Below are 72,089 nucleotides of genomic sequence, written 5' to 3'. Positions count from 1 at the left end.
TTAGTTAAGAGTATATGTCATGTTTGTTCTTCAGCCAGATCTTATAAAGGAATTTATGACCAGACCTTAAACACTTATAATTCAATATACAGTATACCCTGTGACTATTTTAATATGAATAAATGCACAGTATTAAGGGTGTTTATTAAGTAACATTTTACTTGCGATGAAAATGCTAACTAAGGTAAATATAAAAAAATAAACATTTGATCCCCGCCTAGTTTTCATCTGGATAATCTGGCCCTCGCAAGAAAGTAGTTGAAGAGCCCTGGTTTAGGGTAAGGATGTCTGTTTTGTTCACCTCTCATTTGCTTTAAGAACACTATTGGTTAGGTTAAGGTTAAGGTTTAAGGTTAGGGAGGTACATTTCACTCCATCTTTTACTCATTTACCTCAATCTAATATTCACCTTAAAAATATTGTCTGATTATGACACAATTGTATTCACTTTTAGTGCCCCCTGCTGGACATTTCACTGAGAAACTGCAGCGAAACGTAATGAAAGCATGTATTTTAGTTTCGCAAAAATGTTGCCACATTCAAGTAATGTTCATGAGATCAGGCTGGTTTTTACAATGCAAAGCATAACAGTAATCACAATGGCAGGAAACAATGTATCACATGCTCAAATGTTACACGTGCACAGATGACAGAAAACTAGAATATTTCATTAGCAGGTTGAGCAATGACATAAATTCACAACCATTGCAGAACTTTGCATTAGCAGAAGGCGACAACCATGGTTGTGGTCACCACACTGCCTTTGTGTTCTTCTGCTTAACACCCAGCAATCTGCTCTCAACCTGTCAAAGCTAAGAACTTTCTACCCCCGAAACAGCAGCAGGTCAAGGCTGCATTACCAGCAGCTTCACCCCTCTAAGCTTGAGTCTCGGAGATTGAGTCTAATGACCCTGTCTCCATAGATTAACATAGTGAAAGTTGTTTTCAATATTGAGTAAATATTGCAGTCACTTCATGGATTTATTTATTTATATGGCTGATATTTGTAGCACCTTGAGAGGAAACTGTGAAAAGGAAGCTTTATTTCCTTTGCAAGACACTTTAGAAATGGAAGTGCGCAAACTGAGTAGAAAGAAAAACTTTAAGCAGTTTTCTTTATTTGAGCGATTTTACTCTCCAAGTTCCTTCTCTTCAAAATGGCAGACTTCCTAACTGAAACTAGACTCTAGATATGAAATGTTTAATGAAGATCTTTTTAAGATAGCAGTAGGTCATTCCACTTAGCTCTCTGTCCGATGATCTATTGGGGGACCAATAGTTCACAAGGACATTTTAGGAGACACCTGTTTTTTCCCCCAACATTTACCTGCCCCACAACTGACCTGATACCTCTGTGAATGTGATAAATGACCTTTTGTGGCATTTGGGTCTAATTAAATCAAGCAAAGTCTAAAATGGCTTTAAAATCACGTCCAACAACAAAACCAAAGATGACAGTAAACCCAAATATGGTAGCAAGACTCAAAAACAAGACTTCCATCTTTGTGCTTAATCATAAGGTGTACAATTAAATTTGAAGCAAAAAACAAAAAACATTAAATTCAAAGAAATCGTTCATGAACCACTAAAGTTTGATCACTCACAGTGGTTTGTTCCATTGTTTGACTGCTCTGAGGAGATGAGAATGGCAGCTCCGTGAGTGTTAGCATGCGGTGAGATGCTCCTGCGTGACTGTGGGATTCAGATGCATGTTGTGGTGCTGCGCCAGCAACAGCTCTTGGCTGGCGGATGGTGGGTTTTCGGGGGGTCGAAAGCACAGGCCTCCTCAGAGAAACGTTTCTCTGTGACTCACCAGTGTGGAGTAAGCTCCACCTCTGTCACACTAAAAAACGCCCCTCAGACTTCATTGACTGTAAACCTCAGCCATACTTCCGTTCCTGTAATGAACAGTGAATTTCTTATTATTATCTTTTCAAAAAACAACAAAACTACATCCTATAGGGCAAAACCAAAACCGATGGGCCACCTGTTTTAGATCGCACTTTAATTATTTAACTTTTGCAGCATGACACCAGAATCATTTGTGGAATCATGTCCTGTTTGAAAAATTATCTATATCAATTTCAGTCTCAAGAACAGTTTAAACTTTTTAAACTGAATTTTTCAGCAATTTGACCCCATGTTTGGAAACTTGTTAACTTGTACAGATTTCAGTGTGTCACTCAAAATTCCCCCTTAAGTTTTAAATGCATGTCAGACTAGTTTTAATGTGGACATATTGTAATCTGCTAACTAAGATTCTTTTAGGAATTTATGCAGGTAGTTTATTTCATTAGTTACAGTTACACCAACTGTGACTTGAAAATTATAAAGGCATGTCACAATAAATTAATGTATAAATTAACTTGTATTTGTATTCGACTTTTGGCCGTTTTTTTTATTTATTTATTTATTTATATATTTATTTTTTTGGACAGATTTAATTTTAGTGGTCCAAAATTTCCACTGACAAAAAGTGAAAAAGTTACCATAAACAGCATAAATTCATATACCTCATGAACCACATTAAGTTAAATGAAATAAAAAAATAAAATTATTTTAAAAAATTATAGTGACAGAATGTTCCCAAATACACAAAATAATTGTTAAAGATAAGTAATTTATGTAAAGACAATATATATACTAATTAATAAATAAAAAGTAAGAAATCCATGTAAAAAATACATTTAATCATAGTAAATTCATAATACATTTTTCCTGGAACAGGCTTCATGGAAATGTTTTGTTAAAGAGCATGTAGGTATGTGTGAGACAGCCTGTCGGAGAGGGTGAAATGAAACATCACCCCACATTTTTCTCTGCTTTTTTTTTTTTTTTTAACTTCTGCAAGTGCTTGCCTTTTGGCAAAAGTGGAGTCCTATATTGTAATACCTTCCATGTCTATGTCTATATGAGCAGACAAACAAACCTGACTTTCATAGACTTCTATGAATCTGCAAATAAACTTCACACAGTATAGCATCAAACTGCACAAATATCTTTAAAATGAAAATGTCTGAATTAAAACTGTATAAAAAACACACACATCTGTATCACAAATCACCACAAAAACCACAACGTTATGTTTTATGTTATTGTTATTGAAAGTGGATTTTTTAAAACTTGGATTAAAAATAATAAAGCAACAAAAAAATAGTTTTGTTTTTATTAAAGAATTTTAAGAAATTAATATCAAATGATCACATTTCATCCATAATAAAAATGCCCCCCCAAAATTATAATCTTGTTTAATTCAGAGTTATTACTGGTGCTTTTTTACACTACAAAAATATTTTTGCCTATTTTAAAGATTTACGCATTTCAATTTCATAACGAAATTTCATTAAATAGAATTATGTAATTTATAACAAAAATAAATTAATAAAACTTAAAATATTTAGTTTTATTTTTTATTATGATAAAGATTACTCAATTCAATTTGATGGAATTTTGTTATGAAATTGAAATGTTTGAATCTAATAATTATTTTTTGAGTGTACAGGCAATCTAACTAACCCATCCTTTTTTACACATGATCATTGTAGTTAAGAATTTTGTACTGTGGACAAAAACTATTTATTTAATCAAATTAACATTGTTCAATTAACAAAACATAGAAAAGCAATTATTCTATATTTCAATTAAAGGGCATGCACAGAAAAGCCATGCCTAAATAAAACAAAGTCATCTCATTCATTGCACCTCTAACCCTTGCAGCAATCTGAAAAAGTATTAGCAGTATCAGTCTAAGTGCAGTCTTATCTAGGTAATGACCAGTTTGGGGTTGCAATACATTTTCTTTCAAGTCACTCATCATTGGAATGGCTGGGTCTTGGACTCATTGACCTCTGCCAATTAAACCTGTCGACTGTAAGTTAAGGTCACAGCTATTGACTGCAGCCAGAGCTACAGGCACTTAAATCTGTCCATACATAAATGTGGACGGACCATTTCCATATCGGCTGCCTGATAAATTGAGCATGAATCTGACCAGCTGGTGGATCCATTTATGGATCAATTCACTCTTCTAATTCAACAGCTGTATTATATGGAGTGTCTATAGAACATTCTACGCTTTTGAGGTCTGTGGTTATGACCATTGCGCTCTCGGGTAAAGACGCTTTAATTGTGTCCTGTACACCTCACGTGAAGCTTCTCACCTCAGGCAAAGCAAAGCAGCATTCCATACGTCAAACTTAACTATATGACAGAGAATTATCAGTTACCATCTTTAATTTATTCCATTCTGCAAGTCTGCAGAACAGGGTGAAACATTGTTTCTTTCTACCTCAGTCTGTTCCTTATGCAGTTGTTTACCAGTGAAACATTCGGCAAAAAGATGTCAAATGTGGTGTTTTGTGAGTGTGCGTGTTTGTGTATGGTTGCTAAACTTCTGTAAAGTTTTGCTGAGGTAAATGATACTGTTGTTATGATTCACTGTAACTAGAGTTAACACAATGCAAAAAAACATATCTGCGAGAGATATATAAAAAAACAAAACAGAACAAAAAAAAAAGCTGACACGTTCTGCAAGCCACACTGCTGGAGCTCAACCAATAGGAGGTTCCTGCAAGGCAGTGTAAAGCCACCACCGGTGCACAGTGTTGATTTGGTAAAGACACGACCAATTTACTGTATGTTCGAGAAAGGAAGTGGTCACGCCACCCCTGCTGCTCCACGCCCACCTCTTACCCCTCCCCCCCACCACCTGTGCGAGTCTCACAGGATGCACACACACTTACACACCTCCAGCTGCACAAAGAGTAAAACCACATATCATACTTGTTTTTATTCATTCACACCCCAAAGCCCCAAAAATCTTTTATTTCATCCAGAGACCGTAAAGAGTCTCTCAGACAATAAACTTTTGGTTTGCAAACTGTTCTTAAGATACTACATGTTAACAATCAAAGTTGATACAAACTGAAGTCATTATGTGGAAATGATTATTTAATTCACTAAAAAACACATGAAAGGACAAATCTGAACATGTGTACCAACAAACTTATTTTTACTTATATTTTTTTCTATATGTTAAAATACTTTCCCCTATCAGAGTTTAAAATGTAGTCAACTATAAGTAAGCAATTTTTAGGTTGATTTCCCAAATAAAATATAAACACATTGGTGCCATCAAAACATTTCCAGCCAATCTCATTTCAAGTCATATTTATTTTGAAGATGGCGAAAGTATGAGATGGCGAAATCATAAGAAATTGTACAAGAAATCATACAACTTTTACTCACACAGTGAAAAATATACCAACCAACAAAAATTTCTCTCATTATTTACTCATCCTTATGACAGCCCAGATGTGTATGACTTTCTTTCTTCTGCAGAACACAAATTATGATTTGTATAAGAATATTTCAGCTCTCTAGGTCCATACAATGCAAGTGAATGGGTGCCAACATTTTGAAGCTCCAAAAAAAAATCACAGCATAAAAGTAATACAACCGACTTCAGTGGTTAAATCAATTTTTGGTGTGTCAAAAGTTTTGCCACCCATTCACTTGCATTGTATGGACCTAGAGAGCTGAAATATTCTTATAAAAATCATAATTTGTGTAAGTCATACACATCTGGGATGGCATGAGGGTGAGTAAACGATGAGAGAATTTTCATTTTTGGGTGAACTATCCCTTTAAGTATGATCCAAATCATATGATACGGTCATCTCCTACGAATTATTACGAGTTGTCATGAGACTATGTAGACATTCCTCTGAAACACTGGCTCAACCAATGCTGTGAATTTAAGTCTGTACCAATGGAAGGCAGTGGGAGTGTTTGGGAAACCTGGGAAAGCAAATCAGTATCTCTGCTATTTCTTTTGGTAACACTAGTGGACCGTGCAGAAATAGATTTTGGAATAATAATATTTGGAATAATAGAATTCCCTTAATGGCCACACACAAAAAGTATCATGTGGTTCATTAAACTAAAAAAAGGGTGATGAAAGCTGTACAACTACAGCAGTCATTGCATCCATCACTCCTCTACAGTGTTAAACACTGCTGACTTGTTTACACTGACCTCTGTAGAAGGATTATTATTCATTCATAATTATTCATACAAGCATACATCATCCACAGATGTTTCTAATAGGCTGTGGTGTAAAACATCCTCCACACACACACAATGGAAATGTTTTGTCTGTCTACGAACGTTTCTGATGTGCAAAGCAATACAAATAAATCCGTCTGGGAGGAATTCAGACCTTTGCCAGAACCAGCATTGCCTCAGAGAGCACTCTGACTGCTGAGTCGCTCTGGCAAATGGAAAACAACACAGCGCACAGAGGTCACACCTGTTGCCCTTCCTCTGTTTCTTGCACTCTCTCCGTCTCCCATTCTCTTTGTCTTGCTGTCTCTCTCTCAAACAATGATCTCACCCACTTACCAGGAATTCGCTGATTGTTTTAAATACTTTCCACTGTTGTGGACTCAAGTCACTTTTTCCCATCGACTAGAGCAGAAAAATGGCAGTGGGGGAAAGAAAATGACCTTGACAGGAAGTGTCATGCTTCGTATCTAGAATGCCTGAGACAGTTCATTCAGGCTCTCAGCCGACATTGTTTTAACAACACACTCTCACAGCGAAATCATAAGGATTGGTACGACTTTTCTAAATTTGGCTAATTCATATGATATCGTACGACTGCATTCGTATGAATTCGTACAACCTTCACTAGAGCCAATGATGTCGCTGGACATCGCTTTTATCTGATACGTGACAATTACTTGCTTCTGTCACACACAGCTTCCTATCATGTTTACACACTCTATTGATTGGTTAAGTTTAGATAAGGGGTTTGGGTAAGGTCATAATATTAATAAGCATGTCCTTGACACCTCGCACGCAGAACTCACGCTTACTTCCGCATTACACATCCGGGCATTTGCACGTGATGAAATCATACGAATTCATACGAACAAAATCATATGAAATCATACAAAATAGTCAACTCGTAAAACATGCACACATTTTCGTGAGATCGAGTTGTGTTTTAAACTACTGCTGTTCCATAAAGCACAGTCCCCTTGCAATTTAGTACACAGTAATGGAGTGAAAGAGAGAGGTCAAAAACATCTACTAAACATTTCTGTGCAAGTTATTGTTGGCTGCAAATCTAAGGAATCCATAAATGAAACAAGTTGCCAAAGTACAGGAATGGAGGGAACTGTCTCTATTGTTTTTTTGTGTCTGACTCAAAACCATTTCTCTAACGATGAGTGTGGAGACTTTCACAGCTGTGGTATGCATCCAATGACGCACTTATGGAGGAAATAAAAAAATTACGCCTGTATAAACCTTCCTTCTCATGGCACAGACACTCAGATGGGGTACTTCTCAAAGTTTGAATAATTCAGACAAAATGTTTTGTGGTGTTGGGGGGTGGAGGTTGGCTAGGGTGTTCTACTGGCTAATCTGGCATGAAAAATGTATGGCAACATTTTCACATTTTCCCTAAAATACTGTATTTTTCATATGTGCTGAAATATGCAGGGAAGGTTTTAACACCATGCAAGTCATCCTGACAGACTGGGGAAAAGGGGAGAAAAGAAACAACAAAACACATTTTCCAGGGTGGTCGACACTAGTGTGTGTGTGTGTGTGTTTGGTACGTTGTGTGGTATGTAGGTTATATTTAGACTGAGCATCAATATTGACACGGCACACTGGATATGACTCATCTGTACCAACACAGGCCAGTGACACCCCTGCCCACCCTCGCAGGTTTCCTTAAGTCCTATTGTGGTGCAAAATCATGTTTCTTTGTGTGTGTGTGTGCGTTAGGTTTCGCCCTGCATTCTGGAGACCAGCCAACAGTCCCCACGAGGAAAACAGCTTAATAAACAAATTAAAGGTTTACGGGTTTTAGGTTAGGGTAAAGAAAATATCATTAGCTCAGTAAAAAAACAATAGAGTTCAATAAAAAGTCCTCACCATGATAGAAAAACAAATGTGTGGGTTTAATTATAAATATTATATATATATATATATATATATATATATATATATATATATATATATATAAATAATTACTTAGCCATAGTTTGGGGACAAATTTGCTATATATGACAAAACCTCCCAATGAGGACATTTAGGGACATACTCAAATCGAAAATCGATTCATAAATAATAATAATTAAAAATAAAATTTATTAAGAAAATCAATTAATAAATAATATATTTTTATATAGAAAACAGATTAATATATAAAATAAATATATTTAAAAATGGATTTATAAATAAAATACATATTTCTATTTAGAAAATATTTTTAATATGCTCTTTTGTATTTAGAAAATCAATTCATAAATAATATAATATTTATTAAAATATAAAATATGTTTTTTATGTATTCATAAATAAAATACATATTTAATTTACAAAATCGATTCATTTATAGAATAATATAAATGTTTGGTTTTTTTAACTTAAAATATTCATAAATATATATATATATATATATTTCTAAAAATGCAAAAAGTTTTCTTTTTGGTGCTGGGGTTAGGGTATCTATACTAATTAAGTTTATTTTTATATAAAAAAAGTTTATGGTATGTCCACATTTAGATAGCTAGGTAAACTGTGTATGTGTGTGTTGCATTCTGCAACTGTGTGTTAATGCATTGTAGCTGGTGTGTGAAATGTGCGTGCATACGGTTATGTATGTATATGTGTATATATATATAAGTATGTGGAATAGCCCGAGGCTGTGCCTGGCCCACATTCACAGCAGCTCTTTTAGTGGCTGTTTTGCAGGCAGTACAGAAACTCCTGCATGCTTCAGTCAGGTCACTGATTGCTTGTGTGCCATTTCTGGAGACAGCAGGACTGTAACATTTGAAGCTTAAGGCTTCAGAGCAGCCAAGCATTGATAAGCTGGCCTAGAGATTTCTGCAGCGACTTACTGTAAGTGTGTAAAAAGACTAGGGTGGAAAGAGAGTCTCAACATAGTGAGCTGTCTGTTAAACCGAACTTCTTTATTGTTAGTGAGTCAGCAGTTGGACCTAACTGCTCTATCTAGAGAGGACAAAATGAGTAAGCCTCATTTTGGTCAAAAGCTTCTATTGGTTAAACTCCCACTCTGAAAATAACAGCAAGAAGATAAGGAGAGGAAAGAAATGTCTGGCATATTGGGAATGTGAGAATAAATGGATTGAAGACTCAGCGTAAAAACAGTTCCATGAATGAGTGCGTGAATGAACTGAAATGACTTTATGGAAGTGTTGTGAAGTAGTGAAAGATGGTAAAAGAGAGTGATAGTGGTCTCTAGTTCTACAGGGTTCTCCATTTGCAGGGCACATGTGACTCAGCAGCTGCAAACATGAATATTCTGACAGGGATGACAGCTCCAAATTTAACTGTAGAACAAACACACACACACCCCCCACAGACAGGGCAGCTCCTCCACAGAAATATCCATGAATGCACTTAGCTTTCTACATATATGGGCAGTTTGTATGATAATGAAACAAAAGAAAGCCAGTCTATGCCAACAAACTTGCTTAAGTACACACACAGAATTCAAAACCGGGAGGACGACACCCTTAAACGGTGAAACCAAACTTGTCTTCAATTGAAACAAAGTAGTTTCACAATACCACATAAGTCAGTATAGACACCTGACACAGAAAACAGAACTCTAGCAAAACCAACAAATAGACATGATGTGCTGTCATAGTATGCACTATGAAACTTATCAGGTTGATCTAAAAATTGCAATATCTGAAATGGCATTTCGCTCCTGATTGTTTCTAAGACAGGTGTGGCTAGTTTCCATGTTCTCTTTACAAATTTAGAATAACTTTGAGGTGAAGTGTAAAAATAAACACAGAAATCGCTATAAAAACTTGCTTACAATGCTCACTGCCACAACAATGATTACTAAAAAAAAATGTCCAATGATAATTTGTTGTCAAGTCAACAGGGTGTTAAAGGAATGTTCTGGGTTCAGTACAAGTTAAGCTCAATTGACAGCATTTGTGGCATAATATTGATCACCATGAAAATTAATTTTGTCTCGTCCCTCCTTTTCTTTAAAAAAAAATTTGGGTTCCAGTGAGGCACTTACAATGGAAGTGAATGGGGCCAATTTTTGGACATTAAAATGCACTCCGTTTCAAAAGTACAGCCACAAGACATAAAGGATATGCGAGTAAACATGATTTTAGTGTGATAAAATCGCTTACTAACTTTTTCTGTGTAAAGTTATAGCCAGTTTTACAACTTCTTTACCATGACGATGTAATGTCAACAAACGCTAAAACGACTGTAAAAATGACGATTTAATAAACGACTTTACAGCTCAAATAATACACAAGTTTTAATAGAAGAATTAATGCAAGTACGTTTATAAAATTATAAGCTTATAAGTGTTTTAACCCTCTAAAAATTGGCCCCCATTCACTTCCATTGTAAGTGCCTCACTGTAACCTCGATTTTTGCTTTTTTTAAGAAAAGCAGGGACGAGCCGAAATTAGTTTTTTGTGGTAATCAACATTATGCCACAAATGCTGTCGATTGAGCTTAACTTGTTTTGAACCCGGAACAGTCCTTTAAGCAAAATAAGTTACTATGTTTACATGCACATAAAAAGTTTGATTTCAATTGGATTAAAAAAAAACTTTAGATCGTACCGGTCCAATTTTGCAATTTCGGACTAATAGACCTAGATAATGCAATTGTAGCTTGGTTTCAGCCAGCATGTATACGCATTAATCTGAGCACAATTGGCCTTTGCAATGTGCGTGTGCTCTGAAAGACAACGGTGATGTGTGACGTGTATTTAACACATCCTCACCTGAAATCCTTCCTTCAAATAATCAATTACACATTGTGTCATACTTGGAAAGGCAGATGAAGACTGTAGCAGCTCTACTACGCAAAACCCCACTGTAGCTCGATTATAACTGCACATGTAAACATACTGACTGTGGTGACACAAACAATGCCAAAGTCATGGGTTTGATTCCCAGGGAATGCATAGCCTGATAAAATGCTGTGTCACTGTGGATAAAGTGTCTGCCAAATGTGTAAATGTTAATGATCTAAACTTAAAAGTCTCAGAACATCTTGCTTATACTGAAAAAGTGATAAATGAGAGGGACAGCAGAATGGGAGAGGTTTACTATGTGTGAGAGAGGCGGTTAGTATCAAAACAGCAGCTGTGCTGTGTGTTTACTGCTCGCTCTAAAGCTGGGGCCGCCAGGAGGAAGCACCAACAATCACACACACGTCATCCATTAATAACTACGCACATAAATATGAAGAAATAATGCAATAATCCAAACTTAACATTGTGTTAATTCAACAGTCAGCACAACTCTTAAAGTGGAATTGTCTTTCTACATGCTGCTGTAGGGCAGAGAGAGTTTTGACTGTTACGGAATTCCTGATGTGGTTTTTATGGGCTTCCACTGAGTCAAACGCTTCCACTATTCCACCCATAAACTTCCTGCTCGTTGGTGCTTGTTGTTTTTAACTGGGGCTCAATTCAGGCCAGATGTGGACCTGCCTGCCAATCTTTTTCATTTATTTGTTTATTTGTGGGGGTTTTTAACTCTGTTTTAAAATATTGGATGGCAGAATGAACAGGGAAAGCAAAGTTACATTCAGTCAGAAACCTTGGGGTAAGCTGTTCAAAATGCCAACTTTGTCAAGGTCAAGAAAGATGGGGAAGACTTCACTTGGATGGAAAGATTCATAAGCTGACTGAAGTAGCAACGGAGGCAGACAATCCCAAAAATCCCAGAGCAAAACAGTCCAATCAGGTTTTTGCCTGTGGCAAGTGCCAGAAAGATTTGCCTTGGCACAAACACTAATTAAGGAAAACACACACACAGAGATTCCCTTGACTGTTCCCCAGCCTGTGCGTTTGTGTGCCACAACAGACAGATTCCATCACATTCTGCACAGTGACTGATGATGCCAATCACAGCAGACTGGTCCCACAGTAAAAATCGGAAACAGTCGATTGACTTTTCTTTAGCAAAAATTGGTCTGTGCTTACCGAAATTCGAAACTCTCAGTGGCCGTACTCTGTTGTTGGCCGTATGGGCATGTGTGAGCTCATTTTCCAGGTGAGATTTCCACAGAGGGGCAATAAAAGCAAGTTGTGAAGCAAGTTGTTGTCAGCTGTACAGGCAGTAATACAGTGAAGAAAAAATGCATATTTTATAAACTGTACCCCCAACCCAAACCTCAAATCTAAACCTAACCATCAGTGGAGTAAAAATGCAATGTTAGAGGGAAAAAATGCAACCTTGGAATCACACTCGTCATTGATTACGCGAACGCAGTTACTTCCTGGTTTCATCACAGTATACGAACCCAGGTCTCCCACGCTGCTGATGCAACACGTTTCCAGTCACACCACCAGGGAAGGTAAACACAATGGAGTCGATGCAAACAATGTGGCCAATCCTGGGGTACCAGAAGTATTCTAAGCAACATGCTGAATTCCTGTGTGATTATGTTGATCACAGTAACCCAAAATGCTATCTGAGAACAGAAGAAAAATAAACCCTCTGAACTTAAATGGCTCGGCTCAGCTCTCTCTCTCTCTCTCTCTCTCTCTCTCTCTCTCTCTCTCTCTCTCTCTCTCTTTCCTATTCTCCCTCTCAGAGGCTGGAACTCGGTCAAACATGCCTTAGTGCTGACGTGGGACAGCTATGGGAACATGTTTTCATACCCAAGGCTCTTATTCTCTCTGCAAAGAGCTTTACTGGTTGGCTTTTTCAAACAGGCAAGACAGAAGAAATGCTAAAACAAATCTGTACCAGAACACTTTGAATTGTTCTGCATCCTCATCCATACTAAGCTACTATGATGTGTGGGTGTTTAAAATACACTTAATCCAATTTCAATCATTAGGGAGTAATGAGGTTGAAATAAAATATCCCTGTTTATTTTCCTACTCTAATGTTACTCACTGCCATCAGTAAAGTCAGTAACAGTGGGCAAGGCTCTTTTGAAATATTATTGCTATTGCATGTAAGTTCATGAATCATCCACATGAGAATACATAGACAAAAACCTGCAGTTAAACTGTTCCCTGATCTTGAATGGAATACATTCATTAAGTAACAGAGTTTTGATTCATACTTTAATTGTCAGACTATTTTCATTTTCTAAAAAGAAACAACGATCAAACAAATATAAGTAACACAATACATTCATTTTAAAAAGTCAAATGTTAATCACTACTATTTTTAGGGAATTTGCTGCAACATAATAAATTCATCCATGATCATCTGATCAGTTGTGAACAAGAAAGCAAATTCATGAGAGAATATCATGAGCAGAGAACATGCTGAGGGGTGGAAAATCACTAATGGAGGGGGATATTAATGAAGCTGATAATTAAGCTGTATGCACACTCAGGGTCAGGCAGACTCATCCTCCCTCAGAATATGATTTCATCACGAGTGCTGACATGGGCATTTCTCCACACAGATATTTTTATTTAGGCAACCTACTGTTAGCGTCATATACCCTTCAGGTAAAACAGCTTATTAATTTACCATAAGGCAAGCAATAGACATGTGTACAGGCCACATTAACTACGGCTCAGTTTAAACCATCTGCTGATAAAAGACAAATGTATAACGGTGATAAGCTATACATCACGGGATGGACTGTGTTGAGCTTGAACGCACCAGACTGTAAAGAACAATGGCGTCATATCTGCTGCAGCACGAGATTATGCACACGTGGTCTTTACGTTCATAGATCTAGAAACGTAAAATCCAATTCATTTCAAACAAGACAAAAAGTCGTCTTTCGCTAACTATGGTTTGCTATACATTATACAGGAGCACAGTTAGAAAGTGAAGGGAGCGTAAACAGTTGTATAAAGGGACAAGTGTAGTCAATTTTATTCATAGGATATTACTCATTATAATTTCATTCATCGCAAAGATTCTTTACAAAACGCTGTGCAGTTCAACACAAATCAGCATGTCATGTATTTGAAGCAAAAGAAAAAAAAATAAGCCTGGATGATTCACGAGCGCTGCAGACAAAGGAATGCACGCGCAGCTCAAACTGCTGTATCACCTCATTTCAAATGCCCTGGTGATCACGTTATTTTTACCTGATTCATCCAGACACTTGTCAACTCACTATGTAACCCGAATTAATTAAATAACTGAATTAATTTAGTCATTCTGTGCTGGGGCTCCTGGGCAACAACAAAAACGTAAATAAATCAATGTATGGCTTTTTGGTATCAATGTGTGTGTGGGTTTACATAATGTAATTTTAAGCGGGAATGTTGCACGTTTAATTGATGCTTTTAAACCTTGAGATAAAACCGCCAAGTCATTCATAACAACGTAGATAACAACTTTTACAAAACCGAGCGATAAGAAATTAAAAATTAAAATCAGTAGCGTTCATTTACAGATTATATGCTAGTTATCTACAATAACAGAAGGGTCAGTAGCAAGCACACGCTTACAACCATCTCTGCCGTTTCCGTTAAATTAGTCATATTCTTCAATGCGTAATTTAACGTGCTAACTCGAAACACCTGCCCAAGTTCATTGGCGATCCAGCATTCCAACGCGTTATTTGAGGAGGCTGCATCGTTCCTTTAAATGGTAGTCTCGGATAATCGAGACGTTTGCGTTTGGCTGCTCAGCCAAATAAGGGTCGCAATTCCTTACACAGCAAATATTCTGCTGATTTTATGGGGATTAATAAGCGTGTGTAATGTACTGGCTCTGGTGTACATCAGAGATGTGCTGCGCAGAACAAAGAGCTTGCTTCCCATTTTTACAGCCTATTGCAGTAAGCACATTTTCTTACTAGCCCTGTATTTGTATCCGTCTGTTCTTTGAAACAGCGATGAGCTGACAGCTACCATACTACCTGCCACTATTCTCCAAATTACATCCTCCGGAATGATTAACAATAATAATCGGTATGATCTTCATTATAAATAATAATGATAATCATAAAAAAGCAATCAAATGACAATATGGTATTACAATTAATATTAGCAGTTGTCACTGCCATTGGAAATAATATTAATAGTGTAGGCTACTGTAGTCACTTTTGCAATAAGAAATAACAGACTTGGTTTTCCAAGATATCCATTCATTGGGAAGAAAAAGGGATGAAGGCGGGAATCTACACTGGGGGTCTCCGTCGTTATGTTCCCCCCGTCTTGATCGGTCAAGGCCGAGTGACAACTTCTTTTCTTTAGCGAAAACAAGAGCCATGCCTGACTCCTCCTCCCCCCGGGATCGCAACGCATCCCGCTACTACCAAACACGCTCGAACGGAGCACCGCTCACTATTGTCAGTGCTGCACAACAGGATGTGGTAACCTTACGTTACCGTTTAAAAGGGAGTGTGTGTTCACGCCGACCACAAAATTGAACCAGCTGAAGTAAACCCAAACATGCATGCTGTCTAGTTTCCCCCCCCTCTCTCTTGTGTATTTGCATGTATATTGTGTCACAACGTCTCTGAAATAGCCCACTCAAAAGCACAAGTTCGGAGCTACACATTTCCCTTTATGACAGACCGTCTATTTTTAATAGCTCTGATGCAGGAATCACTTGTAACAGAGGACACATCGACCAAATAGCAAAATAATCATGCAACTCACCTTCAGATTTTAGCTTTTTTCTTATGATCCAGCCCTTTTGTCCGTTTACCAAATATTGTTTTTTTTTTTTTTCTTCACATGATGACTTCCTTGCAGACTCCTAAAGCCCCCGGGCTGCAGAGAGATCACGTTTTGCGGTACACGCTTTAAATATTTATTTTCCTTCACGAGGTAAAAGCACGTTTGTGCTTGTAAAACTGTTGTATTTCTTCGGCAGATGTGTTTATGTATGTAAATGTGTGTGTGGTGATCTATGCAGCGTGTGGCTCCGTCTCCTCTGTTTGTTACTCTCGAATGGAACGCCTACTCTCTCTCAATCGCTACATTGTTGACATTCGCGAAGTGACGTCACCCTGTCCCTCATTCACAACATAGCGCGCGGTGCGCATTGCGTTGCTGTCTTCTGTGGTAAGGCACCATACTCCAAATATGTACGCAGCCACGGTTCGTGAATTAGAGTAGCGGGGACGCGCGCTACGCATGTTCTAAAGCCAGTTTCACAAGTGCAGGCTGATCCTAGTGTCTGTGAGTTGGACTGAAAAGACCCACGTCACGACTGATGAAGACACAAGGTTTATACGTGCAATTGCAAGGCGGTTTAAAATTTGTAGTTTAAATGATTGTCTCTCATTAAGAGCTCAAATCGGGGGTTTTCCCCCATATTACTATTATTGTGATAGCGCTGAATTTGTGAGAGCTGTTTTGTAACTTTAGTTAATTTTATTTAGACATTTTTGGCAAAAAATTTAATATTTCATTTTACGTTGTATCATAAAAATAATGTAGACTAATTATTATTAATATAATAATAAAAATAACTGTAATAAAACAATAATTACATTGAAAATATTAAAATATTTATAAGTAATATTATAATTATGTAAATCTTTGTAAAACACTCTCATTTAACATTATATATTGAAAATTATATTGTAATAAAGGATAACATAAGATAATAGGTACTCTGTCAATGCAGCAGCAACAACATTGATTTACAGAAACAACAACAATAATAATGATAATAATAATAAATTAGTGATACGAATTTATTATTAATACTTAGAATACTTTGTTTATAATATTAATAATATTATTGCTATTAATATTATAATATTATTGTTAATAATAGCAATTTATTAATTTTAAACCATTTATTTGTTTTAAATACTTTTGATTTAAATAAAACAATTATTATTAAAAAATGTAAACATCCAAGTAGTGACTGGGAAGCACAGACTATTGGGGAACACGGCTCATAATACAATACACGCTATGTTCCAAACTACATACTTGTGTACAAGAGAGCTTCAGCTGAAAATATTCTCATTTCTAATGTAGAATCCTTCCCCTGGGGAGCTTGCATTTAATTATGAATTATCTAGCTGCCACAGACAGTTAATTTGTTTTCCTTTTTATAATTCAAAGCTCCCTGTCTCAGTTGAGGATTCACTGTTCCAGAATTGGTCCAGCAGAGTCATAGTGAAGCTAGATTTAGAAAATAAATGGAAAATAATTAAACAAACAAACAAAGTGCGCCATCAGCTATGACTAATATACAAGAGTAACAAGCACAGTGAGAAATTTCTAGAATATTGCTTTAAATGATTTGCTGTATTAATGATGTATTATTTTTAGCTCAGGAGATGAAATACAGGTGCGTCTCAAATTAGAATGTCGTGGAAAAGTTAATTTATTTCAGTAATTCAACTCAAATTGTGAAACTCGTGTTTAAATAAATTCAATGCACACAGACTGAAGTAGTTTAAGTCTTTGGTTCTTTTAATTGTGATGATTTTGGCTCACATTTAACAAAAACCCACCAATTCACTATCTCAAAAAATTAGAATACATCATAAGACCAATAAAAAAAAAAAAAACATTTTTAGTGAATTGTTGGCCTTCTGGAAAGTATGTTCATTTACTGTATATGTACTCAATACTTGGTAGGGGCTCCTTTTGCTTTAATTACTGCCTCAATTTGGCGTGACATGGAGGTGATCAGTTTGTGGCACTGCTGAGGTGGTATGGAAGCCCAGGTTTCTTTGACAGTGGCCTTCAGCTCATCTGCATTTTTTGGTCTCTTGTTTCTCATTTTCCTCTTGAAAATACCCCATAGATTCTCTATGGGGTTCAGGTCTGGTGAGTTTGGCCAGTCAAGCACACCAACACCATGGTCATTTAAACAACTTTTGGTGCTTTTGGCAGTGTGGGCAGGTGCCAAATCCTGCTGGAAAATGAAATCAGCATCTTTAAAAAGCTGGTCGGCAGAAGGAAGCATGAAGTGCTCCAAACTTTCTTGGTAAATGGGTGCAGTGACTTTGGTTTTCAAAAAACACAATGGACCAACACCAGCAGATGACATTGCACCCCAAATCATCACAGACTGTGGAAACTTAACACTGGACTTCAAGCAACTTGGGCTATGAGCTTCTCCACCCTTCCTCCAGACTCTAGGACCTTGGTTTCCAAATGAAATACAAAACTTGCTCTCATCTGAAAAGAGGACTTTGGAACACTGGGCAACAGTCCAGTTCTTCTTCTCCTTAGCCCAGGTAAGACGCCTTTGACGTTGTCTGTGGATCAGGAGTGGCTTAAGAGGAATACGACAACTGTAGCCAAATTCCTTGACATGTCTGTGTGTGGTGGCTCTTGATGCCTTGACCCCAGCCTCAGTCCATTCCTTGTGAAGTTCACACAAATTCTTGAATCGATTTTGCTTGACAATCATAAGGCTGCGGTTCTCTTGGTTGGTTGTGCATCTTTTTCTTCCACACTTTTTCCTTCCACTCAACTTTCTGTTAACATGCTTGGATACAGCACTCTGTGAGCAGCCAGCTTCTTTGGCAATGAATGTTTGTGGCTTACCCTCCTTGTGAAGGGTGTCAGTGATTGTCTTCTGGACAACTGTCAGATCAGCAGTCTTCCCCATGATTGTGTAGCCTAGTGAACCAAACTGAGAGACCATTTTGAAGGCTCAGGAAACCTTTGCAGGTGTTTTGAGTTGATTAGCTGATTGGCATGTCACCACATTCAAATTTTTTGAGATAGTGAATTGGTGGGTTTTTGTTAAATGTGAGCCAAAATCATCACAATTAAAAGAACCAAAGACTTAAACTACTTCAGTCTGTGTGCATTGAATTTATTTAATACACGCGTTTCACAATTTGAGTTGAATTACTGAAATAAATGAACTTTTCCACGACACTCTAATTTATTGAGATGCACCTGTATATATACATCATTGTCCAGTTTCCTCTCTCTCAGGGCCGGCCCGTCCTACAGGTAATACAGGCAACCGCCTGGGACCCCAACGTGTCTGACTGGGTCCCGAGAACACGTGCAAAGCAAATGAACATGTTAAAGGTTTAAACATTAATGACTTTTAATTTGAAAATTTCCGCAGTCCAGTGGTTTTTAAAAGGCTAACACGCCGCACTACATGCACCGCGCGTGGACCGGATCATTTAACATACAAATCACAATGGCGGTGAAAACTAAAAACATCGTATTGCGTATAAAATGAGTTCTCGATAATCACAAAAAGACAAATAATTGAAAGTGACAACAATTGAAATAACAGCTGTGTATCTAAAATCGGCAAGATGTAAAGCTAAGCACTACACACTAATCTGCATAATTTATTCATAACGCAAATAATTGCTGGGAACTGGAGCGCGGCTTCTTTTCACAGTATTATTAGACAGTTAGGAATTCAAACACTGCCGATATAAAGACGCAAAAAAAACAAAAAAAACATGAGCAGTTAATCTGGAAAATAACCAAACCATCCTCTCAGCAAAGATGTCAGCTCTCTAAGATTTATGTGTTTATTCTTTACATTTGTTTACAAATATGTATTTCGAGGTGTTGTGTAGTAGTTTAATAGTCCCTATTTAAAATATATTAATTTAATTATAAATAATTATACATTATACATTGCTGTAGTTACCTTATTTGCCCTGATGTTTTAACTTTTATTAACTTTTGCACACATTCTGGCCAAATTTTGTTTTCATTGATTATGTTGCTCTAAATAAACATCTCAAGCATTTTCAGCAGAATGTCAAGCATTGTCAGCAGTGTCTTATACAATTAAAACTATTTTAAACTATTTTAAACAGCATTTTCTTATTTAGGATAACTTTAATGGGTAACACTAGTTAATTACATTAGTTTACATGAACTAACAATGAACAATACTTAATGATCTTATTTAATGTAAATTTCTACATATACTAGAACATTTTTAACATTAGTTAATACAATATGAACTAACATGAACAAACAATAAACAATTGTATTTTTATAAATTGACATTAGCCAAGATTAATAAATGCTGTAAAATTTTTATACATTGTTAATGATACCTAATGCAAACCTTATTGTAAAATGTCACCCAGTAATTATCATACTTGCAGTTTCCATGACCTCATTTTAATTGAGACACTAGTTTATTTGTACTTCTAGAGGTTAGCAAAACAAGGTGATAAAATCCATTTTTATAATTTCGCCAAGGGCCCCACAAACCCACGGGCCAGCCCTGTCTCTCTCCACCATCAAAATGACATTCAGTGCTCTTATTGGATAATCTTAAAGTTATGGGCTTGATTCTCAAGCAAAATCATCCCAACTTTAAATCTCCCATGCTGTTCCCCAATGTAAATGAACATATTACTTTGTTTTTTCTTTTTTGTCTTTTCTTTGAAGGATTAGAACACTTAAGGTGATGACTGTGAGCACAAGGAAGTTACATTCAGTCAGGAGGACCAAATATACACACACGGAAAAGCCAAGGAGTTCAAGAGGTATTCCTGCACTCAATGACCTTTCCCTGTGGTCTTCTCTCAGGGGCCCCATTTCACTATTTAAATGAGTGAGTGATTTAAGGCAGACCATCATAGTCATGGGAGTTCTGATTCCCACTAACACTTTGGTGGACAAACAGATAGGTAGATAGATAGAGCAAGAAAACAAGCAAGAGGTAAAGCAGACTTTGCAGTTTGGAAAGGATTCTTTATTTCACCGACTAACCCAGTGGATCTCAACCCTGTTCCTGAGGCCACCCAACACTGCACATTTTGTATATCTCCTTTTTTGACACACCCAATTCAGGTCTTGAAGTCTCCACTAATGAGCTCATGAGTTGAATCAGGTGTGTTTGATAGGGAGATATCCAAAATGTGTAGTGTTGGGGGTCCTCCAGGAACAGGGTTGAGAACCACTGGACTAACCTATAGGTGAGAGAAAGTGCACCTACTGCAGCTTAAACAAACTACAAAAAGCACCTAACTTCTCTCTGTAATTATCACTTCAACACATTGTCATATCTAAGGCTCAAATGGAGTGCTTGCGGAATGAATATCTCTGATCCCTTGTCCTTGAGCAAAACAGTGGGCAAGCACTGACATGCATGTATATGCAGTATATATGCATTTTAGAAAGCACATCTTCATCATCATAGCTTTCATTGATACATATATATATATATATATATAATTCACCCAAAAATGAGAATTTTCTCATTTACTCACCCTTATGCCATCCCAGATGTGTATGACTTTCTCTCTTCAGCAGAACACAAACGAAGATTTTTAGAAAAACATCTCAGCTCTGTAGGTCCATACAGTGCAAGTGAATGGGTGCCAAAATTTTGAAGCTCCAAAAATCACATAAAGGCAGTATAAAAGTAATCCACATGACTCTAGTGGTTAAATCTTTATCTTCAGAAGCAATATAATGGGTGTGGCTGTTTCTGAAAAACAGAACAATATCTAAGGTCTTTTTTTAACTCTAAATCTCAACTTTAACTTTCACTTTCAGATGTAAAAGTGAAACTAAACAGGCACCACATATGACTTTCAGATGTAAAAGTGAAATTGGAGAATTAGAGTAAAAAAAGGAATTAAAATTTTCCACTGTTTCTCACCCACACGTATTATATCACTTCTGAAGATATGTATTTAGCCACTGGAGTCTTATGGATTACTTCTTTGTTTCCTTTATGTGATTTTTTGAGCTACAAATGTCTGATCACCATTCACTTGCATTGTATGGACCTACAGAGCTGAGATACTCTTCAAAAACCTTTGTTTGTGTTCAGCTGATGAAAGAAAGGCATACACATCTGGGATGGCATGAGGGTGAGTAAATGATGAGAGGATTTACATTTTTGGGTGAACTATCCCTTTGAACAGATATGCCGTTCACCAGCAAAAAAACAAATAAACCAACAACAACAATAACAACAACAAAATGCATGAATGAAAATGGTTAATTAAGTAATTTTATTGTTCTGGTTCAAGTTCACCGAGGTTTAGTGCAATCTCAGATGACATGTCAAATCCCGCACGCTGCCGAAAGGTATGAGTCATAACAGTAAGGACTGGTGTAAAATCAAAACAAGCCCCTAAACCAGTCGAATGCACAACAGTCGGCCACACTTGATGACTCATTTCGGAGCAGTTTAATTGACTTTGCGGTTGCTGCAATGCAACACATTGCCAAATAACAACCTTATATTGGCTCGCTAAGGTGCGAGGCAAGCCCTGACAGAGGCACAAAGACATAAACTCAGCCGCATACTCAGAGGCCAGCCAACAGTGCAGTTCAAGCCAAATGCTTTGATTACGTCAATTGCTTCTTCACCAGCAACAGCCTCAGGGAGCAGGCTAACCGCCATTCACAACACAGACACCACACAGATACTAACAACAACTCAGGTTACCTACAGGACAGGTAACACTTCCCCCCTAAGAACAAGGGGTACCTCTGCACACACAGGACAGACACTTTTACCCGCACTCTCACACATGCACGTGTGGGTCGAAATTTAGTATTGCAAATATTCATACACTGGTGAATAGATTATAACTACTACAAAAAGAGAAATAAAAAGAGATTGGGCTTTCTTTATATCTTTACACCCATTCACACAAGCATGTCAATTTATTATTGACAATTAACAGGTAAACTCTGAATCCAGTGTTTTTTTAAAGGGATAGTTAACCTAAAAATTATTATTTACCTTCATGTTGATTCAAACCTGTAAGATTTTATTTCTGTGGAACACCAAAGGAGACGTTAGGCAGAATGTTAGGGACTGACGACCTTAGTCACAATTCACTTTCATTGTATGGACAAAAAATATCATGCAATAAAAGTGAAAGGCGGCTGACATTCTGCCCAATTTGTGCCCATTTAGTGGTTTAATCCCTTTGCAGAACATCTTCAGACACATTCAGATGAAAGACAGAACTTCCATGTTGGACAGATTTTTATTGAACATTTGTCAACTGAGGCCAAATGTGTGTGTGTGTGTGTGTGGGGGTGGGGGGGTAGTTTAATGAGGTTTGAGAGTTCAAACCAAAGCCAAACCGATAGTTTTGTTTTTGGATCTAGACATTGTTTCTTGATGATCAGCCACATCTTGTACTGAGAGCAAACCAGTCAAACAATAACAATGCTGTGTTTATTGCCCTGTTTAGCATAGCGATAGGGTTTATGTGAAAAATGAGAGTGTACTGAAACAGAAATGAGATTTAGACCAGATTTATCACTGATGAATCACAATCAAAATTCTTTTGAATCATGATATCACAATGGTTTTCTCTCACAAAAGCATTTAAATAAATACAGGAGGTTTTGAGTGATTGTGGTTGTTATCAGACTGACAGCAATATAGGTGGTTTTTATTATTATTATTATTATTTATTTTAATAATAATATTAATAATATTAACATATTTTATAGTTCTGTTATATAGTTTTATTATAGTCCTAGTTATAGATATTATGGCATAAAGTAATTAATTAATGATTTTATTATAAGGGTAAAAGGTAATAAATTCTCTATTTTGAGAATTTATATGAAAGAATTTATTAAATTGAAGTATTTGACAAATGGATGAGGCACAGTTTATGTTTTAAATAGTATAAAGGTAAAACATTTTCCCAAAAATGTATTTCAGGGGGCAAAATGTAAAAGTTAATTTCTGACACTGCAATATAGTACTGTCAGATCAATATAGTTGACTATCCATTGTATACAAAAGCTGGTTTAGAAGATAGCTGACCCAGAAATTACAATTCTTTCATTTACACACTGTCGTTGTTCCAAAACCATAGGAGATGTTAGGAAGAATGTTAGCCTCAGTCACCATTCACTTTTATTGCATTTGTTTTCCATGTAATGAAAATGAAAGATGACTGAGACTAATGGTCCTTCCTTTTGTGTTCCATGGAAGAAAGCCATACAGGTTTGGAAGAAAATGAGGGTGAGTAAATTATTACAGAATTGTACTTTTTGTGTGAACTATCCCTTTAATACGTAAGAACGTGAAAAGGCATTCATGTGCAAAATGTCTAGAAAAGACATGTTAATTAAATAACAGATGGGGAGTTCTATATATAATTACAGCTCATGAGTGTACTAAGATCAGTGTAACATGAGAACAAATTTTTTACACATAAGAAAACAGTACACAATTATGATGAGCTGAGTCAAAGGAAGTTAGTGCTCACAGGTAGGTCTCTTATGCTAGCAGATGTACAGGTTGGCAATGGAAGGTTAATAACAACTTACAATCCTTTATGTGGTTTGGAAAATGTGGTTCTGTGCATTTATACTCCAGAAGTGCATGTTGAAAGCTAACGTATATGCACATCTATTAAATACACAATCTATAATTGATGAGTTAACACATGAAGAAACACAGGAATGAATGCTGATACTGAAAACACCTGACCACAAATGCATGTGAGAGTGCTGTTGCTATTCAAAGGTGTTGTTGTCATACTGCTGACATTCTGCTGTAGCAATTATGGATTGCACACTCAATCTCAAGTAATTAAAATATCAAAGCTTTTCCATAGCAAACATGTTCTTTAAAAAATGTTAGAGGCCCTTGAGCATGCATACATTAACATCCTGTTAACTCTTAATGCTTGAACATGATAAGGCTTCTCAAACAGGATATATTCAAACTTAGTATTGCACTCAGGCTATCATCCTCCCCCATGTGGTCTGCCCTTCACTGTGTACAATGGTCTGGATCATTCAGCCCCTGTTAACTGGATTAAAAGGATGAAATCCTGTACATCCAGACTTCCTAATTAGATTTCTGTAGGTGAGCAGCAACAGTGCACTCTCTGGTTAATTTCGCACACGAGCCATGTCTGACAGAAGCAGAATAAACAGGGCGTGAGGGATGACTCATCAGTTTTTAAGAGGCGCGGATGTTGTGTCTGAATCTCCTGTGCTGTGCGGAGAGATGCTCATCGCACTGCATACTCAAAGCCATTACATTTCCACCCACGTAGTGTCACCCACTCACACACAGGCGATCATAACAATAGCTGGTTCTGCTTTGTCTCTATCTCACACGGTCACACTATCTTTGTATCATCCTTGTTTACATCCATTGCATCACTCACATTCTCCATTGTCTTTAAAAGGATAGTTAACACACACACACACACACACACACACACACACTCTGTCATTTTCTCATCCTCATGTAGTTTCAAACCTGTGTGACTTTCTTTCTTTGGTGGAACACAAAAGGAAATGTTAGGCAGAATGACAATCACAGTCACCATTTACTTTCATTGTATTGAAAAAAGATGCAATGGTGACTGAGAATAAAATACTGCCTAAGGGGCCATTCCCATCTGTCCACGCTGTTTTCAATAGTTTTATCTATGTAAACATGCGCTAGACGGACTTAACGAAAGGAGCGACATTTTTTTTTCAGACTGATCTCACAGTGAAATCGGAAACTGTAGGTTGACTTTTCTTTAGCTAAAATCAGTCTGTGCTTACCGAAATTCAAATCACTGCCCCCAGTGGCCAAAGCGATAAGTGTTGTTGACCGTATGGGCACGTTTGAGCTCCATTTTCTGTGTGTAATGTGAGTTGAGAAGCGAGTTGTTTTCAGCTGTACAGGCAGTAATAAAGTGAAGAGGAATGCATATTTTATAAACTCAACCCCAACCTAAACCCCAGAACTAAACATAACCATAAGTGGAGTAAAAATGTAATGTTAGATGGAAAATTACAATTACTTCCTGGTTTCAGCATGGGATCCAAACCTGGGTCTCCCAGGCTGCTGACGCAACATGCCTCCAGTCACGCCACAAGAGAAGGTACACGCTGGAGCTGATGCAAAAATGTCTGATAGGAGATGGTGCTTGTCAGTGAAGCGGCATAATGTGGCCGATCCTAGGGTACCGGAACTCTCAGAAACAACTGCAGACTTCCCGTGTGATCATGTTAACTGTTTTAAAGGCACGATGTCAAGTTAATAAGAACTTTAACTTCTAAAACAGGTCTCGAGACACCTGTATTCTGTTCTTTTCATTGTGCAACATCTTGCTTTTTTAAGCACATGAACGTGTTCAGTCTGAACGGCCCTTTACATATCCTTTTGGGTTCCATGGGACAAATAAAATCATACGGGTTTGGAACAACATGGCAGCCTCAATCACCATTCACTCCCATTGCATTTTTTTCCATACAATGTAAGTGAATGGTGACTGAGGCTAACATTCTCCCTGACATCTCCTTTTGTTTTCCACAGAAGAAAGTAAGTCATACTGGAACAACTTGAGGGTTGCCATCATTGCACCATCATTCTCTTTCAAACAGTTATACTGTTATCATTGTTCTTTGTAAAGCTCTCTTTCAAAGTACCTTTTACTTCCAGAAGGTAACACATATCAAGGTCACATGGTGTGTGTCCTACATTTAGCAAACAGCGTCAGTCATACAGAGAGAGCCAAAATGCTTCAATTGCCCACACAAGATTGATTCCTAATGGTCATGTTTGTTATTTGTGTTGTTTCGAGAAATTGGGAAGAGCTTCATTGTGACTGAGAACCTGCTCAGGATGGGTTGTAAGCCACATGCTCTTTCTATCCAGTGACAAGCACTTACAGTTTCAACCACATTTGCAGTGTGAAGACAACACTGTTAAAAAGGGCCAAAGTCTCACAGCTTAAACAGGTGCGAGTGAGTGAAAATGAGATATTGTGCATTCTAAAAAAAAAGGTCTGAATCTGAGGTATTGCCACTGAAAATTAATCATATCAGCATACATAAACAATATATATTTTAACAAGCTGACTTAAGTGTGACTGTTTGCTAATTTACTCATATCATCAAAATGCATTAGGGACAATATTTTAAATCACATGTAAAAATATACTTTTTTAATGTTCTTCATTAGGCGCTGGAGGTAAAATGAATGAAACACCTCCGACTGGAGCGCCAGCAGCAGTGAGATCTCTTTGTCTCCTCTGAAGCGTCTCTGAGGATCTGTGCTCGCAAGCATGTTAAGAATCGCCCATAGCTACATTTCAAAAAAGGGCTGGCCAAGGGAATCACTCTGATTAATGAAATAACTTATCTGGAACACCGTGGAATTTATAGACTGATATACACATATTATGACCCAAATTCTGGCCATTACTAAAAACTGCATCCACCTCTACCATTCCTAGCCTATTTCCAGGCAGTAACCATGGTTACAGAGAGAGAGAGGGGGTGAGATAAAGAGAGAATGAAAGAGTGAAAGAGATCTAATACAAATTCCAGACAAACTTTTTTCTCACCAGAGAGAAAAGAGTGATGATGCCTTTAAATTTACAAGTATTTTAACGGAGCACTGCTGACAGAGCGCGCAAAACAAAGCCACACTATTTTGCCTGGGGATTGCATCACATTTCCATTAAACAACTCAGTATGATTTTATTGCATCAGCATCTCACAGACTTTCTTCGCAAACTGTAATTCAGTAAGCAGGGTTACAGAAATGTCATGACTTCCCTTCAGTTTCTGTAATGCATTACCATTTCTGATAACCTCATATAAGCTCTGAGTGCTTTTGGTCACCCAAAACCCTTCATAGTCTGTTTCTTATTTCGACAATAATACCAAAACAAAAACAAAACCCCTCAAACAGGATGACAGCATCTCATCTGACGGCCCCTTAACAATAGCCTCAGTCCCTTCTCAACCTCCTGAACACTTAACACTGGCCAGAGAAGCCACAATGCACAATACTTCCCCCAAAAGGAAGAGAAATTACATCATGTGGATTGAATGGGTTTGATTCAAGACGCTCCTTTCAGCTGTCAACTTCAAGGACAAGGTGTGACTGAGAACTGTATGGCACAGGTAACGCTTAAACCCAATGTGCACAATACTTGTTATTTTAGGCTGAAATATACACCACCTCTCCGGATTTTCCATTCTGTGACATACAGGTTATTACTTCTATTGCTATTTTAGCTCCTTAGTATCTCAGGTTATGAAAGTTTAGCTCACTTATGAAGTCATTTAATTATTTTGTTGTATAAGCACCACTCTAAACATCATGCTAGATTGTAGATTCCTTTGTCTAAGAGAGGTGGTGTGCACATAAATGTATTCTACAAAGGACAAATGAGCATCTTAATCTCCATCGCCCTCTTCTGGTTTAGAATAGCACTACATCCCCATAACATTAAATAATTATCAGGGTTTAATAAGAGAGTTGTGACCTTGATAGAAACAAAGAATAATGCTATTTCTTGAAGGGAACATCTTGCAGCACTTACAATGCTCTAAGGAAGACACTCTGGTTCTTTTCTACAACATGGCATGGTGTTCTTACAGTGTTATAACCATGCACTTAGTGTTTATTACATTGTAATAATCTATTTATAGGGGATACATACCACATAGTCAGATATTGGCTACAAAAAGCTATTGAAGGTTTTTTTTTTTTTTTTTTTTTTTTTTAAATGCCCTTAGTGCCCCCTGAGACCCAGCTGAAAAAAATTTTTTTTTATCCTAAAAAAAGAAAAAAAAAAGAAAAAACAAATTGTCTCAAGATTTAAGAAATACATTTATTTTTATTCAATGTTGATGGAGCAACATAATTTGTTTTCAAAGAAATAACAACAGAAGGTTGTTAAAAGTTTATAAAAATAAAAAAGTGGCGAGGGAGCCTTTTACCCCACACCTAACTTAGGCCAAAAGGCCCCCAGGGGGGTTATATTGATATAGTGTAGATACCGGGGCAATAGTTATAGGGCACAATTTGTCAACTTATGCAAATACTTTTGAGAGAGCTAGATGCTTTTTTGAGTAACAAATTAAGATAATGTTTATTCAAAATTACCACTTCAGAATAGGGTGCATAATTTCTTGCTCATTTCAATCGCATTTGACATGTCATAACATCTCAAGTATTCTATAAACAAATGAATCTCCATTGTGATTGGATCAGTCAATGTGAGCCCACTTTGAAAATTTTTCATAATAAGTCTATTCCCCCCACTTAAGAAGACAATGTGTTTAATAGAGGCCATTAGCCCCTGCAACCGGGGGAGCTTTTTACCCCAAATACTATCCTTTCACTTATTGGACAGTTATTGGACCCTAACATACAAAAATAAAATAATGCGCCTACCTGACTTTCATGGAAAGTAGCCTTGTTCTAAGAACACATTATAACTTTTCGTTAAAAATATCTGCCTCCATAATTTAGTTCACCTTTGTGTTAATGTATGCCAGAGTGGTTTGATTATGTTGCTTGTTTACCCAAGAGCTATAGCAATAATGGGATGATGGTGAAAAATTACTTTGAAGGGTACAAGAGGGGTTTGAAGTAGGTGTTGGAAAACAACATACAAAACCTCTGCTAGAGAAAACACACATTAGTGCAATTAATTAGTGGATTTTTGACTCCATATCTTATTGTTAAAGAGACATAGCCCTTGTAAAATCGTCCCCATCTGGCAACTAGCTGCGATCTCCCTTTTATACATTACCATTATCTTACAGCACAATATTAATATAGTAAAACCTTTAAGAGAAAATGTTAGGCTGTTTTATTGTGTGCATTATAAGAATATAACATAACTGTCAAAAAGTGTGGCGAGTTACTGTCCTGTAGAAAACGACTGGACCCTTTATTTAGGATATAGATTCATATTTCTTTTTATGCATCCATGGATTTTTTTGGAAAGAATTGACAGTGTTTGTGACTAACAACATCCTTGTTAAAGACTGTTCAACCAAAGAGGTTTTATGGAGACCACAAACACAGTAAACTCCTGAGACACGATGTTTACCTGTTTGATTTATTTCAAGATGCGACCTTCACCTGTATATTCCTGTTCCCAATAGCTTAAGAAATCAGACATCTTATTTACAGAACACAGAACAGAAACTAATCAGGAACATTGAACTCTATGAAAAATAAAACACTTCACTGTTGAACAAAAACAACAAAGATGTCTGGGAAAACAAGATGTGCAGAGAACTCACTTGAAGATCTTAAAAAAAATCCAAATGTTCCTTACCCTGCTTAAGATCTTCAGAGTAAAGTGACCATTCTTTGTTATTAGTGATAACCAGTCAAGGTTGTATTGTGCAAAAAAGTGTGGGGAGAAATTTCGCAGAGTAAACAAAGGTGTGACATCTAAAGGAATTCAGGCCTTGTGGAACAAAACTGCTCTGAATCCTATTTCAAAATCTTAAATTAAAGGAATAGGTCACTTAAAAATGCTAATTCTGTCATAATTTCCTCACCCTTATGTTGTTCCAAACCCATATGACTCTCTTCCGTGGAACACAAAAGGAACTAATAGGCAGAATGTCACCCTCAGTCAACATTCACTTTCATTGTATGGCAAAAAATTATACTATGCAATGAAAGTGAATAGTGACCGAGACTACTGCTTAGCATCTTCTGTGTTCCATTTAAAAAAGTAAGTCATACTGTACTGGTTTGGAACAACATGAGGTCAAATAAATGACAAAATGTTCACTTTTGGGTGAACTATCCTTTTAAGATCAGGGATGAAAATAAGTGGTAAAAACAAGGAGCAAACTAAAAGAACAAGAACAGGACGACTGCCCTTATTGTGATTTCTGGAGCATATTGACGAGACCATTTATATCAGACAAAAATCTGGCCACTCTTCGGTATGTATTACCCTCTTGATTTCATTCATTTGCATATGCAAACCTTTGAAAAGAGCCATTCACTCATGTTTCTATACTGGTAATTACATTTTGAGTGGCCTCATTGCCATAAAGCAACAAAACAAGTCAAGTAAATGCAAGCAATTCAACTCTAAGGCATCATGTGATCTAAAAATACATAAATCCAACTCGGAGAAAGTCACAGAGAAATCTTTCCCTTACTTTCAGACAGAATGAAAACTATAAAGCATATCTCAGAAAACCCTGGATAAATTAGCATACAAAGTTAGATACAAGATTCACAACAAAGAGCAAAGAAACACAAGAATACTTAAGTCATGATTAAAATGTTTGTCCTCACAATCACAAGTCCATTTTCGTTTGTTTGTTTTGGCTCAGTTTTCAAACTGGGCCTGTTTTTGAATGGGATGTTGATCAGTGGAAGCTGATTTCATATATTGCATTTTCTTGTGAGGGCACATATACACACACAGATCATCCTGTTTGTCCATAAACACAGGATCGACATGCAAGGCATATATAAGATACACCGCTCCATTTAAATCAATACAACAAACATTATTATAACACTTTCTAAGGCAAACAATTGAAAAAAGAAAAAAAAAAGAAAAAAAGGGGAACGTTCTGTAGTTTTTTTTTTTTTTTTTTTTTTTGCATAAAAGGGTTCAAATCAAGAGTAGCACAAAGTGAAAGCTATAAAATAAAAAGATAGAATTAAAAAGATAAAATTAGCATTTGTATCCATGTAACTTAAAAGCAATTTTGCTTTCACATTCTAAAGGACCAATTGAGGAGACATTCCAAAAGGGCCATGGGCTGAAGACCTCGTATGTTCCTTTTTTTCTTCCCATTGAACATTTCCATATTTATAATAAAGTAACCCCCCCAAGCCCTATATGTTTCCCCCTTTCGAAATAAAAGTTTGCCTTCACACACTCTGGCGCTGGCTCATTTGGCAAACAGCAGCCGTTCACAACTGACTTGTAGACCTCCTAACACAATATACAGCGTAATGAAGAACTGTGTATGTATCAGCAGTCAATAGTCTGTTTTACACCCATAGGGCTTTAACTGTGGCCCTGCTAATGCATATCCTGCTGTGACCTCACAGACATGCAATGCAGCATGCTTGTGCAGTTGAGCAATTTGAATGGTCTTAGAACCGTCTCAGAACGGTTTGCAGGGGCGGAAATGACCCACAGTCAACAGAACCATGGAGTACAGTTCATATGGTTGCCATCTTCAAAGGTATCATGGGTGCATATGGGCATGGGTGGCCAGGGTGGGGTGCTTTAACAATTAAAATAAGGGGTTTTCAGGGCCAAAATACAGCTAAACCCCAATATTTGGATTGGGGAGAAAGAGAGAAAGGGAACTATGATTGTAGAGTCAATCTGGCTCTGTTACGTGATGGGAGGGTGGGTTTTAAAAGGGTTCATGAGGTGCCCTGTCTCTTTTGCTGCTGTGCTCGAATCAGCTCCAGTTGCTTCTTGCACTGCTGGTAGTAGGTGGACAGACTCTTGTTCTCCTCTAGGAGCTTCTTGTGCTCCTGAGCGAGACGACACGCGTTCTGCTGATTCTTCTCGTCCTGGTCCAGTTCTGCGATCAGCTCATTCCTATAGAGAGGTACGCCACACATTAGAGACGAAAGAGGGAGAGAAACTCTGAACAAACAATAAAGTGTTTATGTTAGTGTAACGGTAGCCAGCTGGTACGTGATAGCTGTGCAGTGTGTAAACCTCCCTCTCCTGGCCTTAAGAGATGCACGAGCTACTGATGCTATAGGCCATGGCTTTTCTAGCCTCCTTGCTAGCGCATCCGACTGCCACGGCGGGGGTCGCCGGTTCGAATCTTGCTCGGGACAGGTTGAGTAGGACCGGTGACATTGGTGCCATGACCCGGATGGGAGTGAGGTTTAGGGGAGTGTGTGTAACGGTAGCCAGCTGGTAAGTGATAGCTGTGTAGTGTGTAAACCTCACTCTCCTGGCCTCAAAGAGACACACTAGCGACCGATGCTAGAGGCCATGTCTTTTATAGCCTCCTTGCTAGCGCGTCCGGCTCCCATGCCGAGGATCGCCGGTTTGAATCCCGCTCGGGGCGGGTCGAGTAGGACTGGTGACACTGGTGCCGTGACATGGATTGGAGTGAGATTTAGGAGGGTGAGTGTAACGGTAGCCAGCTGGTACGTGATAGCTGTGTAGTGTGTAAACCTCACTCTCCTGGCCTTAAGAGACACATTAGCGACCGATGCTAGAGGCCAAGGCTTTTATAGTCTCCTTGCTAGCGCGTCTGGCTCCCATGCCGAGGACCGGCGGTTCGAATCCTGCTCGGGTGGGTCGAATATAGCCGGTGACATTAGGTGATGCCAAAACTAATAGTAAGTCAGTACTTAAATAAAAAATAAAAAAAAAAAAAAAAAAAACAGTAAACCAATACTGTAAAAACAGTATACTTTACAGTTTCGTTATCAGTATCGGTAGAACCGACTCAATTCAGTGATGCACGGTCAAGCCAGCCATAATGGATATATTAATGTGCACCCATTAAGTAAATGACACCAAAAAAAAATAAATAATAATAATAATTAGGGAGAGAGAGCACTTTCTGGCCAGTGAGTCTTGTTAACGTAAGTTATTACTTTGTCTTTTCCACACATTTACAAGCAGCATAAAACCAACAGTTTTAACAATGACAGTTTAATGAATTACATTGTTAGTCTTTTCAATGACCATAAATTCTTAGTGATGATAGCCTAATAAATGCATGCGTCAAAGTCAAGTTTACGTTTTTTTTATTTTTTTTTAAAATTTGTGTAATACAATTTAACTAATTAATTTTATTTTACATTTGGTAACTTGTGTTTTTTATACATATATTTTTATATTTGATACTGGCGATAGATAGCTGAAAAACTTCCAGCACTGTTTACTAAATTAGTATCTTTGTTCTATTGCTTTTAGGCCTTTTGCCAAAACCCGTAGCAACGTGTACTTGATTGATAAATGCATTGTCTTGGCCATTGTTTTGTTTGAATTTGTTAATATTGGTAGTAATATTTAACTTCTTAAAGCAGCGTGTTCATTAGCAAATTAATTTCATAAAAATTCACTATCAAAATTGGTATAAAAATTGTGAACTTTCACTGGTATTGGTAGCAAATACTGAAATGTTGGTATTGTGACAACCTGAATTCATAACGCACATTCAATATTTGATGATTTGAATAAGATTCCCCAGACTTACTTCCTTTGTATGAGAAGAGCGATTTCTGTTTGCACTTTCAGGTACTCCTGTGCCATCTTACAGTGCTGCTCAAATACAGCCATAGATTCTTTGGAGTTTGGACATGGGGCTAGAGGCTGAAATCAAAAACATACAAATTAATTAATGGCTAATTCATCTGTAATTAAAAAGGGTTAGTGTTAAGAGTTATTCATACCAGTCATGTTCTGAACTCAAAAAATATCAAACTGTCTCATCTCCAATTTGCTCCCGTGTATTTATAACTGAATTCCACCATATAAATAGCATTAAAAAAAGCCTTGCAATACTGTAACCCAGACTTGATTCAATTAGAGAGCTGTTTTTAATATTTTCAGAATCTTTTTAGAGAGGCGAGATACTACAGCACTGTGGAAACAAAACCATCAAACAACAGATATAGACAATATGTTTCCATGTGTGTGCAGTCATACTTCACAATATTGGCATCCAATCATGCTTGCCATTTTCTATTAAACACCTTGACCTGGAAGTGTGTACCTGTAACTGATGGTCCAGGGTCAGGTAGGCCATAGGGATGGAATTATCTGAGCCATTGGTATCTATGGGAAGAGCAGTTTCAGTAAACATTAGAGAATCATAAATCGAGGACAGCAGCTTGGGAAGAATCTGTATTAATTGGTTATTTATATTATTCAGATATGAAAAGCCAACCAGCCCCTCACGCAATCTAGTAAGCAGCTTTTAAGTTTGTTGAGTAATGCTGAATGTATACCATGGTAATCCGCAGAAAGAGAGGGAGAGTGACACAAACAGACTGAGGACTTGAACTCTAATGTCATACTGAGCGTTTTCATAAATATCTTCATAAATGTCACAAGCTACTCTATACTGCTTACAATATAATTATGGAAAAGCTAAAGAACAATACTTTCTTTCATATACAATATTAAGTATACTATATACAGTATAAAAGTAATACAATCCCATTTTCTTTTTACATGTTTGTGTGTCTGTGTTACACCTGTAAGGTTATCACAGGACCTCTGCATTTGATTTGTGTCAATGTGAGTGTGAGCATGAGTGTATGTTTACACCTGTATGATGACCAGGAGAAAAACTGTAGGCTCTACCTGTCTTGTCTGGCGTTATCATCCTCACACTGGGGCTGGATGATCTGCTACTGTTCCGGCTCTCCTGTGATTGGTCAAACAATACATAAATTATAAACATTGGCACATCAGGGAAAGGCAAAATAAAGCAGGGTTCTCACAATTTTTTACCAATGAACTACCTGGATAATGATAATTATTAGTCATTTCACATAAATTGTTGGGGTGAATTTCCATTTGTATGACAGGTAGTCAGGTACCAGCCTTTGCAACTAATAGTATTAGGTGATTATAATAATTATTGGACAAATATCTCCAATAAGTCACAATAAATATTCACTAACACTGAATGAGAAACCAAATTTAATATAATAAATTCAAAAAAGAGAAAAAATAAATAAATGGAGATCATTTAAGAAAATAAACTCATTTACACCAAAAAGCACATGAAAATAACATACGTCAAATAACAAAGTGTCAAGGTCTCAACCGGATAGTCTAAACCAGCAATGATAAAAAGACTAAACTTTGGGTGAACTCTGCTGTTCCCCAAGAGCAATTAGGGCAAGTGTGAGAAAAGTGATCTACGTGATCTTAGGATTCAGGTGTGCAGAAGCACATAGACCGAGTGCCTTTTGTTAAAAACCACTTGGGGGACAGATATGGAAAAACACCATCTCCTTTTACAAAACAGATCTCACTTTCTTTCTGCTCTTTATTTGATAAGCTACTGTGTCCTTCTAGTGCACAATCAGATGTGAGTGCTCCTTACAAAATCATGTCTACGATGAATATGCATGCAGCACAAGATAGAGCTTTCGTTTCCTAGCTGTCTGTGGCACATGATTGTGATATCTGTTTGTCGCTCCTAAACTGTTCCCAGTTCTTTATAGACTGTACAACTAAATGTCTGAAAGTGAAGCATCTTACCTGACTAGAATCTGTACCAATGGCATGAAGATCCTGCACTGATCTGCGTCTATAAGGCTCACAGGTTGCTGTGAAAAATAAAGAGGGTTGGGACAGAGAGAGGAAAGAAAGAGGAATCTGGTAAGTCTTTTTGGTAGTGTACGTGCTCTAGCTCCAGGGCTGGAGCAAGAGGGATGTGACACTCAGACAGCTGCGCTTATTTAATTCCCCAAATCACAACTATGACAGCAGCTCCTCTAATGTGGCCTTCATGTGACCAAACCCCTCACAAGGCTATCTCAGGAAAATACACACACCTACGTTTTATGCCAAAAACGGCAGACCACACCTACAGGATCACACAATGGCAGACCACACCTACAGAATCACACAGACCTGCATTGATTGGACAGCTCCTGTCACAGCGTGATGATTGTTTTTGGGATGTGTGGGTTAATTGTGAGTGTCTGTTTATGGTAACTTGAAAAGTGATAGGAGCTGAGCTCTCAATGATTATTACTATTAAAATGTTTTCTAACACAACTGAAGAAGCCCTCTAACAAACACACTTACACAAACATAGTAAAAGACAAGCTATAATTCAGGTAAAGCACCTAGAACAGAACCAACAGAGGTGAAATGTAACCAATAACGATAAACTGTGACAACAGGACTTCTGTGGTATTTTACTTCAATATCTGTGAAGAATTTACTTAAATATCTGTACACATTATGCAAGTGAATATTTCATATGGAATATTATGGGTTAAATACATCGTAAGGTCTATCGAAAACAACCATGGCATGCTATCAATTACTAAAATCATGCTCACAGCACAGAGAATAAACATCTAAAATATAAAACTATCAGTGTTTTGAAAGTAGAACTATAACACTTAAGCTTCACACAAATTAGCATGAGACTGGTTTGACAGAATAATTATATCCAATCTTTCATATCATGTCATGAGTTCTTTAACTAAATACAACCATCACCTTTTTGCCAAGGGCTGGACGATATTAAATACTCACGATATAATCGCAATGTTTTTGCTGACAATATAAAAGCAAGCAGTATTGTGAATATTGCAACGACTTTAATGTGCTTTTTATTTGTCCATTAAGTTTCATAAAGAGCATCAGTAGACTAATTTCACAATCATTCAGGGCGGCACAATTCATCAAAATAATGTGCACGCGAGCGGCTAATGTTCGTGTTTTTAGAGCTTTTAGAGCAGATCACATGCATTGTGAAAGAACAGTACTTGCAGGGTTACACATTCGCACAATTCCAAATATTAGTACCGCTATTATACAAATCTACAAACGCATACTTAATAAATATTATATTTTATTATAATAAACTTGACTGGGTCGCACAGTAATAATTTATTATTATGCAATTTTCAACTGGATTCCAAACAATAAGTGAAGTAGTTTTTGCACATCATGGTCATTCACAAAAAATGTTTTAGTAAAAATATTTGAAGATAAATAATGCTTTTTACTAAGGTACTATGTATCATTGTATTTGGAATATACAGTTATGCTCAAAAGTTTGCATACCCTTGGAGAATTGGTAATATATGTACCATTTTTAAGAAAACATGAGTGAGCAGGCAAAACACATTGTGTGGAGACAGCCTCAGAGACAGCCTCAGAGACAGCAAAGTCTTTGGTCGTCTTGCATGAACCGCACGTTTGAGATCTCCCCAGAGTGGCTCGATGATATTAAGGTCAGGAGACTGTGATGGCCACTCCAGAACCTTCACCTTTTTCTGCTGTAACCACTGGAGGGTCAACTTGGCCTTGTGCTTAGGGTCATTGTCATGCTAGAAAGTCCAAGAGCGTCCCATGCGCAGCTTTCAAGCAGAAGAATGCAAATTGTCTGCCAGTATTTTCTGATAACATGCGGCATTCACCTTGCCATCAATTTTCACAAGATTCCCCGTGCCTTTAGAGCTCACACACCCCCAAAACATCAGTGAGCCACCACCATGCTTCACAGTGTGGATGGTATTCTTTTCACTATAGGCCTTGTTGACCCCTCTCCAAACATAGTGCTTATGGTTGTGACCATAAAGCTCTATTTTGGTCTCGTCACTCCAAATTACAGTGTGCCAGAAGCTGTGAGGTGTGTCAAGGTGTTGTCAGGCATATCGTAACCGGGCTTTTTTGTGGCATTGGCGCAGTAAAGGCTTCTTTCTGGCAACTCGACCATGCAGCTCGTTTTTGTTCAAGTATCGTCGTATTGTGCTCCTTGAAACAACCACACCGTATTTTTCCAGAGCAGCCTGTATTTCTCCTGAGGTTACCTGTGGGTTTTTCTTTGTATCCCGAACAATTCTTCTGGCAGTTGTGGCTGAAATCTTTCTTGGTCTACCTGACCTTGGCTTGGTATCAAGAGATCCCCGAATTTTCCACTTCTTAATAAGTGATTGAACAGTACTGACTGGCATTTTCAAGGCTTTGGATATCTTTTTATATCCTTTTCCATCTTTATAAAGTTCCATTACCTTGTTACGCAGGTCTTTTGACAGTTCTTTTCTGCTCCCCATGGCTCAGTATCTAGCCTGCTCAGTGCATCCACGTGAGAGCTAACAAACTCATTGACTATTTATACACAGACACTAATTGCAATTTAAAAAGCCACAGGTGTGGGAAATTAACATAATTGCCATTTAAACCTGTGTGTGTCACCTTGTGTGTCTGTAACAAGGCCAAACATTCAAGGGTATGTAAACTTTTGATCAGGGCCATTTGGGTGATTTCTGCTATCATTATGATTTAAAAAGGAGCCAAACAACTATGTGATGATAAAAGGCTTCATATGATCACTATCCTTAAATAAAAGACAGTTTTTTGCATGATCAGTCATATTTTCAAAATCAATGCCAAAATTTCACAATTTCTGCCAGGGTATGCAAACTTTTGAGCACAACTGTAAATCTAAAATTGCATATTTCATTTAATCCTCCACTGTGTTCATATTGTGAAAAACATGCCTTCATTATTTTTAAAAAGATTTTTATTCAATCCCTTTAAAATATTGAATCTACTCGTCTACAATGGCTGTTTGGATAAAAAGATGGTTCCTCCAATTAAAAACAAAAAACAACTTTGAGCCATTTCAGAGCAAATACATACTGTAATTATCGTAAATATTAAATAATGTCAATAGGCTGAAAAATATTGAGATATAATGTTTATAGCCAAATCACCAAGCCCTGGCTTTGCCCTGACTAATTGCCATCTAGGGCTTCATTGTAAGTGTATTACTGTATGGCCATTTGGAGTCAATATTATTTTCTGTGGTAATCAACAGCATGCCATAGATACTGCCGATAAATCTCACCTTGCATTTAACTTGGAAAATTCCTTTAAATGTAGATTATTTTCTCTGCAATAATAAAAAAAAAAAAAAAAAAAAAAAAAAAAAAAAAACCCATTCAAGAAAAAAAAAGAAAAAGGCCATAATAATAATGAACATGCCGTTTATTTTTATGATTATTAATGATCGTCATTGATGAGGTCAATTCCATGTCAAAATGAATAGGAGCATGACAAAACATTATTGACAGGATAAGAGCATGCATGCAGGGCTACATTTGACATCCCAATGAGATTTTCTCATGGTTAATAACCTCTTCATCATGGAACTCCTGCTTTGAACAATTTTTTTCCCCACTCTGCTATTGTTCGCTGTCCCCATTTCCTTCAGATTTAATAGGGATGATGATAATAATAGCAATGACCCTCAATGTGAAGGAGATTTATCAAAAACCATATCTGATTTATTAATGAACCAGTGTATATAGAGGGAAGAACAAAAAGCAGAGCGAGACAAGGACGAGCTAAAGGTGAGTGAACGACCACTGAGACAGAGAGAGACACCGGCTCTCAGGAACACAGAGGCCAGTAAGACTGCATATCAATCCACATTCACCAGGTGCTGATCATATGCATTGTTTTTTATAAATACATAAATCTATTTTAAAATTTTAAAGTTTGAAAACCTAGATTCCAAACTAAGATACTTATGTAATTCCACCATGAGTTTGTGTTTATTAATGCGCCCGAGGCCATTTTTTACAGTACAGCTTTTTGTGTCGACCAGAGTCCAATTGAAATCAAAATTAGTTTGTTTGGTTGGTATGGTTGGCTATATTTGGACCAAGGAAATGTGCTGGAGTCAACTTAAAAATGGGGGTGTGGGACACTGTTCCTAATTGATATGAGAGCAATGCAGCCTAATTTATGAAAGTGAACTGCTATTGATGACATACCATTTGTTAGACTGTCACAAAATTACAATTTACAGATGAGTAAAAGATTTAATTATAAATTTGGTTGTCGCCACACAAATGGCAGAACTCCCATTCTTTACATTGTTTGCCATGCATCTACTACAAAAGACACAAAATCCATTCGGTGTATGTACATTTTTGATAGTGCCTTCTTGTTACCTAGATAGTGGCAAACAACAGACCTTTATTCACAGACTGTGATGATGCATTTCTGCCTTGTTTAGCAGCGTAAATAAAAAAAAAAATGTCACATTATACAATTTTTTAAATATTGAGTGTAAATGTATAACATTATGCTTGGTTATATTACCCTGGATTTAGTTTAAAAAACTAATTACCACAGCTGTGAGGGGGTTTCTATTACAGCTGCTGAGAGAGTGACAGTAAATTTGGCATCCCACTTTACTGTCTTAATCCAACGCTCTCTATTTGTTTCTCTTCTGGAAAGTCATTAAAACAAAAGAGTGGATTTTTTCTTTTGGTCTTGGAGCAAATGGGTAAGTGAAAATAATATTTGCTGTGATCTCCAATTCACCTCAGTCGAAGTTTACCCTGAAACGTTTACTTCCGCGTTCCAAAACCCTGAGTATGAAAAAGGTCTACTGACCCTAGTACTCACACTAATGATGTAAATCAGGCGTGGGGAATGTCAGGCCTCAGGGCCGTATAAGGCCCAAGAGATCATTTTACCTGGCCCCCGAGGCCATTCGAGAAATAATGTGAAAATTATGCTAACAACTAACTGTAAAAAAGAAGAAATAGAATTTAAATAATTATTAAAATAATTTAAAATAATAATGCAAAATATTGAAAAATAGAAAGACCTTTTTGACGTAATTTTTTCTTGGTGCGTGAGCATGTAACTAAACGCACAGGTTAATTTCAACACACAATCAGAAATTGCAACCAACTGTATGGCCCACAAATAATTTCGTTAATACTCGAATGGCCCTAAAAGGAAAAATATTCCCCACCCCTGATATAAACACACGGAGTCAAAACATAAAAAGTGAAATAACACACTGTATATTCGAAACTAGGAATGCACCGATACCACTTTTTCTCTTCCGATCCGATTCCGATATCAGAAATCTCAGTATCGGCCGATACCGATCCCGATCTGATACCAGTGTTGCTTTTTTACATCATCAGTTTAGAATATCTTTACATTATTGTGTGGAACTAATTGGGTGTACGCTTTAATATGTAAAGAAACACAAACCTCTAACTACACATTATTTCAATATAAATGTATAGCTTATTAAGAAACACTTTATTATTACTAGTATACTGGATAATGTAGCAGCAAAATTAACAGTATTTCCAGTATAAGTCATCAGTAGAAAAGAAATCTTTTTTTTTTTTTTGCAAAATTTTTTCAACTTGTATCTGGACTTTAAAGGATTCAGATCTCTTTTTTTGTTCAATTTAGTTATAAGATATCAGCTCACTTTTCATTCACACAGTTATTTTTTGGAACCCATTCAACTTAAATATTATTATAAATTGTAAACAAATGATAATAATAATAATAATAATAATAGTAATATATCTCAATCGTGCACCTTTAACTTTTAAACCCTTACGCTTTTATTTTGACATTCTGAACTCTCCAGGAAGTCCTGTAAGTGTGTCTGTTTGTAGGCAAGTTCACATTAGTTTAATCCGCTTCTTATTCAAATTCTGGTTAAAAAAAAAAAAAGCACCTCCAGTGCCATTCTAAATGCATATTATAAGTGAACCGAACTTTTGAGCATCCACATCTGAGATGCTGTTCGTGAGTGGTGCTCAAATATTGCGCATCGCGTGAAGGCTAAAAATAGGTGTGCGTGTGTAAACAGAGCAGCGTATGCATTTTATATATTTACTTATAAAGCACAGCCTTTTGTGATTCACAGAGCTATTGCACGTCTTCAAGTGGCTTTGAATAAAATGCACGAATCATATGAACTACTTTATTGGTGTTTTAATGGTTCTTTTATGTCATTTTTGGAGCTTGACAGTAACGAACATGACTAACACACGGTATCGGATTTGGATCGGGCTCGGCGGACCGATACCCAATCCGTCTAAAAGCTTCAGTATCGGAGCCGATACTGAAGCTTTTAGACGGATTGGGTATCGGTCCGCCAAGCCCAATCCAAATCCGATATTCGAAACATTATATTCGGTTCAAGTTCAGACCAATCCATCTAACCAAGAGAGAAAACAGCCTCAACCAACTTTGCTAGTGTAACAAAAAGATATTCATCATTGTTTAGGCCAATTGTCTTGACTTTCTTTCATGAAAACAGTGTTAAAAGAAAATGCCGATCAGCACCTAGTGGCCAGAGGAAAACATGAGGATTCACGGCCTTCAGTTCACTACAACCGAAGAGCAGAGAGAGAGAGGGGGAGTGAGAGAGAGAGAAGAAATTGGAATTGGTGTTACTCCAGTATGATTATCCTCCATCAAATCTGACAAGCAAAACAATTTAAACTAGCTGGAACTGAGGTAGAAATAATTGAGAGCGAGAAAAAAAAAAGTGAACTGGTCTATTAAGGTTTCAAAAATTTGATGGCATGAATACAGTGAATCAAACACTGATCTGCCAAATGAACTAGAGTTATTACGGCAGTATCACCAATGAATGTGGCTAAATGAGGTTAAATGGATAGTTCACCCTAAAATGAAAAATTTGTCATCATTTAAACACCCTCACATGTTGTTCCAAACCTGTACGACTTTCGTTGGTCACCTATATGACAAATCATTTTCGGGCGAACTCTCCCTTTAATAGAGCATCAGCACAATTTGCATGTGCCAAACACAAACGTATGGGTTTATGGAAAATGTTTAGATGAGGACCATACATTTTGGTTCTTGAACCTTTTTCTACTCTCAGAATGCTGTTGCCAGTCAGGGGTTTCATGACATCCTGGAGTAACAGCCAATGTGGGCTCATGCGTCACAGTGACGCCCTGCTCTGATTAGGAGCTGTTTGCTGGGAGCACCTGGACTCCCGGTACCTGTGACGATGATCTTGGGAATGTCCAGAATGGTGCCGTGTGATGCCGTTTTACGGTGGCCTCGCTTATATTGTGGATGTGCTGCAAAAACACACATACAGACACGCGCATGTAGCGACGAACACAGGCATGCAGACTATGTATGCACTGAGACAGAGAGAGACTGTGGCAGACATTGAGACAGAGAGAGAGTGTGGCAGACATCAACTAGGTTAGGTGAGTCTCTCTGTTCCTGCATTAGCACATACATGCAACACACATTCAAACAAACATGTACATCCAGCACATACAGTACATCCATGCAGGGGGAGGCAGGAAGCCTGTTGCAACTAGAGACTGATTTAGCAATGCTGCAGAAGGACAGATCATGGAGATGACATGCTTTCAGCTTATATGAACAGAGTCCATTAGCTCTTTGTGTATGATGTATGTTTGAGTGCACTGGCTGAAGTCAGTGGTACACTGCATACTAGTGTACACACATTTTAGCCAGTGCAAGTCCAAAGAAATTAGGTCAATTGGGGGGGGGGGGTGGGGGTTAATAAGTCAACCTGAGGATTTTAAACAAATTGATGAAAGAAAAAGAAAATTGTGTTTATAAATATATTACTGTTTTGGTCTCTACTGGAAAAAAAATAATTCAATGTTAAACAAGTTTGACTTTTGTTGATGTATGAAATGAAAATGGTTACTAGTAGTTTATCAAAAACAAGCTTTTTTTCTCAATTTAAGTAATTTGTAATGGAATTCTGGGTAGGTATGATACTTCACATCAAGCGTTGAGTAAACAAGCGTTACCTGCGGGAGCAAAGGGCAATCTGTGGTCCAGTTCTGAGAGATCGGCACTCATTCGTTTGCTGTCGGAGGACGGCAGAAAATGTGGTCTACCAGAAAGACTCTCAACACTGCCCCCTCTGGAGAGAGGGAGACCAGGCCTTAGAGGGTCACCCTGAAACACACACAGATCAGGATCGACTGAGGTTTCTGAAAGGACACTATTTTTAGGGGTTATGTAAACTGTTGATGTGCTACCTTTGGTTTGTATGGAAATTTTATGGTGTCATTGCTGCCAGGTGAGTTGGAGTGCTCCATGTTGATGTCATTCTTGTTGCTGGTACATGTGTAGTCTACAAATGAGCCTGAATTAGAGGGCAATTTCAAACTTGAAGTACAACTTCAGTATATTTCCAAACATCATTTCCATAACATTTCCATCCAAGCTGGATGATTACATAATTGGAATTCATTAAATAATACAATTACTTAAATTATATATTTTTTACATGGGATATATGTGCTATCCTTAAGTGATTTTAAATCTGACTTTTAAGTATCTTTCAATTTCTTATAATTTCCATTTAAAGTACTTTGAATTACCACAGTGTATGAAATGTGCTATATAAATAAACATGCCATACTTCACCTATTTTCAATGTTTTAACAATGATGTAAAAAATTCCAAACTTAACAAAAACTTCCAAACTTATCCAAAACATTACCATCACACAATCTGGCAGAATTCATTTATTAAAGCATCTGATCTTGGTTTATCTATCTGTTTCAGGAATTTGTCCACTAATTACCTTCCCTACTCATATTCCCACACATACACTCACCGGCCACTTCATTATGTACACCTCTACATCTACTTATTCATGCGATTATCTAATCAGCCAATCGTGTGGCAGCAGTGTAATGTATAAAATCATGCATATATGGGTCAGGAGCTTCAGTTAATGTGCGAAATTTATTGTTTTTTGTTTTTCGCACCATTCTCTATACACTCTAGAGACTGTTGCACGTGAAAATCCCAGGAGATCAGCAGTTACAGAAATACTCAAACCAGCCCATCTGGCAGCAACAATCATGCCACGGTTGAAATCACTGAGATCAAATTTTTTTCCCCATTCTGATGGTTGATGTGAACATTAACTGAAGCTCCTGACCCATATCTGCATGATTTTATACATTATACTGCTGCCACACGATTGGCTGATTAGATAATCGCATGAATAATTAGTAATAAAATGGCCGGTGAGTATGTAGCACATACAGTATATGAATGATTTCATTCATCCAAATTCAACAACATTACCATAATACTGTCTAGTAGAATTTAATTAAATGCATCTGGCAACTTGGTTGTTCCATTTATTGCCATTTTAATACATTTCTTGAGATTTTATTGCTTCTTCAAGATGATTCAACATTTGTCTAATGGTGGGAACATAACCTGGCATTTAAACCTCTTCGTGCACTGTGACATCAGAAGACTTGTTAGTCGCTGTGCGAGATCTTCATTCACATCATCAGAGAAGTAACATTCATAAAGATTGTGATTCATTCATGATCCAGATGCTTTTGACAAATTCTACAATTAATGAAAACCTTAATAGCTGCACTTAAAATAAATAGCAGTCACATTTTGTCATTAGCAAGTAATTTTCATTTCAAGGTCTACTTTGTTATTCTTTACCTGTGCTGGTGGCAGAGTTACTCTGGCCTTCATCTGAATACTGGTAAGGGTACTGAAGAGGCTCTTCTGATCCTGGGAAATACTGGAGGTGGGAGAGATCAGAATGAAGAGGCCGAAAAAGATGTTAAAAATCTTGCTGACAGCCAGGAACACAGTGTATTTGGGATGAGTTGCCAGACAGTGTTGTGCTACCTTCATGAGGTGGGTCATGATCTTCACTATCTCCTCCATTGAAGGCCGCTGTGATGGGTCTTTGGACCAACAACGAGTCATCAGACTCTCTATGGGCTTCGGTAGGTTTTTAATAAGAGGTGGACGAGTGCCTGTAGAAAGACAGATGACCATAAATATTATCATAAAGTGTTATCATTAAAACACTATCATCCACAATGGTCTTCTTTTATCTAGTATAGGGGTTTACATTGACAATAATTATAATATGATTATTTATAGCACAACCTCGGATGGAACACATATTCTGTACCACGTGATGACGTTGTGCATAATCATGATATAGATGTTACTTGAAAATTTGTACCAGGAGACATTTCTACTAGGGATGCACTGATGTATCGGGTGCTGACATTTATCGGCCAGTTATTGACCAAATTAAAAGCATCGGCATATAAGCATGAAAATGCTGATATGAAAAACCGATGGTTTATTTGTAATTAATTAGCAACACAATTTTTGTAAAAACTCTGTGAATTTGAATGCACAATCCAAAAATAATAATAGGCACAATATTTAGAACTCCTAAGAACATGTAATATTTAATTTGTATTCTTTCTTGTTCTCACGTTAATGTGAAAAACTGTAATAAACGGATGTGACAGTAAAAGCGGCACTTAGCTACAGGCTGCATAATGAGGGAAACCATCCAAAACGCTTTGAAACCAGCAGACTTTTGACTTCTGAGACATCTGTATAATATCCATTAATGCTGCAAGACTGATTGAATTAAGATTGAAACTGCAATATTGCCATGAGCGAATACTAAACCTTAAAAGGCTGCGTTTCAAAATACATTCACATTCAGCACTTCAGTCAGCAATGTGCGAGCAAGCAGCACCCTCTAGCAGTCTGGACGGTATTCTCCATTATACCGATATAATACAGAATTTAAAAGGGGTTTTGTTTCTTTGGTTAAATCTTTATTTTTCCACGAGGTGATTGACATTTCCGTGAAATTGCCCAACATATGCATAGTATTAATTTGTAATATATCACATACAGTACATATTTATAAAATGTGAGTTCTGTTATTTTAAACAGCAAAAACAGAATTGCAAAAATGTTTCAGAAGTACAACATAACCTTTTTTTTTCTTCTTATCAATCATCATGTTATCATATTTAGTTATTTTTGTTTCTTTTTAAATGTTTATAGTTTTTTTTTTCACCTTTCATTGTTGGCTCTCTTTAAAATTTTGGCCTGTTATGTGTTCAACAGATCCAATCTGTGTTCAATGGTATTTATTTATTGCTAAAATTTAAATGTGCTATATGTAATATTTTTACATTTACACATTTGGCAGACGCTTTTATCCAAAGCGACTTACAGTACACTTATTACAAAGACAATCCCCCCAGAGCAACCTTGAGTTAAGTGCCTTGCTCAAGGACACAATGGTGGTGGCTGCGGGGATCAAACCAGTTCTGCGCTTTAGCCCACTACGCCACCACCACTCCACTTTTTACTGTACTAAATCATAAAATGACCATAATATGTCATTAGAGAATTAGGAAACATGCTAAGTTGAAATACTGGCTTCTCAGATAACAATGCAACTTTGAAGTTTCCATTCCGGGCCGGAATTTCTGTTTATGTTTTGGCCTGTGTGATCCCGCCCACTGCCCACTCACCAACAGTATTTCGACACTGCCGGGTTGCCAGATTTGAACAAGTTTGCAGGCAAACAACACTGCGTGCTGCAGCCATGGAAGCTAGCAAATGAACTGGATCAGAGATAACAGATTCCACCCAACCTAAAAAGCCTTGCCATCCGTCCAAAAACCACCATGACCAGAGGTGTAGTAAAACAAGAATAAATACTGGAGAAGCCTTTGGAAGATGGAGACTGCCTAAAGCCCAGAAATCCTTTAAAACGGATGCTGAGTTGGCTAATTTGCATGTCAACTTTCTGGCAACCCGCATGAGCTTCAAGTCTGGGGCGGGGCAGACAACTCTCCAATATTTTACATTTGGACTGCAGTACCCATTTCAAACGCGTGTTGTCAATCTTACACAAAGCAACTTTAAAAAAGCTTTGTACCTCTTTGTACATTTTTAAAGCATAATCCTTCAGTAAAACTGTAATCTGATGACAAAATAAGGAGAGTGGAAAATATCAGTATAGGCCTACAGTTTTTTGTTAAAATCGGACAAAAATTTCACATCGGTGCATCCCTACTTTCTACCCTTTGCACGACCTGCTTATTCCAACTCTGACCCAGTTTGAAAACAGCTGATCTAGATCATTATGAAAAGGCTGGCAGGATTTAGTTAAAATTACAGAATATTAAGCAAAACTGGAAAACCATTTGAAGCAAAAATAATTTTCAATATGATTGCTGAGCCAATAACTTCACAAACGCTGGAGCTGCAAACATGTAGACAATAATCTCAGCAGATTCTTGCCATGACTTTCAGATGAGGGAACAAGTAACCATACACAAAACTCACCACGGTGCACAGCCCACATGATACGGAAAGCCGGGCCACCGATTTCATCGAAGGGCTTCCGGCGAGTGATCACCTCCCAGAGAATAATACCCCAACTGAACACGTCACACTTCTCACTGTAGTTACTGCCTGCAACACAGACACATATTGAGAGGCATTAGACAGTGAGAACAGAGAAGCTGAAAGAAAAACCATGCATCTTTATCCTTTAACAGTCTTTGCAAGAAATACTACAGGGAAATTTTATTTTTCTAAAAAAAGAATGTTGTTTTCTGTTTTGTCTGTAGTGAATGGCACACAATAAGCAGCTATAGCTTCTTAAATGTTTATCATAGCACAATGTGTGTCTGAATTGCAATATTTAACCTGAAAGGATTAATATTTGCATCTGAAAGGCAAATCTTTCTTTTCTGCTTTCTTTTTCGATTTTGTAATAAATCGTTTGAAGTGATTAGGGACATCTGACATCTGAAGCAGTACTGATACATCATGGTAAAGAAATGTGCATCAGAGATTTGTAATTCTTGCATTGATATCCATATGTGTTAAAATAAAGCATCTATAACGGTCATGTCCGTAACACATAATTATGGTTGTTTAAAGTAAAGAGATGACATTGACATGAGTTAACTTTGTACAGAAAGTTTAAATTTATGTTTGAATAATGTTTGTGAGATATAAATATAACCTTTGAAATGTCATGGATGTTACAGAATTTATCACAGTAACATAAGACAACACAACACAGTAAGACAATGAAAGTGCAAATATTTCTCAAACATCATATATATGAAAAAATGCTTTTGGATGACAAAGTGAAAATATTTTGATTCGTCTTTTGAAATCATGAAATATGGCTGGTTGCAAAATGCTGTTTTAGTATTGGTGCACATTTCATGTGTGGTGGATAAAAAATGCAATTTTCTTTCCATTCCATCTCTTTCATTCTGAGTACATGAGTTGTAAAATATAAAAGACAGACCTAAATGAACTATTTAAAAAAGGGCTTATAGTAAACAAATTATTTTTCCACGGCATGGTTGACATTTGCATGGAATTGAGTAAATATAATATATTAGAGGTAAAAATGGTACCACAAGAAGAACGAAAGCTATTTCCCATAAGCGCATTTTCCACCGTCCAGGGTGGGGAAGCCTTTATCTTGTCAGCCCTTTTGAACAGACGAGCTAATTACCTCTATTGCTGCCCTAGAGAGCCTTAATTGCTGCTCTTATTATTCTTAAATTAGAGCGGCTCACGCTAGTATGTCTTTACACTGCCTCACTCTGGTCTTCTGATAATACTGCTGTCAGTACAGCAAATGAGGAGTGCTGTGTCTCCTCTGCTGGCAGTGCTAGTGGTATAATGTCATGAGAATTCTGCTCCTCCCCAAACAAACAAAATAACAACCTTCTCCTAACTGATATTCCCTCCAAACCCCTGACAGCTGAGTGCCCCTGAACATGTTTGGTAAAATTTAAACCCATTACGGGTTGATTGCGAATTCAACTTCAAATTCAAATTTCACTTACTCTGGTTTTAGGGAAATATTTATATAAGCAATAGTGAAGACTGAAGTGGCCTAAGAGAAGCAAATTAATGAGAGAGGAAAATGTGAAGTCGTGTGAACTGTGGAGAGTGCATCAGTTTTGACCCCAAAGTCATCTGGGACAGATTCGTCCATAAACCAATCAGGGTTTCCACATCTTTTGACCAATGAATTTCCATAACCATTCTAGTTTTTTGTGATTACTGGATAAGATTTAAAAAAACTAAGTCCTCAAAAAGAGCAATTTCTAGGCTGTGAAATATTTTAGAGCTGAGCAATAGAAAAATAAAATTTTCTGTATATTTCCATTACTTTTTATGGATATAATGATTTTGGGCTGCTTTAGAACTCCTTGCAATTTCTAGAATTTTACCTTCGAACACCTCTGGGGCCATCCAGGCTGCACTTCCCTTGTTATTAGTCATGTGTGTCTGAATGTCACACGCAGTCCCAAAGTCACAGATCTTCAGTACAGTACCTCCAGCAACCAGGAGCAGACTAGGAGAAAAATACATAATGGGATCAAGTAAAAAACAAACAAACAAAAAGATATTCCCAAGAGGAAGGAAAACACGTAGTAAGCCTATAGACTGGACATTTAGGCATCTTGTGTATTAGTTGTGAAACAGCTGTGTCAGATTACGCTCCGTTATACCTAATTTTGGGCATAATTGGCAACAATTTTTGTGACTATTAGTAAATAGACTTGTGTGCCTAGCCAGCTACATGTTAACATAAGAATTTATACAAAGCGACTTACAAATGAGGAACATAACAAGTCCCTCGTGTATTTCAGCTGTAAAAATTTTTAAATTGTTGTTTTTACAGACGTTTCAGGGTTTATGGTGTTACGTCGTCATAGCAACAAAGTTGTAAAACTGGATATAAAGGTTTGTAAGTGATTTTATCACACTAAAAATCATGTTAACACACATATTGTTTAAGTCTTGAGGCTATACAATTCAAACAGTGAGTATTTTAACGTTTACAGATTTGCCCCTTTCTCTTCCATTGTAAGTGCCTCACTGGAACCCAGATTTTTGCCTTTTTTAAAGAAAAGGAAGAATGAGTCTTAATACATTTTGTGGTAATCAACATTATTCCACAGATGCTGTCGATTAAGCTTAACTTGTATTAAACAGGGAATATTCCTTTAAGTGCTCACAAAGGAGATGCATTTTCAGCCTTTTCCTGAATGTTGAGATGGTATCAGCAGATCGTTGTGGAAGTTGGAAGTTCATTTCACCACAGAGGAACAGAGAAAGTGAATGATCGTGAAATGGACGTTGTGCCTCATTGTGATGGGACCACCAGGCGCCGCTCATTTATTGACCGCAGAGAGTGACTAGGGACATAGACCTGGAGGAGTGAGTTGAATAGTGTGCAGTTCCATTGGCTGTCATAAATGCCTGAGTCAAAGCCTTGAATTCGATGCAGGCAGCTACTGGTTGCCAATGGAGTGATATCAAGAGGGGGATAAGGTGAGCCCTATTTGGTTAATTGTTGACTAGATGCACTGCTGCGTTCTGAACCATCTGAAGCAGCTTAATCACACTAGCTGTGAGGCTGGCCAACAGAGTGTTGCAGTAGTCAAGTCTTTAAATGACTAGAGCTTGATCCAGGAGCTGCGCAGTATATTCAGAGCCTGCATGAAGTGATGCAGTAAGCAATGAGACACTCATTTAAGAGATTAAGTGAGTCTCTCATGCAGGTCAAATGAATGTATGAAAGAAGCTATTTTCAAAGCTGCCACCTACAAAGAGCATCTCAAACCAGTTTCTTATAAAGTAGGCCCAAACAGAATCTGCTCTTACATGCTTTCTGTGCTGATTGTGTGGGTACATCTGTGGAATGGATTTAAATAGGCTAAAATGGCTAAACCTGAGCAGAGTAATACACTACTTGTGACAGCTTAAAAACAGTATCAAGGAGGCCTGGGTAGCTCAGTGAGCAAAGATACTGACTACCACCCCTGGAGTCAAGAGTTTGAATCCAGGGTGTGCTGAGTGACTCCAGCCAGGCTTCCTAAGCAACTAATTGCCTGGTTGCTAGGGTGGGTAGAGTCACGTGGGGTTACCTTCTTCGTGGTCGCAATATGGTGGTTCTCGCTCTCTGTGGGGCGCATGGCGAGTTGTGCGTGGACGCCAAGGTGAATAGCATAAGCCTCCACACGTGCTAAGTCTCCGCAATAACACTCTCAGCAAGCCACGTGATAAGATGCACGTGCTGACTGTCTCAGAAGCAGAGGAAACTGAGATTCGTCCTCCGCCGCCCGGATTGAGGAGAGTAACTGCGCCACCACGAGGAAGTAGAGAGCATTGTGAATTGGGCATGCCAAACTGGTGAGAAAAAGGGGTGGAAAAAAAAATTTAAAATATCTAATAAGCAGACATGAAATGGTCTGGGTGGGGTATGTGTAAAATTGTGTGATTGACAGGCATTAGAATTCTGTTGAAATGTGCAGAGCTTGCTTTCGGCAGAATCTTGAGGGTGCAGATTCTGTGCAGGCCTACTTTTGAGGTTTCATTTTGACTAAACAGCAAATCAGTTCATTAGATTTCAACACCACATATTTAGATTTTGAGACTACATATTTGTAAAGCATGAGGAACACAAAATAATTGACTAGCAATATTTTGAGCAGAAATAAAGGTATACTGAAGGCAATGAACAACCTACCCACCAGTTGTGCTTTAGTGTGATTAAACACAGTCTAGGCACTTGTGATCAGTTCATAAGGGTTAGATGCCAGCTTTAGTGAGCTGTGTAATATTTCAAATGCTAGTTATAACCCAGTTCTTCCCAAGAACTTCATTGTAGGTGTCTGGGAGAGAAGCCAGCTGGTCATTTCCATGGTGTGCTGCCAGGGTCCTTTACAAACAGAGCCTCATAAATAACCAGCCCTGGCCTGGACAACGCTGTGTGCTGCCATGATGTAGTGAAAGACTCCAGAACATAGACCCTCTGAGACCTGAACTGGACCTTATTTATCATCGATGGCCATCCATAACAGTCCAGCTACTGGACTGTCATCAGCACTCAGAAAACAGCACAGGTAAAGTAAAAACAAGTCCATTACAGAGGTATAACAAACAACAAAACTTGTATTAACCCTTTACATTAGGCTAAAAAAAGAAAATGTTGAGCCATGGTGAAAATGTTGTTACACTTTAGTACTAAAGTTCAAATTTTTATTTGAATTTGAACTAGGTTTAATTTTAAGAAGAAAAAAAAGCATTTGCGATGCCCATATTTTTGGCCTCAGAAACATATCAAAGTGCAGTAGCACTCATTTGCACAGGGTCTTAAATGTTTTGGATCACAACCACTTACATCTTAAATCCAAGCTTATTTATAGGAGTTACTTTTCTGACCACCAATGATTTTCATGCTTCATAAAAGCACCTACCCTAACTAAACCACACATTTTAATATAGCCTGAACCTGAATGCGAAAAATGAAAAACCCCACACAGAAAGAACCGCCAAAACTCTGCTGCAGATGGACTGATGACAGTAGATATCTTTGAACAGGAAGAACTAATAGGACATATGACTAATTGAAGCAAAAACAAAAAAGCTTGTTAAAGTTACCAGCAAATGCTATTGGATTAGGGTTGAGAAGAGGGAAGACATGAGGACTGTAGGGAATTCTCAGTGAATGAGAGCATGACGTGGGTGAGAAAAGGTGTGTATATGACCCTGTTTACACCTGGTATTAAGATGCGTCTTGGGTGATCAGATCACATGTGGACAGGCAAGACAAATCGCTATTTACACCTGGTCGCTTGAATGCATCTCGTGTGACCAATTGTGTTTGAAAACTCAAGGGGAGGGTCTCTGATTTCATGATGACATACATAAAATCACTCACATGTGCTTTTGACTACCTTCGTATGTGTTTTTTGTGAACTGATCTCAAAATGTTTCGGACCCCGTTTACACCTGTATTTACCACTGACTGCATGTGATTGGATCACCCATGACACATCTTAATACCAGGTGTAAACGGGTTCTGTGTACGTGTGTGTGCAGGTGTGTGAGGAAGGCTGAAAAAGTAAAAAGGACAGTGTGATGACATGACAGAGAGAGAAAAGATGGAGGTGCATACTTGGGAGGTTTGAGGTCCCTGTGAATGAGAGCCTTTGGTTTCATGCCGTGGAGATAGGAGACCCCTTGAGAACACTGCAGGCACCAGCTCATGGCGTGAGATGCAGTGTAGTAAGGGAGGGGCTCTGCGCCGTGCAAAACTGTCAAATACAGAATACAGTAATAAACACAACCACATGTACATGCTAAAACACATTCTCTCACTTGTGTCATGCTTGGGTGAACTTAAAAACCACAACGCAAATGCTAATTCAGGAATAGCTTGTGCGCTTGGACACTAAAAGCAATTTCAGCATGACTAGTTTTAAACCAACTATAAAAAAAAAATATAAAAAAAATCAAAGAACAAAAAAAGTCACAAAAATCACAAAATATTGCATATATATATATATATATACACACACACACACACACACACACAGTGCATCCGGAAAGTATTCACAGCGCTTCACTTTTTCCACATTTTGTTATGTTACAGCCTTATTCCAAAATGGATTATATTCATTATTTTCCTCAAAATTCTTAATGACAACATGAAAGAAGTTTGTTTGAAATATTTGCAAATTTATTAAAAATAAATAATGAAAAAAATCACATGTACATAAGTATTCACAGCCTTTGCTCAATACTTTGTTGAAGCACCTTTGGCACCAATTACAGCCTCAAGTCTTTTTGAGTATGATGCTACAAGCTTGGCACACCTATTTTTGGGCAGTTTCTCCCATTCTTCTTTGCAGGACCTCTCAAGCTCCATCAGGTTGGATGGGGAGCGTCGGTGCACAGCCATTTTCAGATCTCTCCAGAGATGTTCAATCGGGTTCAAGTCTGGGCTCTGGCTGGGCCACTCAAAGACATTCTCAGAGTTGTCCCATAGCCACTCCTTTGTTATCTTGGCTGTGTGCTTAGGGTCGTTGTCCTGTTGGAAGATGAACCTTCGCCCCAGTCTGAGGTCCAGAGCACTCTGGAGCTGGTTTTCATTAAGGATGTCTCTGTACATTGCTGCATTCATCTTTCCCTCGATCCTGACTAGTCTCCCAGTTCCTGCCGCTGAAAAACATCCCCACAGTATGATGCTGCCACCACCATGCTTCACTCTAGGGATGGTATTGGCCAGGTGATGAGCGGTGCCTGGTTTCCTCCAGGCATGACGCTTGCCATTCAGGCCAAAGAGTTCAATCTTTGTTTCTCATGGTCTGAGAGTCCTTCAGGTGCCTTTTGGCAAACTCCAGGTGGGCTGTCATGTGCCTTTTACTGAGGAGTGGCTTCCGTCTGGCCACTCCACCATACAGGCCTGATTGGTGGAGTGCTGCAGAGATGGTTGTTCTTCTGGAAGGTTCTCCTCTCTCCACAGAGAAATGCTGGAGCTCTGTCAGAGTGACCATCGGGTTCTTGGTCACCTCCCTGACTAAGGCCCTTCTCCCCTGATCGCTCAGTTTGGCCGGGCGGCCAACTCTAGGAAGAGTCCTGGTGGTTCCAAACTTCTTCCATTTATGGATGATGGAGGCCACTGTGCTCATTGGGACCTTCAATGCTGCAGAAAGTTTTCTGTACCCCTCCCCAGATCTGTGCCTCGATGCAATCCTGTCTCGGAGGTCTACAGACAATTCCTTAGACTTCATGGCTTGGTTTGTGATCTGACATGCACTGTTAACTGTGGGACCTTATATAGACAGGTGTGTGCCTTTCCAAATCATGTCCAATTAACTGAATTTACCACAGGTGGACTCCAATCAAGTTGTAGAAACATCTAAGGATGATCAGTGGAAACAGGATGCGCCTGAGCTCAAGTTTGAGTGTCATGGCAAAGGCTGTGAATACTTATGTACATGTGATTTTTTTTTTGTTTTTTATTTTTAATAAATTTGCAAAGATTTCAAACAAACTTCATTCACGTTGTCATTATGGGGTATCGTTTGTAGAATTTTGAGGAAAATAATGAATTTAATCCATTTTGGAATAAGACTGTAACATAACAAAATGTGGAAAAAGTGAAGCGCTGTGAATAATTTCCGGATGCACTGTATATACATTATATATATATATATATATAAAACATTCTATGAGTGCAGGGTATTTCCTGCATTGAACATTTTTCGGCAGCCACCGAAGCGAAATTTCGGGCCGCCTAAGAAAATTTTATGATATTCATGTTGCTTTTGGTGCTTCATAAGCACTAAATAAGCTTCTCATGTTGTACGTGGTGTGCACAGGGTGACTGAAGACTGGTATCGCATGCCTGTCATGCGATCCACCGAGAATTTCTTTATAAATTAAGAAGAAAGTCATGTGTTATATTGTAATGTTTCCTGTTCTAATGATGTTTGATATTAGGAAACAAACTGGCCTGGCTTCAGATATTACTAGAATCACAATGATTCCAAAATCAGTCTGATAACAGAAAAGCAATATCTGTTATTGAGAAGGAAACAAACATATTTACTACAGAAGCACGGTCCCAAATCAGTAAAGTGGTTTGCTCATGAATATTATAACGAGCCCTATAGAAATAAGGTGTTAAGTTTGTTTGATTTCCCACAGCACAATGAAGTACAAAAAACAATCATGAAATGCAACAACATATATTATATATGAATTGCAATAATGTAAAAAAATAAATAAAAAAAAAATCATAAAAGGAGGAGAGAATGGCACACTGCTATAATGCTCCCATGTAGTTTAATAGAAGAAAAAAAGAAAAAAAATGTTTTAAACTGCATCGTGATGAATGTGTACATCAGCCACCACCAAAGAGCATTTTTGACCCAGGAAAAACCCTGGAGTGTGCACCAATACTGAAAGTGTTTTTTTTTTCTCGGTCATTGTCATTTTATGACTACATGTCTTGCTAGCAGGGCAGTTGAAGGCATTTCAAACTCAATGTTTGTAACCATGATGTCAGTCTATTTCTACAAACGCCTGAAAGATGTCACATTTATATTAACAAAGCTCTTTCTGCTGTTGATTTGATATTTACTCCATTTCTAGCTGAGCAAATACCAAAAATTCAGTTCACATTTTCAAATTCTCTATAAATGTTCTATGATAACAAGTAACTTACAACTCACCATTATACAATGACCCCCCTTCTGCATATTCCATCACCAGACATACCTGCAGAAAGATTTCCAGTAAAAGATCATTAACCTTTCATATGGCTGGATCTTTGCAAACATTTTTATGGCCCAAGAGAAAAACACATAGAGAACAATGAATTTACATATCAATTTTCAAATAGATAAAAACTTGAATGAACAGATCTCTTCATTGAACCATGCTGTAACCCACATGAAGAAATGCAGCATGGTGCAAAAACTTACAGGATTACTGCAGGAGCCGTACAGCTTCACAATGTTTGGATGATTTACACGAGACAGCTGTCGAAGCTGGAACATAAAGAATGGGAAACATTGTCTATGAAACTTTGAAACTTAAATTTCTTAGCCGTATGGCCGAAATTACGATACACAACTACATGAAAAGCTTATTCACTGTGTACACACATGCTAGTAGGGTTGGGAACTGAGAATCTGTTCTTGTTCAGAACTGGTTCCATTCTTTAAAAAAATACCGGAATCGTATGATCTTTGTGAATTACGGTTCCGTTAACGGTTCTCCAGCGTGCAATTTTCCACCAATGTGGCTGGAACACAGTCCTCAAATACTCTGACAGCGTTTCCAGCAGCACATCTCTGCATCAGCGCTGCCCTTTACTGACTGTACAGCATAAACACACAGAGCCCTACCAGTGTATTTAATTCCCAATTGAATGAGTCTCGAGCCAGTTCTTTTTACAGCGTGAAACATATGCGCTTCCGGTACAGTTCGATTCCCGAAATAATCATTCAAAGGAGCTGGTTCTTTTGAATCAACAACACAAAACATACAGCCCTTCCAGTATACAATTAATCTTATACTGATGTGCAAGTTATGAATGTCCAACTCAAAATTAAATAAGAACTGTTGAAGTCTCACAAGCCTGAATTACAACATTAGGCTACAAAACACAGTCGAAACTGTCTCTACAACTTTTACTGTTTATTTAATGATGACCTGTGTCTCTATTAAATCAAGCAGGGCAGTTACTGACTGGTTGTTCATATGACAATGTATAATTAAAGATACACAAATTTTGTAGTAATAAGTGGAATTTTATAAAATAATAAATTAATTAATGAAATATGCCATCATATTTCGTGTTGGTTTCTATTAAGGATCTATTATTGGATTGTAATTATGTCTCTAAAAAGTCTGCAAACACACCTTTTACAAGAACTGTATTAAATTTATTTCTGATTTGTTTTATCTGCTCTGAAATTATCTCATCATTTGGTAACAGACAGCAGAGGGTAGTAAAAGCAGTAAGAACTGCATTTCTCATTTCTAAATAATTCATAAAAAAAATAAAAATAAAAATAAAAAATACTAAAAGAATTACTGGAATCGTTCCTGGAACAGTTAAGGAACCAGAATCATTAAGAGGAATCGGATTCGGAACCAGAATCGTCAAATTCCTTACGATTCCTAACCCTACATGCTAGATAATGATGACTTAGAGATTTCTAGTCAAAGTCATTCATCATGTGAACAAGCGAAAGAGAATATGCCAGTACCTCCACAATGAAGGCATTTCTCTCCGATTCACTTTCTATGGTCTTGATGGCCACATCTCTACCTTTCCATTTGGCCTTGCACACAACTCCAAACGCCCCTCTGCCCACCACCTAGAAAATACACCAGAAGACAACATCATACATAATGGAACTATACAAAATACATTGAAAATACAAAAGTCGTTTAAAACAACCCATGTAAATAAGTTTCTAGGACAACAACACACAGTATAATGTCAACACATCTAGACTATGCAACAGCGCAAAAGTGTTTTAAAAAAACAACAACTCCACAAATACATATTTAACTAGAACACATTGTTTAACTATGAAAAACATGGAATTAAAAGAAATATATGGGAAAACAAAGATTAGGGTGCTGCGATACAATGTCAGGTGTCCCACTGACAGCACAGCATAAAGGGAATGTTTGCAGGACATTTCCACAGATCTGCCAACAACACGATTATTATCTTCATCATCTGTTTATCATGTCACTTACCTCTTCAACCTCAATATCACCATACTCTATCTCCTCAAACGGGTACACAGGCGGTGTTTCCAGCATATCGGCGGAGGGCATAGACATCGCTAGCCAGCTAGCATTAACACACAAATAACTGCCTATATAGTCTTAAAACACCCCAGTCTTCACAAACGAACGGTTTCTATAATATAAACGGAAGCTGAAGCACTTCTTCCCTCAACACAGACTGCATTACACAGCGGCGTATGTAAAATAAATCACTTTAAAAACTTGGGTTAGCGGCTAACAAGCTAACCTGTCAATGTAAACCGTTAGCCAGGCGGCTAATGCGCGTCAAACCCACTCAGTGTATTAGACATGCCAAACAGCGGTAATGACTGTCAGTTCAACCGGGGAGTAAGTCACAGAGTCTCTTTGAAGTGCACTTAAGAGTACTCCATCGACATAAAACCGCCGGTTGTGTGTGTTAGCGATAGGACGCCTGATGGCTCGCGGTCGACAGATCTCCCCTCCGCGCAGCTCTCACTCCACACAGTCGCTGCCGCTCCGCACATCGGCCTTTCTGTATCCCCGAAAATACAGCGATAAAACTCGTTTTACGTGTCCCAATCACCAGCACAAAACATCCGACCCATCGGATGTGGGGCAAAACTTTCAAGCTCTTGCGTCCATGGGCTAGTTTGTTTTTCTTTTTTTTCCCCCTGTAGGTTGTTTAAGCTCCAGGAAGTGTGTGCGCTCTTGTATTATGCCCCCTCTGGACCATGCCAACTAAAATGACTCCAAGACTGAACTGAGGCATGGCCTGCCAAAAGCTGTTTCATCTGATAGAAGAGGATTTTTAGTTTTGAATGGAATATTTATCTGATGGTGTATTTCTGATGAGGGAAGAAACGGATGAATTTCATTATCCTGAGTAAGTTGCAACAAAATGAATTTCAGCAAGTGGCCTTCAAAAATATAGAGTACACACCTGAACTTATTTTATCTCTCTGAAGAATGATGCTGGCTGGCTAACAGCTCTCTTGATTGTCCTTCTCCACTGGAAAAAAATAAAAATAAAATAATAATATTAAAAATAATCCGACCTAGTTATTTTTAAATGAAAGATGGAAAGACATATTTTGACATAATGTGGCTTTAATATCAGTATACTTATCTATGGCTAGGTTGTACAACTAGTTTTTTTCCCGACCTGATTAATTCTGTAGATTAATCCTGTCTACCCATTACTGGCTTGTCTGAAAATAATCATCATTTTGGATTGTAAATGACTGCAACAAAGTATCAATCGCTGTCTAACTATTTCAAACTTTGTGTCCATATTCAAATTTCCCCACAAAAAGATTGAAGCATTTCTGTCCATTACAGTTTCCTGTATCTATATGTTGCTGATTCTATAAAAATCTGTCTTAAATTCATTTTAATCCCTATGCATGTCTGTTTGTACAGTGCTGTGCCATCACCTGGGATGACATAAAACTGATCAACAAATGGAGTTTGCTGAGCAACCTGATCACATGCCCTTGGTGATCTAAAAATAAACCCACAATTTCAACCATCATTTTGTGACAGCTGAAAATGATCCCTATTTATCACTGGAAAAACACTGTTGGAAAAACATAAACAGTGTTCGTTCATATGCAAACAAGGTTGCTGAGATGAAGCGACCTTTCCGACTGTGCACTCCCCTCTCCAGGAAACAGGTGACGTAATTTCCATTGTGGGCTCCATGGACTGTGTAATGGTATTGTTCTGTATCTTATACGTATATTTAATTTAGACAGCAGTGCTGGCTGGAAATAGGGGAGAGCAGATGTCACATTTTTTACTCCGGTAATTATTTCCTACGGTAGGTTTATTTTTTAAAGTCAAATTTCTGTATAGGCACATACCTTAAAGGAATAGTTCACCCCAAAAGGAAAATTCTCTCATCATTTACTCACCCTCATGCCATCCCTGATGTGGATGACTTATTTTCTTCTGCAGAAAACAAATGAAGATTTTTAGAAGAATATATCAGCTCTGCAGGTCCATACAATGCAAGTGAATGGTGGTCAGAAATGTGAAGTTCCAAAAAGCACATAAAGGCAGCATAAAAGTAATCCATAGGACTCCAGTGGTTAAATCCAGAGGTTGCGCTAGAAAAGTCTTTATCCGCCACTCTGACGGACTGAGTTGTAAAATTTTCATCATGGTCTATTTTTATCCATCATAATTGTTTTAATTTCATAAGTAGTTAACTACATTCAGTGACGTAGCATTCATTATAATAGCATATACATGACAAAGGATAGGCTTATGTTATATTTTTTGACTCCCCAAGCGCAAGTCTGGTGAAACCAAGGAGTTCTAGGGTGAAATTTCTTCCTGTAAATCAACCACGCTTAAACAAGATTTGGAAACATGCTGGTTATGTGCGTCTTAAAAAAGGAAATAAACATCCGATCGGAAAATGTAAAAATGCACATGCATACATGCACAAGTTCACAGAACTTTTTCAATGTGCTTGATATCACATTACTGTGTCACAGATGAGAAGCACACACATCTCTGAAGCTCTAATACAGGCACTTTTCTATAATAACTCTGAATAAATAATTCTGCTATAAACGTCTGTGCTTAGATTAAATGCAAGTAATTGGCAGAAACGATGTGCCTCTTTTTTCGTGCTTTCATTTTATTACATTTTTTTTGCACATTATTATAATAACACACTAATCATGCTGTTACACACTAATGTAATGACTGATGTATGAAAGTGAGATTTACAGTAAAAAAAATTTTTAAATATTGATCTGTTTCTCACTTACACCTATCATATCACTTCTAAAGATATGGATTTAACCATTGGAGTCATATGGATTACTTTTATGATGCCTTTATGTGCTTTATGAAGCTTCAAAGTGTTGGTCACCATTCACTTGCATTGTATGGACCTACAGAGCTGAAATATTCTTCTAAAAATCTTACTTTGTGTTCAGAAGAAGAAAGAAAGTCATACTCTTCTGGGATGGCACGAGGGTGAGTAAATGATGAGAGAATTTTCATTTTTGGGTGAACTATCTCTTTAAAGTCATGGCTACAAAAAAGCTATTGAACATTTCTATTGGTATTGCGCTGGATATAAAAGATACTGTTCATTGAACACACATTGATCTGTTGTGACCCAGTTGCAGGGCATGTTGTCACACTAAATGGGGTAAGTTGTCACAATGGGAGCCTGCCTAAAGATTGAAGGCTATTCTGGTAAATATAAATAGCAAAACGAATCATGAATCAGCCAAAATGTAAAAAGTAACATACCAAAAATATCAATAAGACATTGTTTTGGCTATCAGAAATGAAAAAAATAAATAAAAATAAAATAATAAATAAATATTATTACTTTTTTAAATGCATTAAAAATGTATTAAAATTACAAAAAATAAAACATGTGACAACCTGCCCCCACCTGACCTTTGGTGAAAAATTATAATGAATAAAAATAAATGCTTGTCTTGAGAACACAGTTGTGTTCAAACTCTCAGTTACAATGTAACTTCAGTAGCGGCATATGCAGTAGGGAACACTTATCTAACCCTGTTCTCCCCTAAATATTCTCCTCTGGAATACTAAGCCAAATAAATAAACAAAAGCTGGGCGTACATAAACATAATTGTAAACTTTTCAGTGCACTATAATGAATGTAATCAATTCACTTAAACATAATGCCATTATGATGATGTAGTGATAGTAATTAAGCTTAGCGGATATATTGAATTGTGGGCACATAGGTACCATTTATATCCCAATGTAATAATGAGGTTTAATGATGAAGCCAAATGGCTCATTAGAATGCTCAACCATGTTCGTCTGAGACACAAGTACAGGGGTAGGCATATGGTGTGGGATCTGCAGTATGAACAGATGATACTGTATTTGCTTACCTTGTGATGCTAGGTTGTCTTCATCCAGGATGCCCTTAGACACACAGCATTGCCCTCATCTGCTTGTTATTTTGTAAGGCGTTGGAACAGGCATCATTCTAACAAGTACGTTTGTCAGAATTCATCTGTGCACTTTGCCATCAACCTTACAACAACTGGAGGCTAGTTTGAGTTTTATATATATATATATACTGTAGTATGTAACTTTATTGGTCAGTCCTGTCATTTTATTTGAAGGACCAACTGAAATGTCTTGTTTTGTGCACATTTAAAACAAAACAAAACAAAACAAAACAAAACAAAACAAAAAAGTGTTCACCAAAGAAAAATCTTCTTTTCAAAAATCATTTACTTTATTTTCCCACCACAGGGTGGCACTCGTGCTCTATCATGATCACATCACCAGAAGGCCGCACTCCATTATTTTCACTATGATGAAGTGTTGAACCAGGCATTGCTCTCATACAAATAGAATACATTCATTAATTTCCCTGATCCAGTATCAGCACTCTGTTGAAGTGGAAATAATCCTTTGCCTCTAATAAGTTGATTGATTGCATAATGTTTCTGCAGCTGAAAAACATTTGTCTTTCGTTTATGGCTTTTTAGATGCCGTAAGCTCTTAAGCTTGGCATTATGAATATCCATGTCCCAAATAAGACAAACATTGTTTAATTGGAGTAGGGAGAGTGTGTGCATATCGGGTAGGGGGTTGCAAGAAAAGGCTGTTCTTTGTAAATATTCATGCAGATCATTTTGTGTAAGTAGAACAATTCCCTGTGCTGCAGCCAGACAAGCAAAACAGGGAGAGTGTCAGGGGACTAGTGCAGTCATTTTGTTAAATAATTTTAACTCTATCTAAATGCCCTGTTCATTTGCTCTAGATTTATGTGACACTTAAAATAAATCAGCTGAAGAAAAAAGCCCAACAAGCTGATTAGTACTAGTCTACTGCAACTGCTGTAACAGTGAGCACTCATAGAAAAGATCTGTGAGGAATCGTGTTACTGCATCATATGTTATGCAGTATAAGCCTAGAGCAAAACAAATATAGTGGATCAGAACATTCTCTGTGTTGAGCTTGACTTGAACAGGGCCATTGAACTGAACAGAAATGTCTAGCCAAACAAACAAACAAACTAAAAAACACTGTTTTTTGTGGATCTTTTTATATATCACAGAAATCTAATTTTTTTTTAGAATTTACATATTTCAATTTCATAACGAAATTCCATTAAATTGAATTGAGAAATCTTTAATTAAATAAAAAACTAAATATTTTAAGTTTTATTAATTTAATTTAGTTAAACATTACACATATAAATTTGATAGAATTTTGTTATGAAATGTAAATATGTAAATCTTAAAAATAAGCTCAACAGTTTTTTTGAGTGCATCGTGGTATATTTTTATAACGATGTTAAACATATGCAGTGGCCCCAAAAAGTATTTGCATTATACTGTATATCAGAATATTAGATATCAAAATATCAACGCAAGGGTGATCTGCAAACAAATGATGCTCGACTCTTTCTCAGAACTAATTTTTCAAATTTTTTTCACATTACTTTATTTTTCTGAATAATTTTTAACCAATTGATGTCCAGGTGATATTTTAGTGGATGAATAAAGTCAGTTCACATCAGGTTCATATAAGTGTCCTAGCAGAGTAACCACAGTTGTAGTTCATCACATTAAATGTGCCGTAAGCTAATTTTTAGCATACTTTTCATGCAAAAGTATGCTAAAAATGTTCCTACTCCCTTAAAGATATTAATGAAATAAGTGTCATGAGACATCCCACCGGTCTCTGTGACAGCTGTAGACTTTGTAAACAGCAAACAAAAATGTGTCCGCGGACATTGACACTTTTCACCTGTCAATCATTTTGCTCGTTCTCATAGTGTTGTAAATGAAGCGGATCATTGAGGCTCTGATTCATAATATGTGCCAGTTGAGGGCGCTATTGTGCCACTGTTGAAGTTGACAGCCACAGGAACAAACAATGCTGCTCTTTTGCTTAGTTTTGGTCTCAAAATTATCTTTCCTGTATGGGGTTATGGAATGAGAGGGCGTGACTAATTCAACGGCTCAGTCACGTGAAAGCTTCAGAATGCTAAAATCGCTTGCAGCAACTTTAACTACAGTATGAACATGCTCAAAAAAGTCTGACGACCAGAAAGTGTCCAAACACTTTTGTCTTGATTTTGATCAATTTATCCTTGTCCTTGTCATTTGAAACCTTAAAAAAAACTGTTATCTGGGTTGCCAGTTTCCCTCATCGTGTTTCAAACCCTGATGGGTTTTTTCTTCCGTGGTACACAAATGTTTTTTTCTATTAAAATCATGGTTAGGTTAAGGGTAAGAGGTTAGACTTTATGGTTAGGTTGAGGTTTAGGGTTAAACGTTGTAAAATTCTAAGAATATTGATTCCAAACCCCAGTTTTTCTCTTGTCTTCCATGATTTACAACAATAATTATTATTATTAAAATCATGGTTAGGGTAAGGATTGGGGTTAAAATGAGGAAAAATCATAATAACCTTGTACATTGGTTTGTTTATTTTTCTCTATGGGAGTACAATTCTTATGTTTATGTACGTGCCAACTCATATGATTTCTTACAATTTCGCCATCTCATACTAAAGTAATTATTTTGACGTCATGAGAGCGGGTAATTTTTTCACCCAACATTTGTTGTAGTCCATGGTGAAAAGGAACATTATTAAGCACAAAACATTGTATTTTATCAAATAAAAGTGATTCTGGATAAGTTAAATTGATGAAAGTATAATTAAATTTCTTCAAAAACAACCTCAAATCTGAAAATAAACCTTTAATGGAGAATTTCCAATGAAATTTGAAGCCAAAGGCAAAACATTCACATCCAAAAACCCAGGTAGAGTATGCTGTTATGAGCCCTGTAACTTTATCTCATAATGATGCAATGGAATAGTGAAAAAATAAACAAAATAGTAATAATAATGATCTCAGAGCATGAATACAGTCTAACACTCCAGAGGAATGGTATTTGTCTGATAATGAGCTCAAGGGGCCAGAGCTTTACCATTATCAGCAGTGTTAGAGAAAGAGGCCTGCTGCATATCTGTGACTCACGGTGCTATGTTCTTCATGACATACTTTGCTTATTTTCCCTCTTTGTTTCACTCCATTTGAAATGCAGTGCCTACGTCTTATTTCAAAGAGAATCAATCATTTTAAAAAGTGATTTATGCCATGTGGATAGTGTCGAGAGCAGTAGATTAGCTCTTTAAAACAGTCTCCAAGGATTCAGCCCAGTAAACACTCACTTTTTCTGGACCCAGAGGTCAGCCATTTTATTTTTTCAGGGTCACACCATTTCTGAATAAATGACTCGTTGTGATTGTAGTGTAAGGGCCACAGTAGCTTTGAATAAAGAGATGTGTGGCTGAGGCACTTATGTAACCTCTCTGAATCTCTGCACCTCAGAATGTCACATATGCTCTGAAATCTAGAAATACTAATTAGATGGCTTTCATACAAAAAATATACGACAGCATTTTAGTACCACATAAAAATAAAATAAAAATCTAGATTAAGAGAATAAAATTGCATTACATTACAAGAATAAAAGTGCAAAATTAGGAGATTAAACATGTAATGTTACATAAATAATGTATATATATATATATATATATATATATATATATATATATATATATATATATATATATATATATATATAATATATAGAAGGGAGGCTGAACAGCTGGCTGTCTGGTGCAGCAAAACAACCTGGAGCTGAACACACTCATAACGGTGGAGATGATTGTGGACTTCAGGAGGAACACCCCAACACTGACCCCCCTCACCATTTTAAACAGCACTCCACAGCAGTGGAGTCATTCAGGTACCTGGACACTACCATCTCACAGGACATGAAGTGGGAGACCCACATTGACTCCATTGTGAAAGAGGCGCAGCAGAGGTTGTACTTCCTTTGCCAGTTGAGGAAGTTCAACCTTTCACAGGTGCTGCTGATACAGTTTTACTTTTCCAGAGTGAGGAAAAAGGCTGAACAAATCACTCTGGAACCCACTCACCCAGCCCACTACCTTTTTGAACTGTTGCCTTCTGGCCGACGCTTCAGAGCTCTGAGCACCAGAACCGTCAGGCACAGGAACAGTTTTTTCCCTCAGGCTATCCATCTCATGAACAGTTAAAACTGCCCCATTGAGCAATAATTATGTGCAATTCACAGTTTAGTCTTTTTATATTATCCAACATATCCTACCTCTTCTGCCATTACATTCCCTTTCACTGCATATAACAGATTTGTATTTGCACTACGTATGTGTATGTGTGTATGTATATAGTAACGGAGTAATGGAATACATGTAACATATTTAAAATACAAAATATAAGTAACTGTATTCCACTACAGTTACAATTTAAATCATTGGTATTTAGAAGTTACATTCAAAAAGTATTTAGATTACTGAACAGATTACTTTGCATTTTATTGTCATTTGTTTCATTTAATATTTAGTCCTTTCAGATGAAAAACATTTATACATATAAATGATGCGATCCAAAGTGCATTTGAACAGCGGTGAAACACTTTCTTATGATGTGTTACATTCATACGAGCAGACAGAGAAGTAAGTTTGAAGTAAGTTTGGAGCAGTAGAAATAGAAATAAACCTTGTGTAAATTGTCAGCTTTACGCTAAGCTAAAATGCTATTTCTTGCCATTTTACATGAACATGTTACCAGGCACGATCATATTTTTTTATCAAGAAAATTCACGTTGGATCATAATTTCTTTTTTCTAGTAAGACCTTTGATATTAGGGCAAAAATCGTATTCTTGATAATTTTTGTATTGTTTTCCTGTAAAAATATCTAAAAATCCTTAAAACAAGATCAATTTGATTAATCTTGTTTTAGAAACAACTCTGCATAAGATATTTAGGTTTTTCAGAGAATGTATTTTTAACGTGTATTTTGTCTTACTGTACTGGCAGAGATTGTATAGTCAAAACAAGTGAAAAAAATCTACCAGTGCTGAAGAAGTAATCCAAAGTATTTAGAATAAGTTACTGACCTTGAGTAATCTAACGTAATACATTACAAATTACATTTTACAGCATGTATTCTGTAATCTGTAGTAGAATACATTTCAAAAGTAACCCTCCCAACCCTGTATACACTACCGGTCAAAAGTTTTGAAACACTTTCTCATTCTTTATTATATAATTTTTTTCTTCATATTTTAGAATAATAGTAAAGTCATCAAAACTATGGAATAACATAAATGGAACTATGGGAATTATGTTGTGACTAAACAAAATCCAAAATAAATCAAAACTGTGTTATATTATAGCATCTTCAAAGTAGTCACCCTTTGCCTAGAATTTGCAGACATGTACTCTTGACATTTTCTCAACCAACTTCCTGAGGTATCACCCTGGGATGATTTTTAAACAGTATTGAAGGAGTTCCCATCTATGTTGGGCACTTATTGACTGCTTTTCTTTATTATTTGGTCCAAGTCATCAATTTCAAAAACTTTTCTTTTTTTTAACTTAAATTTTAGTTTTATAATGAAATAAATTAATATGGTGGAACAAATATATTTTTGTCTACAAAACTAATTTCAAACTTTTAAGCAAAAAAGATTTTTAAGATCATGAGAAACATTTCAGTCAAGTGTTTCAAAACTTTTGACCAGTAGTGTGTGTGTGTATATATATATATATATACAGTTGTGCTCAAACGTTTGCATACCCTTGGAGAATTGGTAATATATGTACCCTTTTTAAAGAAAACATGAGTGAGCAGGCAAAACACATTTCTTTTATTTCTTATGGGATTCATATTCAGCTGTAGGTTATAACAGAATGGCACAATCATAAAACAAAACATGGTAACAAAGAAAAAAATGAAATGACCCCTGTTCAAAAGTCTGCATACCCTTAGTTCTTAATACTGTGTATTGCCCCCTTTAGCATCAATGACAGCATGCGGTCTGCTGTAACCACTGGAGGGTCAACTTGGCCTTGTGCTTAGGGTCATTGTCATGCTAGAAAGTCCAAGAGTGTCCCATGCGCAGCTTTCGTGCAGAAGAATGCAAATTGTCTGCCAGTATTTTCTGATAACATGCTGCATTCACCTTGCCATCAATTTTCACAAGGTTCCCCGTGCCTTTAGTGCTCACACACCCCCAAAACATCAGTGAGCCACCACCATGCATCACAGTGGGGATGGTATTCTTTTCACTATAGGCCTTGTTGACCCCTCTCTAAATATAGCGCTTATGTTTGTGACCATAAAGCTCTATTTTGGTCTCGTCACTCCAAACTACAGTGTGCCAGAAGCTGTGAGGTGTGTCAAGGTGTTGTCGGGCATATTGTAACCAGGCTTTTTTGTGGCATTGGCGCAGTAAAGGCTTCTTTCTGGCAACTCGACCATTCAGCTCATTTTTGTTCAAGTATCGTCGTATTGTGCTCCTTGAAACAACCACACCGTCTTTTTCCAGAGCAGCCTGCATTTCTCCTGAGGTTACCCGTGAGTTTTTCTTTGTATCCCGAACAATTCTTCTGGCAGTTGTGGCTGAAATCTTTCTTGGTCTACCTGACCTTGGCTTGGTATCAAGAGATTTTCCACTTCTTAATAAGTGATTGAACAGTACTGACTGACATTTTCAAGGCTTTGGATATCTTTTTATATCCTTTTCCATCTTTATAAAGTTCCATTACCTTGTTACGCAGGTCTTTTGACAGTTCTTTTCTGCTCCCCACGGCTCAGTATCTAGCCTGCTCAGTGCATCCACGTGAGAGCTAACAAACTCATTGACTGTTTATACACAGGCACTAATTGCAATTTAAAAAGCCACAGGTGTGGGAAATTAACCTTTAATTGCCATTTAAACCTGTTTGTGTCACCTTGTGTGTCTGTAACAAGGCCAAACATTCAAGGGTATGTAAACTTTTGATCAGGGCCATTTGGGTGATTTCTGTTATCATTATGATTTAAAAAGGAGCCAAACAACTATGTGATAATAAATGGCTTCATATGATCACTATCCTTAAATAAAAGACAGTTTGTTTTGCATGATCAGTCATATTTTCAAAATCAATGCCAAAATTTCACAATTTCTGCCAGGGTATGCAAAATTTTGTGCACAACTATATATATATATATACAGTATACACACACACACACACACACACACACACACACACACATATATATATTTTATTAATAATTTTATTGTGCTGTGTTCATTTTCTGTTGTACCAACTAGCAGGGTAGGTGGTGTGTAAATGACTGAAAAACAATAAATACATCTGAATGAAGCATATTTTGTCCACTCATTAGGTATTGCGATAAACTACAAGAAAATATGCGATTAATTGCGATTAAAACAAAATATCATTTGACAGCCCAAATATATATATAACTTAAATATTACAAGAAAAGGCATGACAATCACAATAGGAATAGGAACCAAAGCAGCAGTTTCATCAATGCAAGAAGTGGGTGTGGAGGATTTAGTCAAATCATAATTTAGGATGGGATTTACCATCAAAAAAAATCCTTGGTCTTTTGATGCATCTTCACTGATTTATCATTAGTTTTCAGATACTGCAGCAGTTATAGGAAAGTGAATTTATTGGGAGACAGAACCAGACAGACATTTAGGAAATTGTCTCTTTTGTCCAATCTGAAATGGCAATCAGTTGTCGACTCAAAAAGTTTCAATGTTTACATCATCATCTAAATCTGCTTCACTTTGCTGTTCTCCACAACATCACTTTGATGTTTCTTTCCTTTCAACTTTATTCTCATAATTTTATGATATATAACTTTAACCTCAAAATATTGCTACTTTAATATCATAACAATTTTAGTCTCAAAACTTTACCAACATTGGCGTAAAAAGGCCTATTATGAAATTATCTTCAAAACATTACAACTTTATTCTTGTCATGTTATGACTTTATTCTCGTAATTTTGATTTTAATCTCAAAATTTGACAACTTCAATTTTGTATTGTAACAAATCTGTTCTTGAAATTTTATAACATTATACTGAGAAATGTCTATTATGAGATTAGTCTTAAAACACTGCAACTTTATTCTCGAAATGTTGCGACTTTATTCTCAAACGTTTTTTTCTACAAATTTTAACGTGGCACGAAAATCTCATTGTACGAATGGAACCCACCAAAAACAGTGTGAAAATATAAAAAGAATATCTTTGAACAGATTTTCAGTCCATTTCAGGCTGCATGTCTGTGTGAAATTTATCCATGTGAAGAAATGGAAGACAATAATCCAGGCACTAATGTGCCACTTTCTACCTTTGACATTCTATCTTCCTCATTATGCTGTCTGTCAGACTCTGGCACATCGGATTGAAAGTGGCCTGAAAGGCGTCCTTCTGCCAGGGCCTCCGATTTTGTGGTCACTGGCACTTTATTCAGACATAGGTCCATTTCTGTGATGAGTAGAGAGCAGCATTCGTAATGAGGGTAAGAGCACTCACAGAAGAAAAGCTGCAATAAAAAAGAAGTGTGGAGAAAAGGAAAAAGTCGTGTCTGGCTTCTCTGGAAAAGAGAGAGTCTAACGGTTTCACAGCAGAACCCCCTGCTATGAGGGACAAGAGAGAGACAGAGAGAGAGGAAGAGTGCTCTCATACTCCATAGGCTGTCTGTTACACCAGACAGACACGGAGCAAGGACATTCTTGTTATTTGTGATTATTCCTACTGCTATCTCCTCTCCTGCTTTCTGTAGAGGAACAGAGAGATAAAAAAGGCAGACGTCTGAAAGAGCATTTTAAAGAGGAGTTTCTGTGGGGCAGGATGTGGTAGAAGAAATCAACACTGAGCTTATTTCTGGTCAATGACACTGGGTCACGTGTGCAGGAAACTGGGGGATTCGGTGGGATTATGGCCACCCTGTTAGCACTGGGTCCAAACAGCTGACCGTTGTATTTAACGAGAATCTCAAGACTCTTCCTCATCAGAGCCCTTGGTGTTTAGGTGTGACCAGTGGGAATCAGACTGCCTGGTGT

At 37.3% G+C, this 72,089-nt stretch overlaps 2 protein-coding genes across 6 annotated transcripts in view; both read right to left on the bottom strand.

Annotated features, from left to right (window-relative positions):
- The window catches only part of LOC127416144 (transcription regulator protein BACH2-like), a 163,311-nt gene extending 147,400 nt beyond the window's left edge, over positions 1–15,911 (bottom strand). For 2 of the 3 annotated variants that reach the window (XM_051655306.1, XM_051655311.1), the window contains exons 1-2: positions 15,632–15,911; positions 1,605–1,898 (exon numbers count right to left, since the gene is read on the bottom strand). In XM_051655306.1, the coding sequence (XP_051511266.1) occupies positions 1,605–1,670 (66 nt within the window). In that variant the 5' untranslated portion in view covers positions 1,671–1,898; positions 15,632–15,911. The remainder of the gene's footprint in view (positions 1–1,604; positions 1,899–15,631) is intronic. The other variant, XM_051655308.1, reaches the window with a different exon arrangement.
- A 13,832-nt stretch (positions 15,912–29,743) lies between these two features.
- Positions 29,744–59,848, bottom strand: LOC127415933 (mitogen-activated protein kinase kinase kinase 7-like). Of its 3 annotated transcripts, none has more exons than XM_051654951.1 (17): positions 59,116–59,848; positions 58,614–58,724; positions 57,321–57,386; positions 57,069–57,114; positions 54,005–54,143; positions 50,268–50,392; positions 48,346–48,474; positions 45,853–45,983; positions 45,661–45,742; positions 44,217–44,323; positions 43,983–44,133; positions 43,185–43,265; positions 35,890–35,957; positions 34,981–35,044; positions 34,388–34,449; positions 33,869–33,984; positions 29,744–32,241 (listed from the first exon to the last, which is right to left on the bottom strand). In XM_051654951.1, the coding sequence occupies exons 1-17, from the start codon at positions 59,200–59,202 to the stop codon at positions 32,061–32,063; spliced, it is 1,746 nt and encodes a 581-aa protein (XP_051510911.1). In that variant the 5' UTR covers positions 59,203–59,848; the 3' UTR covers positions 29,744–32,060. The 3 variants fall into 3 exon arrangements, with proteins under 3 accessions (XP_051510911.1, XP_051510912.1, XP_051510913.1); XM_051654952.1 differs by having other exon boundaries at positions 44,217–44,311; XM_051654953.1 differs by lacking the exon at positions 43,185–43,265.
- Positions 59,849–72,089: the final 12,241 nt, after the last annotated feature.

Source organism: Myxocyprinus asiaticus, chromosome 25 (genome assembly GCF_019703515.2).
Source record: "Myxocyprinus asiaticus isolate MX2 ecotype Aquarium Trade chromosome 25, UBuf_Myxa_2, whole genome shotgun sequence".
Classification (NCBI taxonomy): Eukaryota; Metazoa; Chordata; class Actinopteri; order Cypriniformes; family Catostomidae; genus Myxocyprinus; species Myxocyprinus asiaticus.
Note: the sequence above shows the minus strand (reverse complement) of the source record. Positions and strands in the feature narration are given on the sequence as shown.

Coding starts and splice junctions, on each gene's coding strand:
- LOC127415933 (XM_051654951.1), bottom strand. CDS start 59,202: ATGTCTATGCCCTCCGCCGATATGCTGGAAACACCGCCTGTGTACCCG. Junction 44,324..45,660: donor TAACTCTGCCACCAGCACAG/GTAAAGAATAAC, acceptor CCTCTAATTCAG/GCTCATTTGTAGACTACACA. Junction 43,266..43,982: donor ATTGCCCTTTGCTCCCGCAG/GTAACGCTTGTT, acceptor GTGTTTTTGCAG/CACATCCACAATATAAGCGA.